This window comes from Esox lucius, chromosome 9 (genome assembly GCF_011004845.1).
Source record: "Esox lucius isolate fEsoLuc1 chromosome 9, fEsoLuc1.pri, whole genome shotgun sequence".
NCBI lineage: Eukaryota > Metazoa > Chordata > Actinopteri > Esociformes > Esocidae > Esox > Esox lucius.
This window is the reverse complement of record NC_047577.1, coordinates 12,963,512-13,024,459: the sequence shown is the minus strand read 5'-3', so window position 1 is coordinate 13,024,459 and position 60,948 is coordinate 12,963,512. Positions and strand designations below refer to the sequence as shown.

Here is a 60,948-nt window from a genome sequence, read left to right as displayed (position 1 = left end):
GGAAGAAAATTCCCAAATCCAGGTGTGCAAAGATGGTGGAGGCATACCCAAGAAGACTCCAAGCTGTGAGCGCTGCCATAGGCACTTTTGAAAAGTACTGATTATAAGGGTCTTAAGATTTATGTAATACTATGTTTCCTCAATAAATGGGAACAAATTTTTTCACTTCGTTATTATTATGTAATTCATGTGGATTCATGGCACATGAATGTTATCAATTATAAATGTCTATAAATAAGTCTATAACATAACAGAATTGAGGAGAAAGTGAAGGAGTCTGAATTATTTCTAAAGGCAATGTGTGTGTATATGTACCGGGTGGCTCAAATCCAGAATGCTGAACTGGTAGCTGTAGTATGTAAGACTGCATAACATGGGTATGACATCACACCTTTTTAACGTTATTATTAAATTCGTAACCGGTTTATAAAACCAATAAGGCATCTCATGATGCTTGTGGTATATTGCCAATACACCACTGCTAAATGGCGTATCCAGGCATTTAGCGATGCTTTTTGTTTAAGAAAAGCTTTTTGCCCTAGCTCTTAACCTATTCAATATATGAGACGAGAACAGGAGACAGGCTGGGGGTCTATACATATTTTTGATTATACTGAGTAACATGTGTTTGGTTGACACATGACACACTGTATTATCAAGCTATTTTACTGACACTCAAACATGGCAATCATCTAAACTGTTTTACTCAGATTCATCTAGATTCACCTAAAAAGGAATCTGCAGCTATATCGTCCGAGAAATCAGTAACAAGAATTTGAAAATAGCTATAAAACTCACAAATGGGTCCGTCCAGCACCACTGTGAAAAATCAAGGCTGTAAATTTTGGAGTTCATGGACAATATAAATCTATATAAGTCATAAAAGCTTTCGGATGCAGAGCATATTGTTTCTTGGCCTAGATCTACAATGGTTGCCCACCACCTGACCTGAGAACCGGTGCCATTCTCTCAGCATGGTCACAATCAGACTCTGTGCTAATATCTATGCTAGCATACTACATGGAATGTTTGTAACCCTAACCCTGATTTTCGAAATGTTTGCATATTATTGTCACTGAAACAAACAGAGCCTAATTTTCAATAAAGGGAATTTGAGTGAAAAAGATCACTGGTAAAGAATGTTGGCACAATTGTTTTTGAGCATGATCTGCTCGTTTCAGATCCTGCCACAACATCTCAATTATGTTCTAGCCATTGACTAGCCCATTCCAAAACTTTACATGTATTGCCTTTCGGCCATTTTGATGTAGACTTGCTTGTGTTTTGGATTATTGTCTTACTGCGTGACCCAGATGTGCTTCAGATTCACCTCACAAGTGGATCGCCTTACATTCTCTTAGAAAATTATCCAATATAGAGTAGAATTTATGGTTCTTTCAATGATGGCAGGACTTCCGGGTCCTTATGCTGCAAAGTTTCCTCATTCGACATGGGGTCAATGCTGCGGAATGCAACGGACGAAAGACTCTAGTTTTGAGTGTAAAAAAAAAGCTCTCTAGTTTTGAGTGTAATGTCATCCATGTCAGATGAACCATTTATCAAGACCACACAGTGACACCTCTATTGGGCACAAATCATGCAAACAAACACAGCTGCCTAATTAGACACCGCTGGGAAGCCCTCTTGTCCAAATTCATTTCATATCCTCAGACTGTGTAGAAAAACATGCTGGAATTTCTAAATGTTTCATCCGATGTGGATTAAATTACGTGTACGTTAAAGTTGATAAACCTGCACTTTCCTGCAGTCATTGTGCAAATAACTTTGCAGTGCACTATATGCAAAAACTGAGAACATCTGAAAGGGGAGAAATACTTTTTCACAGCACTGTTTGAAGATTCTTTGAAACAATAACTACACAGCTCGTTTGATACTTTCTGATTTGGCCTTGATCATTTAGATATTTCACATGGTTTCTAGTTAAATACATCTGTCTTTGGGATGTCCCAGAGTTGGTTAGTACGATTCCTTAAAACAGCTACATCATAAAGTAGGGATGTGCATTGGACCATATTTTACTATTCGAATAGTATGTGTTGTTATTCGAATAGTATTCGGTTAACCGAAATTCATGTTTTTAAAAACGACAGATACCTCATGACAGGGTTCAAGGACAGGGTTTTGTTCTCATGTAACATCGGCTCAATGACCGTTCGTGCGTGCAGGACGCAGTGTGGTTGACACACAGAACTACAGAACTAGAAGACAAAATTAATCAACACACAACATTGAGATTATTGGATGGAAGAGTCTAGAGAAGCTAGTTAGCTAAGCTATGTGCCATTTGCTTAACTCACCGCTTTCTGCACTCTCAACCGCCTTTCTGTTCCACAGCTGAACTTGTTGAAGTTAACTCAAATTTCAGCTAGAAGAAGATTCAATGGTCTTATGAGACCAAAACAGAGCTTTTTGGTTTCAATGCTAAGTGCTGGGTTTGGCCCAATACTGCACAACATCCCTACCGTGAAGCGTGGTGGTGGCAGCATCATGCTATAGGGATGCTTCTCTGCTTCAGGGCCTGGAAAGACCCAAATGGATGCAACAAAATATAGAGAAATTCTGGAAGAAAACCTGTTAAAGTTTGCAAGAGACCTGAGACTTGGGAGAAGATTCATCTTCCAGCTGCACAATGACTCCAAACATACAGCTAAAGCCACACTGGAGTGGTTTAAAAACAAAAAGGTCAATGCCCTGAGTGGCCCAGTCAAAGCCAGGACCTCAATCCAATTGAGAAAATGTAGAAATTAGCAAAAAGTGCTGTTTGCCAAAGTTCCCCATCCAACCTAAAGTAGCTTGAGCAGTTTTGCATAATTGTTGCATACATTTGTGTCTCTGCTCAAATGCTCTTTGAAAGATACTGTATATTCACATACAAAATTACAATAGACTGCCTCTTACCAGCTCCTTCAGAGACATCTAACCAAGGTCAATCACATGGGTTACATTGTATGAAGACTTGAGCAGGGCCACATAGTCCACAGTGGTCCGGATTAATGGGTTAAAGTTCAAATCCATTTACACCCTGGCCCTGGCTAGAGCTCCGACCTGGTATGACATTGTTGCTTATTTGTCCTTACTTGCACATTTCATTTTCGAGAATGAATGGCTAGTTGGTGCGTTACAAGTCTTTCACCTTCCACTGTGAGGACAGACAGAAGCGTTCAGCTGTCATTACCTGTCTATCATCCATTCAAAAACCAAAAAAATTAGTTGTTGAGACATCCCTGGAATGTCAGAAAGTTGTGCGATGGTCCCCTGGACACCCATGTTTTCTGGATGTCATACCAGTGATCAGGATATGGTCAGTTGATTCACCATAAAAATTAAAACAATCTACATTTATTGATGCCAGACTAACACCAAATCATAGACTGATATATCTAATTCATTGGTAGTGATCACGTGTGCTTGTCCTGATCAGCTGGTGTTGTGCGTCTACACTGGCCCTGTGTTCTGGATCAGCTGGAGAGGTTTACGTACCAGAAGAGCCAGGGCCATGCCTGCCTGCCTGTCTGCTGCCTGTCTGTCTGCCTGTCTGCCTGTCTGTTACCTGTCTGTCTGCCTGCTGCCTGTCTGTCTGTCTCTCTGGCTCTCTGTTTGCCAGTCTGTCTGTCTGTCTGTTTGTCTGCCTGTCTCCTGCCCCTCTCTCTGTCTGCTGCCAGTCTGTCTGCCTGTCTGTCTGTCTGCCTGTCTGCCAGTCTGTCTGGCTGTCTATCTGCTGCCAGTCTGTCTGCCTGTCTGTCTGCCTGCTGCCTGTCTGCCTGCTGCCAGTCTGTCTGTCTGCCTGTCTGCCTGTCTCTAAGCTGGCAGTGTGGCGTGGCTCTGCAGGCCTATCCATCAGGTCTGTGACAGGCTGAGTGCTCCAGTAAAGACTCCAAGGCCACGTTGCTGCCTGTCTGTGTCATGAGCTCCGATGACTCTTGGAGGTATTCGCTGAAGCATGTACCCAGGTCCCTCAGACCCCCCGAAAAGAAAACAGTGACATGGGCAACAGGAGGACATTTTATTATTTATTTATCTGTATTCACCTTTTGTTGTATTAGAAGGGCAGCAGGGCTATGTTCTTGATCACAATTAATATATTAATAGTTTGGACCACTTTAAATGTTTATTGATAGAAGATAGAGGAGACACTGTGCTTAAATAAATAGCAGCGATCAAATGCATGCTACACTAGTACATATGCACTAAAGCTGTGACTTAGAGCACTAGACTGAAAAAGAAACCATTTCAGGAGATGGGAGTTTTCAGGTTCCAGTACGCTTCATCAGACCAAATAGTTTAGTTTATCGTTTTCATTGAGTACTAACGGTTGTGTATTGTGTTTTTCTTTCACACTTTCAGATTGCGGTGCATGTCCCATGAGTCCAGAGAGGCCTCTTCTTCTGAACTCACATTGTTTTACCCCCTCCGTCTGCCTGTGGTGTCTCATTCTTTACCCATACTACAGTCACCTGGTGCATTTCAGCGCAAAGCAGCTTATAATCCACTGAAGATATCTGTTCAGGCAAAGGTCCGCCCCGGCACGCCAGCCAAGGGGCGCGGGCATCAGATGCGCCTCTCTGTAGCCTGTCGCTGACACACCATGCCTACGGGCGTGTGTCATGCCACCCTTTCTATGGCCGTTACGTCACCCCCGGGGCTCAGCGCCGACGCTCCCCTCCATCCATCACGCTGACGGGTCGGCGGTTTCAGAAGGTTACCACGCGGGGCCCCTAAACACCTGGCTCTAGCCGAGAGTGTTACACACTCCACCTGCTAGTCCTCTTTAACGGTCGTCTCGCACTTTTGCGCCGGGGTCCCGGTGAAGTCAAGCTCTGTCCGCCGAGCTGATTGGAGGGTGAGTCCTGGCTGAGGGTGAGTCCTGGGTGAGTCCTGGGTGAGTCCCCCCCCCCCCCCCCCCCCCCCAGCGTTCTCTGCTCAACCCGGCTTCCACGCAGCTCGTAAACATGCCACTCTCCCGGCTCATCAGTCACGGGCCCTGTCCCCCTCAGCGGTGCCCTACAACGCTGGTGACAACCCTGATATCAGGGTGATGCGGTAGCAGATTGTCAAATTACACGCAACTTAAGCCAGCGTGTGGGTTGGCATGTCCATCCCAGCCAGGGCTCGCTCCTACAAGGCTTCTCCATTACGTCCTATCACAAGTTGGCTTCAGCAGAATTCAGATATTTGTTGACACAGTATTTACTGGCCCACGTGCCCGGCTAGAGCGTAGCGCAGAGGTTGCCCGCTCGTGGGTGCGTGATTTCGATGCGGTTAGCGGTGGGTCGTGACCTTTCCAGTGTTGTTGTGGGTCGGGTTCCTTTTTGCGTATGCCAGTTCTCCGTGGCACGTTGTTCTTTGATGCTCTGTGCCGACAGATATCCTAGCCCACCCTCGGTCCACTGATAGCAGTGGTGACACACTCTGGGTAGACTAAGTGTTCTGCACCACCTGGGCTTTGGGTGTCTATGGCCCGACCTTGGGGGTGCATGGAGGAGAAAGTATTCATCGTATGTGCTCAGGGTTAAACCTTCTAACCCTGATAGTGTTCAGTTCAGCACGTCTTCACAGCTTCTGCACATTCTGAGGGAGGTTACGCAAAATGTTTTTCTTTCCAAGCGCAGGAGGTAATGGGGTCTGGGAGTGTGTACGCGCGCGTGTTTTTTTTTGTGTATGTTCTCGCTGTGATTTGGAGAGGCTTGGCCCCCTGACCTCTGTGGTTCAGAGAGTTAAAGTCAACACGGGAAGGTGAGAATGTTCGGTGTGCTCTTTGCTATTGATCTGAGGCCTGTCTGTAAAAATTATCATCTGTCAAATCCCATATCAAAGAAAACAAAATAGCAGCAATGCCATCTCAAGCGCTCTGCTCGAGACTTTCTGGCGAAAAGGTGATAGATTTACAGCAACTTTTTTCTTTAGTTTCTCAGCTATTTGAGGTATCTGTTAAACAGATTGTTGCATTGATTTCTGGGAAGACAGATGGTTGTGTGCATGCCTTCAAGACGACTGAAGGAATGAAGAAATTGTTCAGCTCCGTAGATCAAATTCAGTATAGCAGTGTCATTAGATTTCGTTTTATTGTGTTTCGAGACATACGTTCTCGTATGTCGGCATTCTTTCACATACTGTAGTGTTCTTTCTGGCATAACTTTAAAGTAACCAAAATATTTTGAGACTATTGAGAAGGAAGATGGTGGGAATAAGAGAATGAGACAGAACTATCTTTCTAAAACATGCCCAAACAAGACTTTACAAAAGACATGATTTGAAATACACAATTACAGCCACGAGCAAGTCAAATGTGTAGACACACAGTTCTATCTGTGTTGGTTGTACGATGTGCAAACCCATCGTGAACCTCAGATTTTCAGATGAGCATATCTAACATTCAGCAAAGGGATATTTTGTAGGTAGTCCAAGCGCTAACAGTCTAAGGCTGCATGGTGGATCCTGTGGACAGTAACCCTTCAGCCTTGCCCCTGTCATGTAGCTGTCCCATTTCTCTGACCCAGTCCCATTCCACAGTCCCAGTCCCAAAATCCCCAGCTCCAGTCACTCAAGTCCAGCCTCCCTGCCATCCATCACAGTCTTGTGGGCCTCATTAAGGGACTTGATTGACACGTCGGGATGGTGTGCATTTCATTGATGAGAATTCTAGAGGCCGGACTGGTGAACTCCTTTAGCGCTGATCTGTACGTCACACCACAGCTACCCAGGGGGACGTCAAATACCCTGCCTGTTCTCCCCGAAGAAGCAAACCGGCCGTCCTGTCCAGGAGCCACCTGCCCAACCCAGCCCTCACAGGAGCACAGCAAGAGGTAAAGCGGCATGGGGCTTCTAGCCCTCTCATTCATCGTATTTGCATATGTACTGTTTGTATGCTCGGACGAGTAATGTATGACATGGGATTCTATGGCAAGGGGAGTTTTGGGTTATTATACGGCCTGGTTGGTTCCTTCACTGTTGGTAGCTGTCCACGGTTTTGATGTAGTTGACACAAAGTTTACTTGTTTTAATGATTTGAAAGTTACAACTGAGTGGTATTAGTTGCTCTTATTAGTTAGTAATGAGGTAATTATAATTTAACTATGTAAAAATGAACAGACAATGTGACCTGTAAAATAAATCCTGTTGTTGTTTTATCTAAATTTTATTTTATTCCAATAGTAAGTGATGTTCATCATAATATGTCTTTGTTTATTGTGTTATAGGTTGATTTGGGGTCATAGTTATCTTGGTTATTTATTGTGGTCACTTGTTCTATTCGAGTCACTTAAATTTAGGCTACATTGAGTTATATTTCAAGCATTTAGAGGCGTTCAAGTCAGTCAATGTTTTGAGATGAAAACCCCTTAAAAATGTGGATGGCAGTGTTTTGCATGGAATTAATAATGTATGGCTGCAGCTAGATGTTTGCCATTAAATCCTCTGACTGAAAATAATGAAGAATTTCACTAAAATATATGCCTAATTGTCTTGCACAGATGTACACGTTCTGATAAACACACAGATCTTATTTTAGATTATTAACATTATGAATTGTTTTGTCTAGTGCAGTGGATTTGCGGTATAATGAAAGCGGCTAAGAGAGACAGATCTAGCCGCAGACCTGTTTTCGACTGACATTGCAAAAAGAAAACTCACCAACACATTTCCTTCCAAGTCAAGCTAACAAGTTGTTCAATTAGAGGTAGGAAAGGCGAAGTCAAACCCTGATACTGTACATCCATATCAATAGGTTGGAACCAATTACTCCACAAGACCCAACGTGCCCCTCTCGGCCATAGTATAATCCACTCCATCTCAGCAGACATACACAGTGTTCTGGTTCTGTTGGACTGTTTGAGGCGTTGTGCTCTACTGACCTGCCGGGTACATACCACACCAAAGGGTATGCCAGCCATGGACCCACTGTTTGAATCAAAGCACAGGCCTGGGGGAGTTTTTGTCTTGTTGTGGTCTCGGTCAAGTGGGGTTGGGGGTGGGGGGTTGGGTGGGTAGTGAGTTTGGGGCGGGGGGGGGGTTGCTTGAAATATGTTCAGGAGAGCGTGTGTTATCTTTTCTCCTCGCCACTGGCCATCCAACACTCTCGGCGTGTCGTCACATAGCAACGTCAGAAACTGGCCGCAGCTCAAAGGGAATGCTGGGAAATAGGATCCATATGGTGGCACTATAAAGTGCACCGCAACCCAGGGCATTTACCAAAAAACTGTCCACGCCACCTTTCGCCAGCAGCGTCCATTCACCAGCCGCCTCTCCTGTCTCCCGCAGTTACACCGCTGCTCCGTCGCGCCCAAGGATCCATCATCACACGTGACCTTCTTCAGGACGGGATACTGCGAGGGGTAGGTTGATTTTCAATGGGAATTTAGGCATTCTGATTGCTTTAATAACTGAACATTGCTTTATCGCTTTTTTGTTTAAAAATCAATTTGAATCAAAATTAGAATTTCATATTTTTTTAAAGCTGTTTCTTCTCTTTGGTGTTACCACTGAGTGGTACACTCTGAACCTCAATGCATATACATTAGAATATTCAATGTGGCACACTTTGTCCTGTACACAGGCCGGATTGGCTATGAAGCTCTTGGGCCATGTGGCTTATCTGCTGCTGTTAGGAGGGATCTGTTGCCAGAACAACCGCAACGTCAAACCCAGCAGCAAAACTACCAAGAAGGTCCTGGGGAACCAGAACCAGGGAACCGATGCCGTCCAGTCAGCCCCGGAAGAAGAGCCCCACCCTGGGCCAGTGGTGCTGGGCAAGGATGGTAACTCCGGAGGACGGTCTGCAGCTACAGATGACATGAAGCTGTTCTTCCTCAAGAACGCCCAGGTCACGTGCAACGACGGAACAGCGGCGGGGTCAGTCAGTCACTGTGCACTCTCAGCGCTGTTTCAGCGAGAGTGGTGTCGCAGATTCTTATGTCGTGAATGAAGTGTATATTTCTCAAGAAAGAATTTGTGACAATGATAATGTAAAAATTAAATGAGTGTTCTGGAGACAAGAGATTTCCTGTGTAAATGTGCTATTACCACACTTTTATGAATGCATATTAGATACAGCGATTAGTGGATGGACAGATATACAGGGTGGTGAAGGCAAGTGACAACTGGCGGTAATTGAAAGGAATTAACTGTCAGAAATGATATGCTACTTAGCGTAATTTTTGTTAATACAATTAGAGATCTTGGAGTGTTGGTCAACAGATGACCATATTTGGTAATGTTCTCTAGGTTCCACACATTCACAGCCTCTCATCCGTGTTTATTTGTGGTCCACAGGTTTTACCTAAAGGAGTTCAAAGGAAGCAAGCGATGGCTGATATTTCTGGAAGGTGTGTATTTTAAATTCTACTGGTTTAATTTTACCTTCAGGGGGGTCGGCGTGTTGCATGTTTGCATCATCGGCACAATCTCCTTTCCCTTTCCTGTCTTTTTCGGGCGGCCGTCTGTCACCGATTGGACGACCCCGTCTGGCATCCGTCCCGCCCCCACAAGGGATAAATCACGCACGTATTCGGAGACCTACAATCGGATGTGTCACATCCTCTAAGAACAAATGCCAGGCCATGTATAGCACACAGTGCCACGGATACTGTGCTGTTGAACACAGGACCAACAGAGCAAGACGCACACTTCCCTGCAGTATTTGCTCAACAGTCCAGTTCAATACATTACGTGTGTACCCCACACACCCTCCCCCCTTAGGGAACCTGGCCAGATGCTAGCAGGTGCTGCAGGTGGATGCACCCCCCCCCCCCCCACACACATACCCCATTCCTCTCAGGCCTCCCAAATGGGCTAACAAGAGCTTCTCTCTTCCTGGACCTCTAAAACCGGATGTGAGAAGCTAATATTAGTGTCGTTATTTTTAGGTGGTTGGTGCTGCTTCAATAAAGAATCCTGCGATACCAGATATAAAAATATCCCCCGACTCATGAGCTCATCCGACTGGCCCCAAACGCGCAAAGGTAGGGGTCCTCCTGTTTTAGAACGCATCCTTGTCATTCATCATACATGTTTTACGTGGCCGGGCATTTTGGTCCCATTCCCAGTAAACATTGTGGGTTGCTGACTGCCTTATGACACATTGCTTTACAGGAAGTGGGATATTGTCGGCCCAGACTGAAGAAAACCCTCACTGGTATAACGCTAATATTGTGTGAGTATGCTTGCTTACGTTGTCCATTGTTGTATGTTTAATGCATATTGGCCTACATATGACATTTTATTAGTTTAGCGGAAGGTCTTGTCTACAGTGATTTTCAGTTAAGGTGTTTGTCTTAAGATAGCTGGGAAAACCACACAACCAGTAGCAGTAGTAAGTACATTTCACTCAGTGAAGTAGCAAACAGCTTAGTCAGTACATGAAGGAAGACATAAAGCAAAGGATAACCGTGCAAACTGTACATATGAAGAGAAATCTGCAAGTTCGAAAACTAGCCAAAGATGGTGCGGAACTAAAGATCACAGAAGACGTGTGATTGAAGAAGCCAACTGCGAGCTTAGGTGACGAATATCAAACATGACACATTGCTTCACTCTGAGGGACGGGCCTCCCCTGTAGACGCCATTAATCATATTACATAATGGACATCAATACGCGTGTGGGCCCAGCTCTGGCTCTCAACCGGCTCTCCTTTTCCGCAGATTCATCCCATACTGCTCCAGCGACGTGTGGAGTGGCACTGGGCCTGCCGCCACCAAGGAGAAGAGAGTCCAAGGGAAGGAGAAGGAGAAAGACAAGGGTAGGTCCTGTCACTGCCACCACCAAACCCCTTGTTGCTGCTATCTCCTCCTCAAGACGGTATGTTTCACCCGTGTGATTTGATGTCTGTGTTGTCCTCCAGACGACTACACCTTTATGGGTTCACTGATCATCCGTGAGGTTATCAAGGACCTCGTCCCCAAAGGCATCAAACTAGCCAAGGTTGTAATGCTGGCAGGCACGAGGTGAGCCCCCCCTCCAACACACACACACACACACACTGCCCCCCAGCTCCTTGTCTGTCCCTGCCTTTCTCACGACCCACGTTCTCCATGTCTCTGATAGAGTCAGTCTATTTCCAGACATCCTGTTACTTACCATAAAGATGTACACGCAGGGCAATGATTTAATGTCTATTAGGGGCCTCTCCCACAAAAAACTAAATAGTTACGGGGATTCTTTCCAGGTTAGACACATGTTTACTGGAACCCCATGAGGGCTAAAATGAGGCGGCACGGAAAATTCATTATTGTGTTTAACTGGCACGTCGGCCATTTTGGCTCTGTGAGAGTGTATCACTGAGGGGATACTTTTAAAGACGCCCTTTTGCCCCTTGTCTTGCTCCCCTGCAGTGCTGGAGGGACAGGAGTGCTACTGAACATTGAGAGGGTGTCCAGTCAGTTGGAGCAGCTGGGGGCGGAGGCCCAGGTTCGAGGCCTGGTGGACTCAGGCTGGTTTCTGGAGAGTAAACAGCAAAAGGTTCCCAACTGCCCGGACAACGTTTCCTTCTCTCCTGTAGACTCCATCAAGAGGGGACTCAAGTAAAGCAAATCATATTATCAATCCACATCGCCTTTTAATATACACATGCCCTGGAGGCGACAGGCAAAACAATACAGGTCCTTTAGAAGCCATCTCGCCCGTCATTTCACTTGCATCTTAGTTTTGGGGTGGATGAGGACGTCGCTCCCATCAATGCCCATGTGGTGTGTCTTCCTTAGGCTTTGGAACGGCGTCGTCCCAGACAAGTGTCAGCAGCAGTATAAGAAAGGAGAGGAGTGGCAGTGCTTTTTTGGCCACAAACTCTATACCTCCTTGACCGGTAAGTGACTCTACTTCCCACTGTTGTATTTCTTATCTATCACCCCGTCGAAGGGATGTCCACCCCAATCCCTGCGAACGTAATGTCCGTCGGGGTCCCAATAAACGCCACTTTGCACAGTTCGCTCTATGAAAACGCCTACGAGGCCAAGCAACGACCCGCGGGCGTGATCTCATACCGTCTTTCCCCACTGCGTGTCTCCCCTAGCCCCTCTGTTTGTGGTGCAGTGGTTATTTGACGAGGAACAGCTGAGAGTGGAGAACATCTACCTGGGAGGTCAGACCCTGTCGGAGCAGCAGTGGACCTACATACAGAACCTGGGGAAGGAGCTGAAGAACTCCCTCAAAGACGTCACGTGAGTGTTCGCCAGCAGCAGCAGGCTGACCGTTGACCGTGCTGAGATTTAGAGCCATCAGTGACATATAAGCCAGGGAATTCGCCAAAGGGTTATGGTCACATTACTGGACATACATTATTGATCAACTGAAATGGAGGATCAGAACAAAACAACAAAAAAATCAGACGCATGATCCCACATAATGTATACTGTGTCCTGACGCTGTTCTGTGGTTTGTATTGCAGCGCGGTTTTTGCCCCCTCATGCTTGTCCCACACACTGATCACCAAAAGGTAAGGACATCTGACACCCAGGGGCCCCTGTAGAAGCTCCCTAACCGCCCGTATTGCCGCCCACTGCTTCCCCCCATCTACCCCATCCCTGTCCAGTGAGCTCATGCTGCTGTTTCTGTGGAGCTCGTACGTCAAACTGCGTTCTGTTTGTCACTGGAAGCCTTTTCACACTTTCACTAATCCCTCATGGTCTCTAATACACACACACAGGCACACACAAGTGCACAAACATACTCGCCAATGTCAGAAAGCAAATACATACACTCTTAAAAGGGTACACACGAACACACGTAGCTCTTAAAAGCACACACCTCTCCAGCTGGACACAGGATCACCCAGAGGGCAGGAGGAGGAGCCTAAGTGACGGTAAAGGGAAGGTTGATTGGCTACAGGTTGCAGGGGGCGGAGCCGGTTGTCTAACGATTTTAGCGGGAGGCAGGGGATCATATATTCACAGCTTTGTAATCTAATGCGGGGGCTGTGATGATGAGGACTATGGGAATGGTGTTGGAGGCCGAACACATTGGGGGACCAATTGTGACACAGCCTGCCAAGACAAACGGCTAAGCTCCGGGGATGATATAGGACTCATGAAGTGTCGCAAGACGCTCTCCCTCGTTTCACAATCACTTCTTTTCATTTCACCTTTCTCTCACACCCATTGCTTGCGGCTTCCCTATTCTCATTTCCCCGTCGCTTTACTTATCTCTTTTCTCATCTTCTCTGTATCCCCCTCTCTCTCATTCCGTCTTTTTTCCCCCTTTCACCCATATGTTCTCTCTCTCCCTTCATCCCTCCGTCTCTCTCTGTCCCTCTTCTACTCAGTAACTGGATGACGTTCCAAGTTAAGGGAACCTCCCTCCCTCGTGCTCTGCAGTGCTGGGATAAGAGTTTCCAAGAGGCCAACCGCAACAGCAAAACCCAGCTGAAGGGCTGTCCCTTCAACCTGATCGACACCTGCCAGTGGCCCCAATGCAACCCCACCTGCCCGGCCCTGGTGGACCAGGCAACCCAACAGGAGCTCACCTTGCTCCAGATGTTAGTCGGCATGGGTCTGGACCTCCAGAAACTCGGCCTCGAGCCCCAGAGGGACGGTAGCTCTTTGACTAGCATGGCCAGTAACGGTGGCTAAGACGTGGAAGTGTAGAAGCCCGTTCTCTGGCTTTAGCAAAGGGGATCTTTTTTTTTTGAATGAGTTACGACGTAACCGTAAAAGGTAGAGAATCTGGTTACTTGTCTTGTGCTGCTCAGCCATTCCATTGTGCTCCACTGTTACCTTGGTGTCTTGACCGGTGGGGATGTCTGTCTGTGCCGATGTAGCTTGACCTCCAGGGTCCCTCGTCTGGACAGTTGAACGGGAGGAAGAGGGATTCCAGTTTCCAGCTGGAGTGTCTCCTACTCCGGGGAGAAGGGTGGGATAACTGTGGGACATTTTCATCCGACTTACGTGTGCTTTACATGACTTCATCCACAGAAACACTTCATGAAGTGACACTGGCTGCTTTTGAGGGGTTTTTTGAATAAGCTATTGGCTACACATGAATTGTGGGGTATTGGTGCAGAGCTGTCGTCAGCTTTGTATCTGAGCTCGAACAGAGTGAAAGAATGATGGACTGTTTTGCCAGGTCACTTGAATTAATTACCACCATTGAAATGTGTAACCCCCCAACCCCCTATATATACACACACCACACACACACCACACACACACCACACACACACACACACCACACACAGTCTATGGTTTATATTGCCAATATTTTTACTGCTGCTGCTATAACTTTGACTTTTTAGAGAAATATATATGCATGTAAAGTGAGGGATGTTTGATCTTTCCAAATGGAGGGTGACAGACATATTTTATAAAGTGGTATATTATCAAGCGAGGATTTTGATTGCCTGTTTCTTTCTTTGATTGTGCCTTTGAAGTGTGTTTCAAACTAATACATCTTTCCATGGACACTTTGAACAAGTGATGTTTCCTCTTTAAAAAAGCTGTCTGCCTTTATTGCTCAGCTAAATTTGTATTCAGTATAATATCTACATCATTTACAACATTAAAGATTCATTTATAATGATTTCCATCGTATAATCCTGTATGTATATTACACCATATTTTTGTTTGAATATGAGCTACTGTTTGAAACTGTACGCAATAACAGTATTGAATAATACAGAAAATAATGATAAACTATATTTTGCTCTAAGTATTTACAGTGTAAACAGAACTAAATCTTCACATAGGCACTTTGTATTGGATGTATGCTGTATTAAGTAGAGAACTCTGAATTAGAGTAAGGGCTTTCCTTAAAAAAAACTTTACCTTTGAGTGAAGCAGGGCCTTACACTGTGCCTGTCTAATGAATCTAGTACACACATACTGCCGTCTTTAAATTTATATGTTTTTTTGTTTTTTAAAGGATTACAATTCGTTTTAGCTTTTTGACAGAGCTACTCAACATACTTTACGCAACATATAATCCTTGCTAGTAATTGAACATGAAATTATACCTGATGGGGCTGCCAGAGAGGTAGGTGGTCCTCTAGTGGTCAAAAGGCAGAGAGGCATGAGCAGTGGCATATATGCAGCCAATATTTTCTTGTAGTCTGTGCTTGTGAGATTTCTGACTTCCCTGCCTGATCCCTACTCTTGTCCAGCTGGGTCACCGGGAGGAATTGGTCAACTGTGAAGACTAAACTTGACCAATACATTTATTCTGAGGTAGTTGCAATGGCCCGGCAACCTACCAACTGTTGGGAGTTAAGGTCATGAAACCAAGGCTTATTTAGCAATTGGATATCACAACATTGGGGGAAGGCCGATACCTGTCATTGTCTTCTGAAGACCTAAACCTGCGAAGTTGCTAATTGTTGACTTTAAGAAGCAGAGGTAACACACCCCAAATCCACATCAACAGCGCTGCAGTAGAGAGTCACAGTTTTAACTTCCTTAGCATACGAATAGCTTAACAGTTTACTTGGACCGTCAATGCAACCGACGATGTGTCCAGAAGATATAACAGCCACTTGGGGGTCAGCATACTAGCAGCTGGTATCGTCGGGTATCGTCATGATCTGCAACACAGCCAGGAGGACTTTGGACAGGGGCAGCAACAGGTCTTTGGAGCCTGGTACTGGGGAGGCATGGGCCACGACCTCATGTCCTCCTAAATTTAAATGGAGCAGGAGACAAGGAAAATGTAGAGAGTGCATTCCTTAGGTTTACAAGGATTTGCAGTGGAGAAAGAGATCTGACACTACTCCCCCAGCGCAAATAATATAGCAATGTAAAACCCAAAGTCATGTGATGTGCCTCCCTGGGTCCTCTCCATCTCTGCTTACCATCACTGCACCATGGAAATCATTATGACCTGCTGCATCACAGACTGGTGTGGGAACTGTTCCACAGTGACCTTTAACTTTTTTATTTTATACAAACACAGGAGAAGTAGAAATCAGGGAATATATATAATGGGTAAACATCCCCTTTATAGGCTGCCAAAGGTACTCCCACTAAGTATTATTATTTTCATGTATATGGCTACATAAACTAGGAACATTTTCTATGTTTTTTCTGTGACTTTTGATAAAAACAATAGGTTAGATTGTTGAAAATCTATTTCAATCAATATTTTCTTGTTATTTTAAGGCAAAACATTTTTTAGGTTACAGCAAAGGATATGTAATAGCATGTAAATGTAAACCTGACTAACAGCATATGAATTCCTCACAGAATTTTTTTTCACTCTAATTTGAATTGAATACATGCACCAAAAAGTAACTTTTTGTGCCCACAGTACACAATAAAATCAAAGCATGGTTAAACAAGATGATTTACCAACTCAAGGTAAATTACCGTATTAACACCCAGACCACTAGACGGCGCTGATTTTATTTAGACACCTAAGAACAACACCAAAGATACTGCAGTAAAAACCACTTATTCTCCAACTACTGTGTAGAAGAGATATTCGACATTTTTGATGTAGAGTTACCATAACGTATGAAATATATTTATAGAGTGTCTGTTTAGACATATCAATCAATTAAATGCATTTTATAGTCCTCTTTTTACATTTGCTGTTGTCACCGAGTGCTTTTCCAGAAACCCAGCCTGACAATAGTCCCCTTGCACAAAACTAAGGACTGACACAGGGCATACTCTGCGGTCCCATCCGAAGATTTCTCCGGAAAAAATATAACTGTTTCTTGCAATTTTAATTGATTTATTATTGTTTAACATATTGAAAGTTTGCTTGCATTAGATGGTGATTACAGTCATTACGTTGTACCGCAAGGATGCATTTGTATCCGAAGTCTATAATTATTAAGTCTATAATAATTCCCATACATTTCACATATTCATCAACCAAGGGCTTGTCAACGGGTGAATGCGTGAGCTTGTCTTGAAAAAGCTTACATTTTGGCCATAATGCATTGCGAATTCCTTCTACTTCCTCTTTCCGCCATATTGCAGAACCGGTAAGGCCCACTTCTAAAATGTCATTGTCAATCTTTTCTATATCTAACCCATCGAGGCTTCTTAAATATAGATTTTGTAATTACATAAAAGTTCAATGATGTACTAATGTCATGATAAAGTTATTTTGTCGATATGGTGAGGGATTTGGGTGTTTTACCTTGTGATTTGTGGAGTCCTCATCACTGGCCATTTCACTGATGTGTGATATGGTTGGGTTAAGCTCGAACGTATTAAATATGAAAGTTTCATTATTTCTGTAACAATACCACTGTCCGGTGCGTACTCGATTAGTAAAACATATATTTTTAGTGTCAAGATTAGTAGAAGTGTTGAGTAGTACTTGTTTCTCAACCCAACTCTGTCAGCTTGCCTTGGCCCGTATTGTGCATGAAGCCCTTGCGTGGTAGACAGTCACGATGGAACGTATTTCTGCAAACCTCAGTGCCGTATTCAATCACTTTATCCCGGTCTTAAATGGTTTACGCGAACATTTGAAGTGTTTCGTCCTGGTTTGTGAACTGTAGCACGTTTACTCCTTAGGTAGACTGTTCACATGACAGTAGCTATGTAGTACCCAACAAGTCATTTTATCAAAGCTCGCAGGGGAGATAATGATGTTAGTAACTGTAGCCTTTTAGCTAGTTATTTTCTTAAGCTAATATACTGGCTAACGACGATCGACAATACCCCCAATTATATTGCCAGCTCAAACAATGTTCCACAATCTTGACCCCAGACTACGTTTTCGACTGGTTTACAGTAGTTAGCTTTCTTCGGTTTTTAAGCTAGCTACCTGGGTAGTTTACAACTAGCTACATTTAAAATTGTATTGCTAACCTCACGGTTCTAAAACATGCGATCTGATAAACTACGGATGAGGATGACCGTTTAACCAGTATTTAAGTTGAAGACCCGTCGCTAATTTACTTGGTGTTTTTGTTCACAGGCATCATGGTGCGCATGAACGTTCTTGCAGATGCGCTCAAAAGCATCAACAATGCTGAGAAACGTGGGAAACGACAGGTTCTGATCCGGCCGTGTTCAAAGGTCATTGTGCGTTTCCTGACCGTCATGATGAAGCACGGTAAGTTCATATTGAAACTTGATGTATTGGACAAAGTTAATGGGTTTTTCACGACAATGCCACTCTCCTTTTTATTGTGGTGTGCCATACTAATCCATCCATCGGTAAGAGGAATTCTGGACCTCAGGTTGTTGGACAAATACTTTATACCACCAGATGTTGCTATTAATGCTTTTATAAAAAGGTCCAATTTTTATTTTTTTACTTTCTTGAAGAGATTCTTTGAAGTAAATCCACCTGAAATAGACATCATTCCTTGTCCTGTAGTTTTGGGGCACTCAAAAGGATTACAATCCAACTCCCAAAAGGGTCCTTTTAGAAACGTGAACGGTCTCATGGTGGTTATTCAGGTCTGAAAGTTCTACATGTCAAATTGCTTTTCAGTAACTATACACACACCGTATTCCATTTTGTACGACTTGAGCATTACATTTGTGCTAGCATGCACATTATTTACTGTTGTGGAAATGTATAAGTCTGCTGTTTTTTCACTTTCTCTACACACTGTAAGCAGGAACCAGAAAGTAATTGTTGTGATATGCAGAGTTCATCCAATGCTCCTGGACATTAAGAACTGCACGCAAATGTATTGTTTTTTTCCCACAGTGGCATATGGGTTCCGAATTTGATCTTTAACAAGAATTGTCAGTGGCTCTGTCTCATGGTGCTCTCTCCTGTTTTCCCAGGTTACATTGGTGAGTTTGAGATCATCGACGACCACAGAGCTGGGAAAATTGTCGTCAATCTCACTGGAAGGCTGAACAAGGTAAAGCTATTGTTGCGCTGCATTGGTGCCCACTAATCATGGACTTAAATTGGCCTTCAGGTTGTGCTTCTCTTTTTTTGTAGTGGTTGATATTTATCATAATGACTGCGGTCGATATGAAATGCTGTTTGTAATTGGTCCCTCTTGTCTTGCAAGTCTTGACAATACCCCTACCTGCTTAGCTTTGAGCAAGAATCTTGGCTCCAGTTGTATAGGTGCTACAGCGTGTGCCTCTGAAATGCATCCCTCTAACCTTCATTGCTACCTGTCTTTCAGTGTGGTGTGATCAGCCCGCGTTTTGACCTCCAGTTGAAGGACCTGGAGAAGTGGCAGAACAACCTCCTGCCCTCAAGACAGTTCGGGTGAGAACGCTACAGCCTTTGGAGTGGCGATTAGTGCAGTGTATATATATATATATATATATCTGATGCAGCGCTCGTATGAGTCTTTAGGAGAGAGTGATGAGTGTTTCCAGGGTCGTACTGAATTTACTCAGGGTGTCGGCTCAAATTAATGCCACCTCAGTTTAGCTGCCTCTCTTCAAGAGAAAGTGAACTCTGCATCAAACCGGTCCATGGTCAAAATGGATCTTGCTAGGTTGGAAATTAAAATGCTATTTCTTTGTCTCCCAGGTGGTGCCGCAATCTAATGGTCTGGTTCGATCCATAATTGGGCCGCTGTATGATTTGGCTAGAACATCCATGGGCGATGTATGTTGGCCATGCGTTGGCAGGAATTGGGCAGGGGTCGGTGGAGATCTCTCTTCTAGGCATCGGCCTGGAGCCGATGCCTAGAAGGACGATGTGCTAATATCTGCCGACTCTCTTGACCCCGTGGGGAGTTACTGGTGCAGGCAGGGCCATGGTTATAACCGGATATCAGATCGCCAGAAAAGTTGGTCAAAGGACTAGTTTTTGTTTGGGAGATGGGGATAGCCTGCAGATGAGAACTGAAACTTAAGTGTTACTTGGCATGCTCAGTTCTGCTGAGAGGGGACCATTAACTGGTTCCATGGTAACTGGTTGACAGCAGTGTTAACACATTATTTAGCTGCATTATTTTTTTTAGCACGTGAAAATGGGGTTTAAACGCTTAGCCGTTAAGACCTCCTCAGTTTGCACAGTGTATTGCTCCGCTTCTCTCTTCTAGCGGTGGCTGTTCTGATGGCGTTTGCCCAGAACTGTGTGTGTGTGTCTGAATGGTCACAGGCAGGTTTTTGCTACTGAAGATGGTGACTGTGGATTGTGGCCATGTGACTAAATGGGCTTGCATAGTTCATTTAACTGGTGCTTTGCCTTAGCCAAGGCTCAAAATATGGTCGCAGCCCTCTGAATATGGTACCCTTCCCAATAGAAGTGTCCTAGAGCAATGCTACAGTCTTAAATTCTCCTCTGCCAACATTGACTACGCGGTGAAAAGGTACATTTAGGTTTTTGTTTGGCAGGTGCTTTGACAGTGGCTGTGGTGTTATTTAATGCTTGCTTCACCCATAAGCTGTTGCTGGGCCTACTTCTTTGTGCATTTCCTTGTAAATGGAAATCAATTTGTCACCCAAACTGCACTTATTGTATTCTCCTGGGTGTGTTGACCTTCCCTTATGGTCCACACCCTTTTCCCCAGTGTGGATATTCAGACCCTAATACGTGTTCCCCACAATGGTATATCTGTATGCTGGTCCTGAAACTAAATGTGGCACTATAAAGGCCATGGTTTTATCTCCTTAACCATTTGACACCAAGTGGGGGGGATATATATGATGTATCCCCAGGTATGTGTAGCTAAACTGTAAAATTCTGTTTTATTTGGCTTTGAGTTTGTGTTGTATAGGATAACTTTGGACATCCACCTCTTTAAAATGATGGCCGCCACAAGCCAATGAGCTTCCACAAACGTTATGTGGTTTGGACCGCGGCATCCAGAGGAGTAGTGTCAATGTACGGAACGTAGTCAGGTTGTGGAAAATGTATTGAAAACCTATTGTGTTTAGCTGACATTAATTTGTGATGTTTTGGTGAGTGGGCCACTCGGCGTATGAGCTGGGGGTTATGGGAAGATGTCTAATGACGGAGGCACTAAACAAGCGTTTGGCTGCAAAGGCCTCATACAACATGTAGGTTACAGGTGTTCCATGTAGAGTCTGGTCATGGTTTATCAGTGGTCAGGCATTTGTTAGTTGCTGTGGAGTGGTTACTCCCAGGTGTCTGGGGGCTGTGTCTGTTGTGGACACATCATCTGGACATATTCATTGCAGTTGGAAGTGCAAGCTGTCTGTTAGCTGACCTGCTTCTGATGACTGCAAACGTGTGTTTGAATGAATGTACTTCTGCTTGTAGTGAATGGCAGAACTCGTACCTCATGTTCCCCCTCTCTCCTTTCAGATACATTGTGCTGACCACCTCAGCTGGCATCATGGACCACGAAGAAGCCAGACGAAAACACACAGGAGGAAAAATTCTCGGATTCTTTTTCTAAAATGTAAAGAACTGCAAAATAAAACGCCATCAAATTGGCCGGTTTGTCTGTGCTTATTGGATAATCGTGTGAACTGTTTCCAGGGTGTTCTTGATACAAAGAGTATAAGTTGTATTATTCAGCGAACATTTGTATTTTATCGCAGTATTGCTCTCTGGAGGAATGTCTTAATTTCAGCACTCGTTCCTTGGATTTAGCTGTGGCTTCTACATCGTACTTCACACTGAGCTGGATGAGTTTATAGCCATTTTCCCTTTGCACATGGTTGTTAAATTGTGTGAATGAGCCTGAAACCTGACCTTCTGTTTTAGCTCCCACCGACATGGCTAGTGAGTTACAGTTACTGGATTCACACTAATTGAAGTCCAAAACCTTCCCCCTCTTTGCCCCTGAGAACTGTGGTAATTACTTGCAGGGCGCGAGCAGGTAGCTTTCGAAACGCCTGTAAGATGCAATTAAAGCTGATGTCAAAAGAAGGGGTCAATTTAAAATGGACCAGTGGTAGAGCGCAAGAATGATCCCTTGTGGGGGCTAAATGGGAAAATTACTGAGCCAGCAACCAGATGTGTAGGCTTAGTTACTGTGAAACTATTATGGTCTTGTTGCAAGGGAGATTTTGGTCTTTTTGTTGTAAATCTGTCTACATCAAGACCTTAATGGTTCTATTCAGCTACTGGGATATGATTTAGAGGCATGTTGTAACGGTGCTTTATTTTCAATGGAGGTGTTCAGACGCTTTCAGGGCTAGCATGGTTGCTTCTGGTATTACGGAATCCCTGTATCATTCAACGTTTAAACCCAACCCTAAACGGGCCCCCGGACCCCTACCTTGTCACAGATGTTCTGTGACCGGACAGGGTTGAGGGTGTGACTTGGTGGAGTTGGAGTGTGATTACGCAGCCATTGAATCCCCATTTTGAATCTGATTTTAATGGCACAGATACTCTGGCGAGATGACTGATTAGCGGACTGGACCTTGAGTCCTGTGGTGGGGTGAAACTGGTTCTTCAACATGACCTGACAATCCCGAGTCTGCTTGTCAGACCTACAGTGTTGCTCAGAGAGCCCTCTCCCTTTTCTTGCCGACAGCTTTGGCGGCGAACAACAGAGTGATTAGGGGTTGAGTGAATGTCCGCTTCTAGGCACTAACGACTGATGATGCCGTTAATTGTATGTACCAATTCCTGTTATAGAAGTTATAAACCTAATTTACAATTACACTGAACAAAATTATAAACGCAACACTGGTTTTTGCCTCCATTGATCATGAGCTGAACTCAAAAAGATCTAAGACTTTCTCAATGTACACAAAAGGCCTATTTCTCTCATTGTTTTCAAATCAGTCTAAATCTGTTAGTGAGCGCTTCTCCTTTGTTGAGAGAATCCATCCACCTCAGGTGTGTCATATCAAGACAGCATGATTATTGCACAGTTGTACCTTAGGCTGGCCACAATAAAAGGCCACTCTAAAATGTGCAGTTTCACTGTATTGTGGGGGTCCGGGGTGGTCCGAAAACCAGTCAGTATCTGGTGTGACCAACATTTGCCTCAAGCAGTGCAACACATCTGTATATTGGCAGGACCTGGAACACGCTCCAGAGCATCCCAAACGTGCTCAATGGGTGACATGTCCGGTGAGTATGCTGGCCATGCAAGAACTGGGATGTTTTCAGCTTCTAGGAATTGTGTACAGATCTGATATGCTGCAACATGAGGTGATGGTCATGGATGGTCATGGAAAGGCACAATAATAGGCCTCGGGATCTCATCATGGTATCTGCATTCAAAATGCCATCAATAAAACGCACCTGTGTTCGTTGTCCATAACACATGCCTGCCCATACCATAACCCCACCGCCACTCGATCCACAACGTTGACATCAGCAAACCGCTCACCCACACAACACCATACACGTCTGCCATCTGCCCTGTACAGTGAAAACCGGGTTTCATCCGTGAAGAGAACACCTCTTCAAAGTGCCAGACGCCATTGAATGTGAGTATTTGCCCACTCAAGTCAGTTACGAACTGCAGTCAGGTCAAGACCCTGATGAGGATGACGAGCATGAAGATGAGCTTCCCTGAGACGGTTTCTGACAGTTTGTGCAGAAATTCTTTGGTTATGAAACCCGATTGTTGCAGTAGCTGTATGGGTGGCTGGTCTCAGACGATCTTGGAGGTGAATGTGCTGGATGTGGAGGTCCTGGGCTGGTGTGTTTACACGTGGTCTGTGGTTGTGAGGCCGGTTGGATGTACTGCCAAATTTTCTGAAACGCCTTTGGAGACGGCTTATGGTAGAGAAATGAACATTCAATTCACGGGCAACAGCTCTGGTGTACATTCCTGCAGTCAGCATGCCAATTGCACGCTCCCTTCAAAACCTGCGACATCTGTGACATTGTGCTGTGTGATGGAACTGCACATTTTAGCGTGGCCTTCTATTGTGGCCAGCCTAAAGCGTATTACACACAATAATCATGCTGTCTAATCAGCATCTTGATATTTCACACCTGTGAGGTGGATGGATTATCTCAGCAAAGGAGAAGTGCTCACTAACACAGATTTAGACAGATTTGTGAACAATATTTGAGAGAAATAGGCCTTTTGTGTACATAGAGAAAGTCACAGATCTTTGAGTTCCGCTCAGGATAAATGGGGGCAAAAACAGAAGTGTTGCATTTATAATTTTGTTCAGTGTACATGTATTTAAGAAAGTGTTTGGATGTGTCAAGTCTCAAAATTAGACGAATCTCCATAATTGTCCAATATTTAGGCTTTCCATGGTTGTGAGTGGTATTACACAAGCTTGAAAATGAACTGCTTGTGGAAATGGGTGGGGGTCATTTGAGGGACTAATTAGCCCCTACACCCTTGATCATATTTTCACACCCTCAGCTTTGAGACACAAGCAAATAGGTGGTAATAAGTGCCAAGATGGCTTCTTTGTCAGCATTGGCAGAAAATCGACTAGCCTCTGTTTTATGGTTGTAAACTTTTTTTTTTAGCTGACCGTTTCGAATGACCCGGTTTGCATATAACTGAAAAAGGAGTCAGAAGGGATGCTTCTGTCCAAACCAGTTGACCATCTGGCCCTGTACAACCATTTCACTAGCTCACACTTTCTTTTGCTGCAAAAATGTAAGTTGAGAAACTCCGAATGGCTCTATGAGCCTAGGAGCTCACACCAATAAGGCCTTTGCCCGCTTTTTAGTCCTTAGCAGAGACGCAACTTTGATAAAACTTATTTTTGGGTCATCTGTTGGCCTGATCAATGGCCCTTGGTGGCAGATTTGACAATTAAAAGCTGCACTTTTCCTCTACAAGATGTGGACTTGTAAAAAGCTTAATCTGTCGCTGTCTGCTGCATCTCACCAATGGGACCTCCGTTCAGTGGTCTGTATACAGTTCCCAGAGACCCAGACATCACATCCTTTCCTGCACTGCAGAGGGAGATTGTTTTAGGCCTAGTATAGCAAACAGGAGAAAAAGCTACAAACGCTTCCTTGAACAGCTAATGCGCCAGGCCAAATGCAGCACTATGTTATATGGGCTAAGTGCACAGAGACTGTCTCGCTCTCTCATGGGTTCGCAGCACTAAGAACTGTCCGTGTAAAGTGCAAAACCAAAACATCTTGGCTCTTGTTGCTGTTTGGCTTTGAACCCCAGGGTGGACTGGGACAAGAGCTCAGAGAGATGATAAGGTCACACTGACCTCAGGGGAAGAACTAGTACCGGCACGGTCCATTTTCCATTATTGCTCGCTCTAAATATGAACCTACTAAAGAGAGTCATCATCCCACTGGCATTTTATTGAAAGTATTTGGTGTAGCATCACAATCAAATCAAAGTTGCCCGTTATCTCAAAATGTTCTCCAGACCTAGGTAAACAATTTTTTTCAGGAACAGTAGAATTCTGTGACCTCAGAACAGCGGACCGCCCAGTGGCCAGTGCCAGGTGATCAGCAGTGGCACAGTTTTAAAACAATACCAAGCGTCCAAACGCGGTCGGGACACCAGGGGTTGTCAGTCCCCCCCCCAACCCCCCCCCCCCCACACACACACACGATCGTACGCAAAACGCCATATGTCACAGGGAGCCCTCTTCCCCAGCACCAGTACAACTGCCAGCGGAGGGATTTGCGTCGGTGGAAACAAATGGAATGCATTAATACTGAAACAAAAAAGGCTTCTGCTTATCTGGCCTCATTCATCTACGTATGAAAGAGACTCGACAGTCAGCATGGATATGTTTCCGTGCCTCGGTTTGTGATGTCTGTTCCGAAATAGAATGTGTGTAGTTATGAATATGGATCTGAAAGTTTGACAGTTCTAAACTACGGGTCCTCTGGGAGTTCTCTGGCATTCGCAAACATGCAGTAGGTTTTGTATAATTTCAGCCGGTAGTTTTTAAAGTAGCTCGACGATGCAATGCTAATCCCCCCGGCTCTGACCTCACTGCCGGTGGAGGGCTTAGGGAGAGTGGGAGATACCTAAAAACATTTCCGATTCACACCTGCATATAATATAGCTTGTGTGAAATAGGTCAAATATAAGCCAGCGAATTATGATTTGTATAAGACAAATTCTTCTCTGACGCCCAAGATGGTTCTATTTAAATTCCCATTAGCCTGCTCTGCAATTTTAATGTGAATTTTGTTGTTGTTATAATATCAAAATACGTGTAAAAGTAATTGAGAAAATCCTAGAAATGGTTGCCCAGCAACTATGGTCATAACTGCCATTATGATACGTAGGCCCTACCTCAGTTAACAAAATGAATACAAAATCAATGATTCTGCAGGATGCTTTACGAATCAGCCTACCTGTGGACGTTGTAGTCATCAGCCTATCTGTGGATGTTGTAGTCATCAGCCGACCTGTGGATGTTGTAGTCATCAGCCGACCTGTGGATGTTGTAGTCATCAGCCGACCTGTGGACGTTGTAGTCATCAGCCTACCTGTGGACGTTGTAGTCATCAGCCGACGTGTGGATGTTGTAGTCAACAGCCGACCTTCGCGTGGCAGTAATTAATGATTTTGTAGGCGATGCATTTGGTTGATTCAAACTATTCACAATTTAGCTTTTCCCATTTTTGGAAGTACACACCGTGGGTAACGGAGCTAATGATAGTCAAGACGGATGATAGTGGCTCTGCTAAACTCATATTTAGAGTAGTGAAAACGTCTTCTGATGTATAATGTCATCAAAGCTGCCTAATGAGATTTTGAACTGAATTATCCTGGGCATTGGAGCAGAACCCCTCATACCACCAAAGAGTTTTAAAACTCTGAGGTGCCAACAGGCGAGACAGCCGGCCCTGCAAAGCAGACTCAACTCATCAGACCGGGGATTTGTGGTTTCACAAGTCAGTGTGAGAACTGTTGCGTGTCCGTTGTTTCTCATGATCTTTACCAGCTCTATCTTTAACCTAGATTTGAGCCGGTGTGTTACGTAGCTGAAATGTCATTGCATGAGGTGAAAGTAGTCATTTTCGGTATGGGAAGAACTGTGTTTTCCCACATTATGTGACTGGTCATTTTGCCACTTAGGCATGGTTCATATTTGTCAATGTATTTCTACCACATCCTATTACCTCTTAGTGTGACATTAACACAGTGAGTAATGATGTATTTAAAAAAATTTTTTATTTAGTTTTATTTAGTGGACACTATCCTGTCCCAGACATTTTTATTCTGGGCCCTGAAACAGGAATCGAACCCATAACCCAGACACCATTGCCTTTCCAAAAGAGCTACACAGGAGAAAAATCTGTCGGCTACTCACATTTTATCCAAAAGGATAAAAATAATGTATCCTTCCGAACTGATAAACCGTTCCAAAATGATCTTTGTTTGGCTCTTTGACCTGAAATAACAGTGGGCTATTTCCATATGCATGGAAAAGTTTACCATAGCAGCCTCTAAGCCATTTTGGCAACCTGTAGAGAGCTGGTTAGTGTACACTGGTTCCCAACCTTTCTCAGACACTGTACCACTGACTGAATTTGAAGATCACCCCTGAAGACCCCCTCATGTGCATCAATCAATCAATCAATCAAAATGTATTTATAAAGTCCTTTTTACATCAGCAGTTGTCACAAAGTGCTTTTACAGAACACCTGGCCTACATGTCAGGAGTACGTCCACGCTGTCATTTAATTTCTTAAGTAACCCCTATAAATAACCCACGTCCCCTCAAGGGTCCCAGTACCCTTGGTTGGGAACCTCTGGTGTGGCCCATGGCAGTGGAGGAGGATAACATCAAAACGATGCCTTCATTATTCCAGTAACAGCACAGCAGAACAGGCTGTATGTCAGCGCAACAGTTCAGCCTATAGGCTCGCATAGGACCAACTCCTCAATCTATCTTGACTGCATTTGCATGGTAATACAGTTGGAATGACACATTATGGAAGGTGGCGTTCGATCCAGGGGATTCATTTTCCCCTGCTGGAGATAGCAAGGAAAACACACATGATGGGAGGGAAGCTTTAATATTTGTCTCCCTGTCGTTAGCCGTCATACGTGTTTACCCTGGAAACCTCAAACAGGGGCAAAGTCAACCGAAGTTGTGTACAGGTCACGTAAGAGGTATGGAGGTCGTAACTATATTTAATGTATTAACGTATTCCGCAGGAACAAGCATTAATGGTAATATATTCATTTCCAATACCTTGCATGATGTTCTTGCATCCAAAGAGTATGAAATTTGCATTTGTGTTGTCTCCAGTTTCAACTCTGCATCTCATGACTATGGAAAGTAGCATGGACTTCTTATCACGTATGATAAATGGATAGCGAATCACTGGTCTAATGTCAGTTTTCTGGTTCTGCAATGCACAGTATGGCCACTTGGGGGCAGTAGTGAGACATCTCAGATTATCTTGTTCTGTCTCATTTTCACTAAACACTAGACTGCACCGTTCCGTCCCTATATTTCGAGCCATTGCAAAGACTAATTAAGATGGATTTCAGAGATAACATATTTAATATTGAAATGGTGTCATAGGTTGATATGACGCAAAACGTTCTGTTAAAATTAAATACATGTAACTTTATTCAGACCGTTTTCCCATTGTCTTTTGTCCATAAATCCATTTGCAGTCAGAGAGAGAGGGAGAGTAAGGAACAAGAGCATGAGGGAGAAAAAGCAAGAGAGATATAATTTATCCAATGACACCAGTGTCTGTATCTCTCTCGTGAAGATGGAAAGACGTCTCATCAATGTATTTAAGCCATTACAATGCGTTCCAGGCCGAGCAGCGACACTGAGGCCATCTCCAAGTTGAAGTAGTTTCATGTCGCCATAATTCATTAGCGGACCCTTCCCGATGACCCCATCGGCCCTCTGATTAACGTGACCACACAGTCATCCGGAGGGATCAGCCAGTGATGCTGGAAGCCCCGCCCATGTCGGCGACAACGGCAGGTGTCCTTCATGTCGATGTCCATGGTGGAGCCTGCCCAGGTTACTCCTCTTACCGTCCCTTCAATCTCCCTCCTGTGGGTTTATATTTTATTTGCTACATCCAGGGGTTGAGAGGGCGCATCCCCGATGACTCCCCGTTCCCTACCTAGCGTACTACTTTAGACCAGGACCTGTAACGACCGTGGAGGAAACCAGCGCCCTACGTAGCGAACCGGGTGCCATTTTGGATCCAGACATAATATATTCCGCATTGCCTTTGGACTCCCCCATAATCCTTAGACAGAAAGGAAGTGAATTATTTCACCACCCAATATGGCACCGTCTGCTCCTCCGGCCTATCTCTAAAGACCGGAATACATTTCCAAGCATATGGTGACCAGAAAACCCGTTAGGAGGAGTGTGGAGACACTGTACCGCTCCCCAAATGGCCCACTGCCCCCTATACCGAGCCTTCACTTCCAACCGAGGGCCGTAAGGCCACGTGGGGAAGGAGTGTGCAGTTTGGGACGCGGACATAAACATTTATCTCCGACCGTAGTGACAATATTGTTCCCCCAGCCGAACGGTTCTTGCATTCCAAGGTGAAATGGAGGTCTGCTGTTGTCACACGGTCATTCTACTGATACAGGACGCAAAAGCGGTTTGTGGTTTTTACACGGGTTGCTATCTCGGTGCATGCGCTGCATCTGCTAGGTAGCCAGCCAGGAGGTACCGACGAGGAGTTGGGGGGGGGGGGGGGGGTTGGGTGGCTGCCGGGAGAGAACGCACTGGGTGTGGCGGCGTATGATGAATGAGATAGTTGGGAAAGCTGTGAATTTATGGATGTGAACGGAGGCCATTTATCCTGTACCGTCCTCAAGGGCGTCGTCCTTTCAGGGCCGGATCTGGAAGGGGCGGGCTTAAGGGGATTGGATCCCGCCATGTCGGGGGTCATCGGGGATGGCTTCCTGCTTCCTACGCTAGCTCGGACTCGAAAGAAGGGGGCCCAGCCAGCGGCCACCGTGCCGCCCTTAGAGCCGACCTCACCAACGACTCATGAATGAACAGGCTTTCAGGGAAGCGAACGTTTATGTACTGTATTAATGGGGAGGCCGAGAGGTGGAGGGGAAAGCACAGCTTTAATAAATGATGTCACAATGCAAATTCTACAGTGTAACCTTGAGCGCAGTCGAGCAGCTGTTCATAATGAAAGCTAATGGAGGTAACGCAGTAAACTGATCATTTAATACAGTGTGCAAATAACAAGGAACGCGCAATACGTCACACAATTAACAGTGCGTTTCACAACTGGTGTTAAAATCATTACCTCCACTCTACTGTACACTTGATTAACGGTAATAACTAACTAGCCGCTACGTCCTGCTGAACAGCGTTACTGGGAAAGAGTCGACAGGCTTATCATAACCACACGTTTTCTGACCTTTAAAGCTGTTTCCAAGCTTTCTCGCCTTAGGCTTTCTGTTTCAGGAGATTCAGCCCTGGGCTTATTTTCACAATCGACTGGTAAAAAAACCCCAAAATTGTCAATGCCGAACTCCCCAAGGTGCATCGGAGGGAGTCGGAATGTAATATCGAAACTCCGTACAGATTCAGAATATCTTCCACGTTCATATCACTCCCTATAGTCTCTATGCAGCGGTGAGAGGAGAGAGCTTTGTTGATGGAAAGAGTGAGATGTTGGTCATTAACTGAGACTGAGGGATGGAGGGAGGAGAGGAGTTTTGTTCTGCGCTGGAGGCCTGTAATCTGCCACTCCAGTCAGGGAACGGCAGGAGACGAAAAGGGGACAGAGGAAGGGAGCCTTGGGGACAGCAGCTGCAGGAGACGAGGAAGGGGCCTCGGGCTCCGGGAGGGACAGAGACGTAGTCGAGCCCAGCTGGAGCACCTCAGGGGAGGGGGTAGAGCAGTATGTTGTCGACAGCCTCCCTCCCCCCTCGGCACATCAGAGGTGATGCCCTCTCCAGCCTCCCTCCCCCCTCGGCACATCAGAGGTGATGCCCTCTCCAGCTTCCCTCCCCCCCTCGGCACATCACCACTGATGCCCTCTCCAGCCTCTCTCCCCCCTTGGCACATCAGCGCCGATGCCCTCTCCAGCCTCTCTCCCCCCTCGGCACATCAGAGGTGATGCCCTCTCCAGCTTCCCTCCCCCCCTCGGCACATCACCACTGATGCCCTCTCCAGCCTCTCTCCCCCCTTGGCACATCAGCGCCGATGCCCTCTCCAGCCTCTCTCCCCCCTTGGCACATCAGCGCCGATGCCCTCTCCAGCCTCTCTCCCTCCCGCGGAAGTCTCAATGTCCTGTCTCCTGCCAGGCAACCACTTAACCTAGCTGGGTCATGTAGCAGACAAATGTTGCTCAGTCCATCTGTCTGTGTGCTACTGAGAAAGATGCTGCTCTCACCATGTCCTATTCTAACTCCAAATGGCCCTTTTGTCTGATGATATGTGTTTCCCTCAAAACAACTTAATCGCATCCCATGTCCTCATGTTACAAGATCTCAAGTCTGAAAGAGCACTCACTCACGCATACATTTTTTTCTCTGTCCTTGTGGTGACCTGATACATAAGCCTATCCTTTACATAACCTTAACTTAAATGCAACGTCAGTAACCCAACCTTTATGTATAAACTTAATCTAGCCTTAATGTCTAACCCTAAACCTGACCCCGTAATGTGGTAACCTAAAAGTAATCCCAACCCGGAAATATGTCAGAAAACCTTGTGGGGACCCAATTGTCAGGTTTTATCTTTGTGGGAACATCTGGGCCCCATGAGTACACATAAACCTCGAGTTCACATACAAACACACACACACAAACACACATACTCAAACACACACACACACAAACACACACCCACAGAGACACACTATCACTACATCCAATGGGCAACTACCTTTAACTTTAAACTTGAACCTGTTTTTTATAGGTCAAAGGTCACAGGATTCTGATTTAGATAGACGCCTGAAATACACCTGAGATCTTCCCGGTCCATTGCCTTACGCAACAGACCAATGAAAATACAGCTCAGAGGGGTCAAAGGTCACAAGTTGCCATGATTCCTACAAAGACCCTTATGATTCAATCAAGATACCTCTTTTGTGTCTCTGGGTGGCTGTCTGGCAGCAATGCTACATTCTGAGGTTAGAACTGCTATGATTCAGATAGAACACACACAATCCAATCCAGAAGCCTCCCCCACCGAGCAAAGGACATTGAACAGATGTCATTCTGGCTGAAAAGACGTTGAAAAGATATCTTTAAAATGATTTCGCTCAGTGGGTTCCGGTTGGCCGTCAGACAGATCGTCAAGCAGAAAGGCATCATATTGATTTGATTAGTGGCTAATTAAACCTCGGCAGGCTGGGGATGGTCACAAAGGAGATGGCTCAATTAGCCAAGATGTCAGAGAATCTAATTCCCCTCTCATCCTGCTCTGCAACACATCTTCCCTCTTTTCGTTCTGTCTAACGACTCCAGGGTAAAGTGGAGGGGGGGGGGGGGGGGGGTAAGGGGAGAGTTGTTAGTGAGGGAGAATACCCCCAGGAAGATTTTGTACTAAAACTCAGGCCCGTAACAGACAACCAGCAAATCTTTACTTAAGTGTGAACCCCCATCTCTCCCAGTTATACGAACCCCCATCTCCCCCCGTCATACAAACCCCATCACCCCAGTTATACGAACCCCCATCACCCCCTCCTTATACGGAGCCCCATCACCCCCGTCATACAAACTCCATCACCCCCGTCATACAAACCCCATCACCCCCGTCATACAAACCCCATCACTCCCGTCATACAAACCCCATCACCCTCGTCATACAAACCCCATCACCCCCGTCATACAAACCCCATCACCCCCGTCATACAAACCCCATCACCCCCGTCATACAAACCCCATCACCCCCGCCATACAAACCCCATCACCCCCGTCATACAAACCCCATCACCCCCTGTTATATGAGTCCCATCGTTACACAAACCCCCATCCCATTTTCCCCGTTAAACAAACCCCGCCAACCTCTCTGTCTGGCCGTCTGTCATCATCTGCCTGCCTTCGATTCTCGTATAATGGCTTTCAGAGGTAGTCAATAAGTTGAATAAGAATTGACACTGGTGACAGGGTGTTTCAATGTGTGTGCATTTGTGTTCAACTACACACGTGTGTAATTGCATAATATAAATTAATATCCCTGGGTTTCCTCATGTGTACATTGTCTGTGCATAAATTCACCTACGCATGTGATATACTGTACATAAATATTTATGCTTCAGTTAGTGGACCAGTGTCTAAACTGTTGCCCTCCTGGAATGAGGCTGGGTGTTTGGGGAGGAGGTATTAGAGTGAGGAACAACGTTTGGGAAGTGATATGAGAGGAAGCATGTTGTTTTTGTTGGACTGGATCTATTTGCCATTTCAGTGCAGGAGTCTGTCGCTCCTGATCCTGGTAGACTTCCATGACTTCATCCCTAATACCACCCTATTATATTATATTATATACCTGCCATGACTTTATCCCTAATACCACCCTATTATTTTATATTATATACCTGCCATGACTTCATCCCTAATACCACCCTATTATATTATATTATATACCTTCCATGACTTCAACCCTAATACCACCCTATTATATTATATACCTGCCATGACTTCATCCCTAATACCACCCTATTATATTATATACCTGCCATGACTTCATCCCTAATACCACCCTATTATATTATATACCTGCCATGACTTCATCCCTAATACCACCCTATTATATTATATACCTTCCATGACTTCATCCCTAATACCACCCTATTATACTTTATACTTGCCATGACTTCATCCCTAATACCACCCTATTATATTATATTATATACCTTCCATGACTTCATCCCTAATACCACCCTATTATATTATATTATATACCTGCCATGACTTCATCCCTAATACCACCCTATTATATTATATACCTTCCATTACTTCATCCCTAATACCACCCTATTATATTATATTATATACCTGCCATGACTTAATCCCTAATACCACCCTATTATATTATATACCTGCCATGACTTCATCCCTAATACCACCCTATTATATTATATACCTGCCATGACTTCATCCCTAATACCACCCTATTATATTATATACCTTCCATTACTTCATCCCTAATACCACCCTATTATATTATATTATATACTTTCCATTACTTCATCTCTAATACCACCCTATTATATTATACAATATACCTTCCATGACTCCCTAATACCACCATATTCCCCTTAGAGCACTACATTTCATCCCAAACAGACCCTGGTCAAAATATGTGCCCTACGTAGGGAATAGGGAGCCCTTTTGACCACAGGTCTTCGGGGACTAGTTCCCATGAGGTTCAGGGATATTATCTACAGACACAGCATTTTAATGTACAGGTGCTGTGTGGGTTTTAACAACAGGACTCTACCTTGGTGACAGTGGGTTTAGGTGTGTATTGCTTACACACTCACATTTACAGTTGAACACAGAGACTGCATATACACACACACATACACACACACAACCATGGACACATTCTTTCTCACACACACTCCTACAGACACACACGTCCGCACACACACATGTACACAGACACACACACACACACACACACACACACATCCACGCACACAAACCCACTCCCTTGGGCGGTGTCCTCTATAGGACTCACACAGCTGTGCTAAGCAGCTCAGGGCTATGTCATGGGAGGAGAGGGAGAGAGAGAGCAGCGTGGAGACATGGAGGTCTCTCATACACAGGACGTCACCCTACTCTGATCACTCGAAACAACCCCGTTGTCTCAAACGAAGAGCAGTAGATGCCAGTAGATAAGTCTGTCTGTCCGATGAGTTAGTATTTATTGTGTGTTGCTCGTATTCGTAGTCCCCACATCCTAAAAGCACAATCCCCTCCCCTCTCAAACCTCTCAAATGATCTCTGGAACCATACCTCCGACGCCGTGAAGTGTGGTGTTGCTCTGCTGAAGACCCAATTGCACGCGCCGTTTCACGCAGACTTCGCAACAGCCAAGGCATCTCGTCGTCTGCACTAGTGCCTCACCCTCTACTTTGACTGGCTCTCACGGCTCCCCGGTAGACAAAGCTCACGGCGTGTCCAGAGGCAGCGGTCACGTCTTTAACCTCAGCGTGTACTCATTAAACGTCCTCTCTCCGCCACGTCATGCTGTCACCATCCAACAGCATCTGGGCCGGTCGGACAGAGGGTTGCATTCATCCGCCAGTAATATACTCTTATATAAGGTTTACAAGACGCGTTTTATTACACGGCTAGCTGCCATGTCGGAGACACGTTTGTGCGTTTGCCTTTTGTGTGTGTGTGTCTGTGTGTGTCTGTGTGTGTGCGTGCCATGGGCTTGGAAAGAAGCAGTCTGGCTTTGTTCCTGTCTGCAGGAGAGCTGGCAGAACTGGCTAGCCGTATGCCAGATTGATCATGGCCTTTCGTAGGAAGACTCCGTTGCGTTGCGGAGTCACACGGAGTAACCCCAGCCGGGGTTGCCAGATGCTGGTGCCAACAACATCGCTCATTTGACTGGTAGTGATTAGGCCGTGCTACATTGATACAGCGGGGTGAATGGCAACCCTCGTGAGTTCCGTATGACACCTTGGCAGCCAACTGTCTTTGTGTCCATAACAATGGTTCCGTGCACAGTAATTAACATGTTTGGGAATAGGTTCATGAAATAGTTTGATTTACACTATTTGCTCTCTGTAATCAGTGAAAACACATCGGGGACATGAACTCTTTTGCAAATGTGCCCTTTTTTAAAAAATATTTTTTTATTTTTAAAGCAGGCTTCCCAACAACCATGCATTAGTAACAGCCACATTCTTGTCTTAAGGACATAAAGCATTTAAACTTGACATCATTTTGCAGCTTTTGTAGGGAACACAAATTAAAGGCCTGGTTCTGAATCTAGTACTATCCAATCCTGGGTTTGCCGTGTTTAGTTTGTTTAACAGTGAAGTCAGATTTGCTTAAAAACTTTGCAAGAGTGATTTGTACCAACGCAGAAGGCCATTTGTACATACAGAGAGGCCTGTATCACCTATTCATATAACATAGGCTGTACACAGCAATAGTTTAATTTCGTTGAAAGAATCTTGGAGCAAGATTTGCAGCGGATATAAAAATGTTTATAGTGTAAATGAGTGAAAATGTAAGTTGTCGTAAATCACCGAAGCGTGGGACACTTTCCTGACAGATATTCCCTGCAGTTACTGCTCTGGCAGACTGTACTGCACTCATCTTCACTTATTGTTTGTGTTGTGGTGTTTTTGCCTGAAGCCACATCATCAGTAAATTAAAGACATTCTCAATCGCAATTAAACTTGGAGATTGACTCGGTCAGTGAAGAACTTCTGGAAGTTTTCTGTCTTGAAAAACTCGATATTTGTTATGGCAGTATTGGTTTTGGTCATTGGGGGCATTTGCTTGTACTTACGCAGAAAAGTTATTTTTGTGCCCTTCAGAATTCAGTCTGCTGCAGTCAGCATTTCAATGAAAACAAGTGGTCCAGATGCAGTGGAAGTACGTGCACAAGCCGTAACACCCAGATAATAATCCGTGGGTCAGAGATGCGATAGTTGGCTGTACGAGTGTCTATGTGGTTTGGACTATGATAACACCATAACACTTCCTCATTTTTTTTTTTCACAGGTAAGGTGGTATTCTGTGGATCTTGGGGCGTTACATTTTTTCTCCGCCCCTTTTATTCACTCGTCATCACTCTTGTAACCATTCATCTTTGTCTCATCTGTCCACAGTTCCTTTTTCCAGAACTCGGCAAGCTCTTTTATAATTTAATGTGCTTTTTCACTATAAACCTTAAACTGACCCTTGTGTTTCTAAGGCCAGCTAAAGGTTTGCACATTGCAGTGTAACCCCTGGAGGTCTGCTGGTTGATCTGTTGGATGGTTGATTTTTTATTGTTTTCTTAATAGTATTTTTAGTCATCCTCTGTAGAGGTTTTCTTGGCATAACTGGCTGTTTGGGATTTCTGAGCTCACCTGTCATTCTTTTTAATGATGTTCGTAACTGCTGTTTTTCTGTATGGACATGGGTTTTCCTGACAAAAAGAACACTTCAATCAATCTGTAATCTGCCAAAATATTTTTGCAAGTTCCAAATAGGCGTACTGAGCAAAAAGTAGCCTATTCTTACAAGGGAGGATTTGGGAACAAGCTTAAACGCAGTGATATGCATGCACCGCGGAATGATGTATGTGGTTGTGTACTTCGGTGCACCCCAAGACTCCCCCGTACTTACGGTTCCGGCCATGCCTGGTTTAATGACTTAGGACTGCTCAGGTAGATACGACGTGAACACAATTTACGGACGTTTTTAAAGTACCCTTTGTGACGCAGCGAGGCTCAGCACTAATTGTCCTCACGTCGATGACAGCCAATCCAGAGGAAGCATTACTAGCAGCGTATTTCTCCGGTGTGTTTGTCAGGGTCCACTTTGATGGCTCGTTCAGAGCGGCCCGGTGGGCTTTGTTGTCCGATGGGTCAGACCGAGGTCCTTACAAATATCCCTTATCCTGTCAGAGGCCTTGGTTATCCAGTCAAGATGAATATAACCCGTTATTAACATCTCTGAGGTTATAAACATGGGATTATAGGGATGGCCACAAATTGTTGCCCAGGTGAAGGATTAATGTAATTGTTTGGGAACGGAGATTGATTTCAACATGGAAACAGAGAGATCATTTTAGACAAAGACAGCTACTCCACTACCACTACCTCTTTCAGTCAGCTCTGAACACATTATAACCATCAAGACCGACATAAGAATCGGGGGAGTTTCTGTTCATCTAAATATCTGTTGTGATAAAACTTTTCAGGGTTCGCTCGATTGGCCCCAGTCTTGATATGATCCATTTTAGAAAGTAGGCTCCCAACATTTATATGAATGAATCCAAGCACTTTGCAAGTTTTAAAGTCATATGGATTATTAAGGCTTGAAAAGTCCTTATTCATTATTAAAGATCTGGCAGCAAGAGGAATTACACTGCCGAGATTTACAGAGTTATTCCCTGGGTCTGCACTGTGTGGCATCGTGAGATGCTGGTAGTAACAAATGAAGGAATCCTGTGGATTACTGTAAATGGGCTCAGACAACAAAAAGCCTTATTTACATTCTTTGCTTGAAGAATGACTTCCCCTATAATCCTGTTTATATGGGTGCATCTGAATGGGAGTTTGATGAAAGTCGAAAATTGCCAATCAAAATATCTGTTGTTGTTATTATGCTAAGTCCACTTGGTTTGATGAGCTTGGACATATAATGTTTGGATCTGTAAACTATTTCTGAGATGCATGCTTGCAGTTTTCCCAGGCTCCCTTGCATTTTCCTAATCATTCGGAAGACCGCTCATTAAAGCAGGTGTTCTAAGCGCGTACGTGTGTGCGTTCCATTTCAAGAACGGGAGGCAGTTTAAGGACTGTTTTCCGAGGAACGTGTTGGTTCTCTGTACTCGTGACGTGTTATTGATTCCTTTCCAGGGACTCGTCTGCACGCAGGAGACCTTTGGTGGGAACCTGTTAACTTAAAGAAAACAGGTGTGTGTTCAAGGCAACCAGCCCCGCGACTGACTGATCTCTTAACCAAACAGACGGTAACCAAGCGCCTGCCAGCGTCTATCCCTGTCTCTGTGTGGTCTGGCCTTTACTGTTACCGCGTGATAAATGTTCGGCCATGATGAATGTGGGACGGGATACAGCCAAGTCTCCTGCCATTAACCCCCTGACAATTTATTACCTTTTATCTGCCATGGAGCAATTAACCCTGGCCGTGGGAATAGAGACTTATCAGTCCTTCGTTACCTGCCGGGCTCGCTGAATGTGCCCATCCCTCTCTGTCAGTCGCGTCCCTGTCTCCGGGGCTGTCTAGTCAGTTGGGGAGGGGGGGGGGTAGGGGGGGGGGGACTGCAGAGAACCTGTCAGAGGTACGGCTACAGAGAGAATGTTATGATTGGGGCTACAGAGAGAATGTTATGATTGGGGCTACAGAGAGAATGTTATGATTGGGGCTACAGAGAGAATGTTAAGATTGGGGCTACAGAGAGGATGTTATGATTGGGGCTACAGAGAGAATGTTAAGATTGGGGCTACAGAGAGGATGTTATGATTGGGGCTACAGAGAGAATGTTATGATTGGGGCTACAGAGAGGATATGGCGATTGTGGGAATGGAAAACGTATCAGCCCTTCTTTACCCACCAGGCCCTGCTGAATGTTCCCATCCCATCTCTGCTTGTCAGTTGGGGCGCCCACCCCCTCATCCTGGGATGGGCTGGTTCCACTGGGAGACACAAGGGGATTTGACTGACTGATGTCCCCATCCGGATTAAATGTGAACCTGTTCATTTCACCGATCACTAAGAAAATAACTGGCATAAGAAAGCCATGTCACCAACAACCAACGTCAATGACTTGCCACTTCATCAGTGGTTGAAGTAATTCAGTTCACTTTTTGTGTGTGGTTTTACGGTTGTTTATGGTTAAGCTCTGTAACTCATTTTGGTGAAAGAAAAACTTAATTACAGTTTTGATGTAATAGTTTTTCTCAGTTTCTTTTAAATTGGTTTTGTTTATTTGGATTGCCATTAGCTCGTTGTGAAGAAGTAGGGACTCTTCGTGGGGTCTTTGGGAAAAAAAACAATATACAAGAAATAACAACAAAAGGAGACATTGATCAACCAGAACAGTGGCAAAAAAATTGAACGCAATAAAATAAAACAATAAAAGATGTGGGTTAGATTGTTTGTCTCTTCACAGTCCTTGTTTTGCTTTGAGGGGTTGTTTTATCAATCACTTTTCAGTCAGTTATTTTACCACATTCAAATTGACCTATACGATGTAGAATGTGCTACAGGATGTGACAGGACAGAGTGTGTACATTAATTAATGTAGTACAGGATGTGAGAAGACACAATGTGTGCATTAGTGAATGTGCTACAGGATGTGACAGGACAGAGTGTGTACATTAGTGGATGTGGTACAGGATGTGAGAAGACACAATGTGTGCATTAGTGAATGTGCTACAGCATGTGAGAAGAGACAGTGTGTAAATTAGTGAATTCTCTACAGGATGTGAGAAGACAGTGTGTACATTAGTGAATGTGCTACAGGATGTGTGATGAAACAACATGTTAGAACATGGAGGCCCTCCCTGAATGATGGCTGGTATTGGGCCCAGATGTCACGCAGCCCGAAGTGACATTTGGTGTGTGTGCCCAGAGACAATGGGAAAGAGGTTGTTCTGTCCAGTTGTCTGCTGAGGATGGCCCACGTCCTTCTTCATGCCTTTTAAAAACGGAAAATAAAGCCCTTGAGACGTCACATCTTGTCAGGGGGGAAGTCCCTGCGTAGAGAGATGTGGTATACTTTATGTGACAACATTGACACCAAGAGTGGTGTACGAAGAAAATGCATGCAGTCACATATGCACACACACACACCTTCAATTAATTCAGTGTAGGTTTCCCCACATGCTTCTCTCATTTGGGTACATCCATAACATCTATCACACAATGGCACTTCATTTGGTATATTCTGGTTATGGTATCACTACAACAAGTTTGAAATGAGAAGAGAAGACGAAATAAGAAAACTGAGGATAGAAGAGAGGGAGAGGAGATAGATGAAAGGAAACTGATAGCGAAGAGAGAATAGAATACCAAACAGAGCATGTAACTGACCGCAGCAAAAACCCAATGAAGGGAAAAGAAATGGAATAGAAAAGGAAAATAACTGATTTCAGAGAAGGGAGGACTGATAATGAAGGTCTTTAAATGTTCAATTTCTTTAACTAGATGAAGGACTTTAAGTCTTCAGTCTCTCCTTCTCGATGATGAAGGCCTTTAAGTCTTCAGTCTCTCCTTCTGGATGATGAAGGCCTTTAAGTCTTCAGTCTCTCCTTCTGGATGATGAAGGCCTTAAAGTCTTCAGTCTCTCCTGGATAATGAAGAACTTTAAGTCTTTAGTCCTGCTTCCTGGATGATGAAGGTCTTTAACTCTTCAGTCTCTTTACCTTGACGATGAAGGTCTGGTGATCAATGTATTTAGGTCTTCATTCTCTCTATCTGGGTGATCAACGTCTTTTGGTCTTCAGTTTCTCTATCTGGGCAATCAATGTCTTTAGGTCTTCAGTTTCTCTATCTGGGTGATCAATGTCTTTAGGTCTTCATTCTCTCTATCTGGGTGATTAATGTCTTTAGGTCTTCATTCTCTCTATCTGGGTGATCAATGTCTTTAGGTCTTCATTCTCTCTATCTGGGTGATCAATGTCTTTAGGTCTTCAGTTTCTCTATCTGGGTGATCAATGTCTTTAGGTCTTCCGTCCCTCCACCTGGATGATGAAGGCCTTTAAGGTTTCAGTCTCTCTACCTGGATGCCCACACCTCCTCCTCCTCCAAGCTCTCTCCTCCACTCCAAGCACCACTAGTTCCAATGTAATAATTCCTCCAGTGACATTTTAGCTACCGGGTGCATTCCAAATGCCACCATTTTCCCCCAAAACATGTACTTCCTTGACACAACCAACTTTAACAGTGGTGCACTACACCGGGGACAAGAGTGTCATTTGGAACGCAACTACAAAGTCCCACATAAACACACTGAAATGTCAGCGCTAAGCCTAGACGAGGCTGAATTAAGAACGGGCAGAGAAAAGGCAGTAATGTCACCACACTTTACACCACACGCCATCAATCTTCATGACATTTCAGAGATCCACCACCCAGCCGCCGTCTAGCCAACAGCCACTCCCATCACGGTGATTAGGGCTCACAGCCCAGAACGGACAAGGGGACTGGAACAGACACCGGAGGAAAAAAGTTCTGAAGAATATGGGTGAGTCAGTTCTTCGCGGCTCAGGGTTCAGAGTTCGGGGGTCCGCGGACAGACCAGGAGTGGGGGAAAGTGTTCTAAGCCGACTTAGTTGGTTACTCTGGAGTTTGGGTTTAGGGCACTGTCTCGAAGACGTCACTTAAGGAAAACGTTACAAAATGGGTACTGCTGACAAACAGCTACACCAAGGGGACATAACTGGCCGTATAGGTGACATGTGGCTTTTAGGAGGTTTTACTATGAGACGGAAGGTCAACAATAGAGAAAAGACGCGTCATTTTGCATAATTGACATGTACCCTTTGTACTTCCCATTTCCTTTCTACACAATAACCCTCAATAATTAGCTCCCAAAAAGGATTTCACAGAAAGTACATTTCCAAGTAGATTTCACATTGGAGATTAGTTTTTTCCTAGTATATATTAGTGGATTTTCAAGTAATCTGTCTTCACATGCAGAGGTTGTATCACATGCCGAGAAACTTAATCATCAGATTGTCACGTCCTCCCTCCCTTGAGGTGCCGTGTTTTGGTTTCTCTAGGTTGTCGGGGCAACGCATTAGGGGGCGTGGCATCACTCCTTGGAGTAGAGCTGGTGCCAGCTCTTCTCTATTACCTATCACACACCTGTTCCCGCTTGGCTCATCACCGGCTGTATATCTGACGTCCCTGCCGGATTGTTGATCCACATTCGTTTCTTCCTGACGACCATCATCAGTTCGTATACCGACCTCCTGCCCGCCCACTACTACACTGCCTACTCCCTGCCTGTGCCTCCGCCGCCAGCCCGTGTACCGAACCCTCTGCTTGCCCACGACTACCCTGCACCTGCTCCTGCCCTCGTACCTACCCCTCTCCTTCCACCAATCTTCCCCTCTCATATTAAACTCATTTTTGCACTTCACTCATCCGGTCTGCATCTGGGTTCCTTTCAGTGCTGACACAGATATGCACACCTATATGTGCCACCACTTCCAATACTCTTGTCTTATTCTGGTCTGGCAATAAACTTACTTTATATTTTCACACTAGCCAGGACTGTTTCACACTCAATAGCTTTTTTTTTTTTACCAACCGCAGGAATAGTGAAATTGAATTGCAACCGACGTTTCAGTGATTCGCACTGGACCGGTATGACTGGAGAGCGTTAGTAAGTCATTATTACCCCCACTATTTCAGCTGGATGATTTGGATGGAATCGTTTTTTATTTCTACTCCCGATACATCAACCATTATGACAGAAGACTGGAGCTTTTCATTCAAGGCGTGAATAAATTGAATCATGTCCTGGCAATAAACGGGTACACTGATTCCTCAAAATTAGCTCCCAAATGTATGGTGTCTGTTGTCATATTTTAATTAAGAAGGTTATCATAATTTTTTCAGCAATCCTCACTAGGCATCCTAAATACCACCGCCCGTGGGGATGTAAGCAGCACTATTGAGATGTGTTTTTATGCTATAGACTGGAAACTGAACTTGTCATTCGCGCATTCACTCAGCTGGAGTCCTGTTTTGCAATCTATTATCCAAAAGTTCCACTAAGCACAGTATTTTTGACTGACACATTTGGTGATGTTTAATTCATTGGCACAAAATGTAGGCTCGCTTCACTTTCACTTTGTTTTAAGCATCCTTTTTTTCAAATCAGTTTTTGTTTTCTTGCTCTAAACCGAGAGCGGCACCTGTCAAACTCAAACTTTTTCTCTTCACACTGGAATCCCTCTGGATGTGTCCTTCGAAAAAATGGCATACCTACCTTGGAAAGAAGTGGCTCGAGAGCAATTCCCACCAGTTTACATTACAGAATTAAAATATACTGTAGTGCAAAAAAACCTCAAGACAATAGGATGGATTTGGATTCTGTCTCAAATGGATGAATTGTTCTACGGACTGAACATGCTCAAAGCGTATCACCTTGTTTGACCTGATTTAAAGATTTCCTTGTGTCTCACTACCCTTTCATTGATGCAATTAAATCAAAATGTAAAATTCCCTCAGCAATGAACTGTTTTGGAATTATGTAATGTAGTTATTTCAGTGCACCACAGTTATTATTTCATCAAAGATTCTTCAACTAATGTTGCATAGCTGGAACCAGGGCCAGCCCCAGACCTTTTTGGGTTCTGAGTTAGATTTTGATTCTTTACATTTGGTTTCTTTACAGAGGCGTCTTTACATTGTGAAAAAAATCCTGCAATTATATACATTTTGCCCTATAGCAATTCTACTAATCTTGACGTGACATACAATTGACAGAATTAAAGGGGGCCCCCTGGATATCGGGGTCCCTGTGCACATGCCCTATATTCTTGGTTGGTATTTGGCCAAATAGCGGGCTGGACTAACTATGAATCTGAAATATGCCAGCTGACTTAGGTAACTGCTGGGAATGTTAGCACCGAAACAAGAACCAGAGAAAATCTGCGGATGCACAACCGCATTTAGAAATCAGTACATTTAAATGTTTAATCCCATAGAAACCCACACCAGACAGGTCTTCTGAAACAAATGTTTTACATTGACAACATAGGTATTGTCTTGGTCAGGAGCCCCCTAACGGTTAGGGGCCCTAAGCGTTGGGCTGGCCCTGGCTACAATGTTGCCATGACGAGGGGCTTGTGGGTGTATTCTGCAGTCCCTGTCATCAAAGTCAGAATACAACATAAGATAATGCAGTTACTACATCACCTTTCCTCCCAGTACATAGTCTCTCGTTCCTCTCCCTCTCTTCCTTCACTTCTACTTTGTTGCCATGTTGTTGTTCTATTGATTCCTATATAAATAATTGAGAAAGTCTGCTAACTGCCCTTTACTCCTCAGCCACTCCCCGTCATAAACTCCTCTCCCCCCTCCAGCCCTCCCCATCCATCCTCATAGCCGTTCTCTGCCTCATCTCTCTCCTACTCCCCTCTTCTCTCTTCTCCTCTGCCCTCCTTCACCCTCCCTTCATCTCTAGCCCTGTTTATATCTTCCTGAAACATGTGTCCTTCCGATGTTTTCCACAATGCGAGTGAGCCCACACCTCTTAACCTTGTTTAAACCTCCCTCTAACACGCATTGTCAGAAGAGTGAGCAGATCTGCAGAACATTCATTGTTAGACAGATATCAATCATTGACAGGTAGCCCCTTTTTTTCTTTTAACTATCTACACTCATCTCAAAATGGCACCATCCAGATGTGCACAAGATCGCATGTTGGCGCCAGGTGTGAACAAGGCCATTGTGTGCTGATATGTATCCCACAGTGCTGTGGAGGCTTCTCCCTCTCTCTCCCCCTGCTCTCCTTCCCCTCCACCTCCTCTTCTCCCTCCGTCCTCTCCGTCAGTGCTGTGAAGGGTTGTTCAGGGGAGAATGGGCTGCTCGCATGGCTGGCCAGCCTCGCCGTCCCATCCGTCAGGGTGACACGCTGTTGTTTTTAGCGTTCTGGTGTCTCCTGCTCTCACTCTCTCACTCTCTCACTCTCTCATTCCCATCTCATTCGCACTCTCTCCTTTTGGACTTCCTCCACTGTACAACTTTACCTGAGCACGTAGGTGATAGGAACTGGAGGTCTCGTCTGTGCAGCCGATTCCTTTGAAACGGGGGCCACACAATGATTTCCTCGACGAGTGGTTAGGGCTATTAATCAACTGAGTTAAAATATACACTCACCTAAAGGATTATTAGGAACACCATACTAATACTGTGTTTGACCCCCTTTCGCCTTCAGAACTGCCTTAATTCTACGTGGCATTGATTCAACAAGGTGCTGAAAGCATTCTTTAGAAATGTTGGCCCATATTGATAGGATAGCATCTTGCAGTTGATGGAGATTTGTGGGATGCACATCCAGGGCACGAAGCTCCCGTTCCACCACATCCCAAAGATGCTATTGGGTTGAGATCTGGTGACTGTGGGGGCCATTTCAGTACAGTGAACTCACTGTCATGTTCAAGAAACCAATTTGAAATGATTTGAGCTTTGAGACATGGTGCATTATCCTGCTGGAAGTAGGCATCAGAGGATGGGTACATGGTGATCCTAAAGGGATGGACATGGTCAGAAACAATGCTCAGATAGGCCGTGGCATTTAAACGATGCCCAATTGGCACTAAGGGGCCTAAAGTGTGCCAAGAAAACATCCCCCACACCATTACACCACAACCACCAGCCTGCACAGTGGTAACAAGGCATGATGGATCCATGTTCTCATTCTGTTTACGCCAAATTCTGACTCTACCATCTGAATGTCTCAACAGAAATCGAGACTCATCAGACCAGGCAACATTCTTCCAGTCTTCAACTGTCCAATTATGGTGAGCTCGTGCAAATTGTAGCCTCTTTTTCCTATTTGTGGTGGAGATGAGTGGTACCCGGTGGGGTCTTCTGCTGTTGTAGCCCATCCGCCTCAAGGTTGTGCGTGTTGTGGCTTCACAAATGCTTTGCTGCATACCTCGGTTGTAACAAGTGGTTATTTCAGTCAAAGTTGCTCTTCTATCAGCTTGAATCAGTTGGCCCATTCTCCTCTGACCTCTAGCATCAACAAGGCATTTTCACCCACAGGACTGCCGCATACTGGATGTTTTTCCCTTTTCACACCATTCTTTGTAAACCCTAGAAATGGTTGTGCGTGAAAATCCCAGTAACTGAGCAGATTGTGAAATACTAAGACCGGCCCGTCTGGCACCAACAACCATGCCACGCTCAAAATTGCTTAAATCACCTTTCTATCCCAATCTGACATTCAGTTTGGAGTTCAGGAGATTGTCTTGACCAGGACCACACCCCTAAATGCATTGAAGCAACTGCCATGTGATTGGTTGATTAGATAATTGCATTAATGAGAAATTGAACAGGTGTTCCTAATAATCCTTTAGGTGAGTGTATATTTCGTCAGTAGTGGCTGGTATGGTAATGTAAGATGGTGTTAGGTATGTGGTGTCACAAAGACCCCCTGCTCATACGTCATTAGACCCATACTCCTACCATATTAAACCATACTCAAACCAGATTAGACCATCGTCAAACCATATTAAACCATACTCAAACCATATTAAACCATTCTCAAACCATTTTAGACCATACTCCTGTTTCCAAATGCATCTTTACCATCACTATTTAAGAGAATGTATTACACCAAGAACAGAGCACTAGAATATGGTCTAAAACATCCATGTCCTGCCTTGGCTGAACCCAAGGCACTCCATAACTAGTGCACTAACGTTGAGACGATGCCCTGCATAGAGAACGACGCACTGCATGAAGAACAACACACTGCATAGGGAACACTGTGCTGCATAGGGAACGATGCCCTGCATAGGGAACATTGCACTGCATAGGGAACGACACACTACATTGGGAACGACACACTGCATAGGGAACACTGCACTGCATAGGGAACATCGCACTGCATAGGGAACGACACTACATTGGGAACGACACACTACATAGGGAACAATGCACTGCATAGGGAACACCGCACTGCATAGGGAACGAGGTGCTGCATAGGGAATGACGTACTGCATAGGGAACACCGCACCATTTACAACCTTCACCATTGATATTCAGTCCAGGTAAATACCCTCCCCGCTCAGACCAGAGCGGAGATAATGCATGACTCCATTTTTATTATGGAATATAATCTGTTCAGTCAGAATGATAAATCTGTCGGTGCCCATGGGTGAGAGTGTCATGCAGGTGTATGTGTGTGTGTATGTATGTTTTTGTGTGTGTGTGTGTGTGTGTGTGTGGGGGCGGGTGTGTGGGTGGTGGGATGTGACAAGGTGCTGGCCTATAACGTTCAATGGTGCTGTACTGTGCAAACCCTCTTCTGCCCCAGTTAATGATCCTAACGCAGACAACACGTAAGTCACACTCTCCCACCCTCTCTGTCCTTCTGTCTCCTTATAACTCTCCTTCCCTCGCTGTCTCTCCCTCTGTCACTCTCTCTCTCTCTCTCTGCTGTTGGACTGCTCCCTGACAGAAGATCGTTCCAGACGGTGACTTATTTCCCAGAGTATTGACATCGAAGTGTTTGTCGGCATCGGGTTCCCTCTCCCCCTCACCACGCCACCCCCCCCCCCCCCTCCCCCTCCGTTGATGCAGGCGTGTGAGTGTGATTTGATGTTCGTCACAAAGCAATTGTAATTGTGTTGAGTGCCCTCCCTAGCCCTGCTGGTTCAGTCGCAGCGTTTTGTTTCCCCCGACAGGAAGTGCCCCATGAGCAAGAAAAAACAAAACGTACGGCATAACTAAAGTTGAAGTTTAGAAGGGGAGGCAAGCAATTGTGTAGACTTTAGGTTTCTGTTTATATTATTCACATTTCAATCATTTAGTAGATGCTCTTATCCACAGCGACTTAATGCATTTTAAGATGGCTGAGGTAATCATACAACCCAGTAATAGTGGTAGGAAGTAGGCCTTCCTCATTGAAGTAGCTTTCAGCAGGAACAGTGGTAAAGTGCAGACATTTGTGGACATCATAGTGCAGATCTTCTAATGTATACTTTATGTGAGACACCAGCAGAAACCTCAGGGGACAACTTCTTCACTCTAGTGAGTTCCCCCAGCCTTGACAGGCTACATCCCTGGCCATTTCTCTTACATGTGCTTTGTGAAAGTAAAAAGGGCTTCCGTGCTGCCCCTAGCTCCCAGCCACCAATCACGCACCTTGTTCCAGCAGGTGTAACGAGACAATCCCCTGATGCTGTCCTCTCATATCATGCAATGGCCTTCCACCACATTCGTTCCCTGGCTGCGCCACAGAGGCTAGCCCTAATGGCGTTTCCCTGTTACCGAGACACCAGCCTTCCCACTGACATCTTCTTTCGTCTCCTCTTCACGTAACACCACACAAACCTTGCTGTCCATTGCTAACTACCTCACCCCCCCCCCCCAAAAAAAACAGCTACCAGCTAGCCTAGCGCTTCAGTCCCTGAGTTATATTGCAACACACTGAGATATCACTGAAATATTTAGTGGCCTGCCAGGCTCAGCGCTAGGTTAACATCACCATGTTCTTTTCTGCCTGGTTGGAGTTATTGGCTTGGCAGTGAAGCCCACAGCAGGGCAAAGAAACACTCACACAGGCCCTGGTGTGTTTATAATCTGATTATTCATCTCAAAGATGTTTTCCGCTGCTTGATCAACGGAATGAGATGGATTTAGCCCAGAAACAGTTGCCTATTTCCCTATTTTTTAGATTTTTGTGGTGTGGGTGCTGATACAGTTCTGGTCAAAAAAAGAGCTCTGTGCACTACAGAATTGGGTGGTATTTCAAATCACCTTGGAATACGTTTTTCTACCATTGATCAAGTGAGGTGATTGCGGGGCTAACTATTCCGTCATACAACAGGAGGCAGCAGGAGGTAATTGAAGAGATTCCCTTTTGGGGAGTGGAAGCTCAGTGGGAATCACAGTAACACCCAACGCTACACACACAGTGTACTCTGGGTAAATATGAGACTAGGAGCTACAGTGGATATAAAAAGTCTACACACCCCTGTTAAAATGCCAGATTCTTGTGATGTAAAAGAATGACAAAAAGATAAATCATGTCAGAACTTTTTCCACCTTTAATGTGACCTATAACGTGAACAATTCAATTGAAAAACAAACTGAAATCTTTGAAGGGGAAAAATAAAAAATAACAAACTCACAATAACCTGGTGGCATAAGTGTGCACACCCTTAAACTAATACTTTGCTGAACCACCTTTTGCACTCAGTCTTTTTGGATAGGAGTCTATTAGCATGACACATCTTAGCGTGGCAATATTTGCCCACTCTTCTTTGCAAAAGCACTCCAAATCTGTCAGATTGCGAGGACATCTCCTGTGCACAGCCCTCTTCAGATCACCCCACAAATGTTCAATTGGATTCAGGTCTGGGATCTGGCTGGGCCATTCCAAAACATTAATCTTTTTCTGGTGAAGCCATGCTTTTGTGGATTTGAATGTGTGCTTTGGGTCATTGTCATGCTGAAAGGAGAACTTCATCTTCAGCTTTCTAACGAATGCCAGATTTTTTGCCAAAATTGCCTGGTATTTCGAACTATTCATAATTCCCTCCACCCTGACTAAGGCCCCGGTCCCAGCTGAAGAAAAACAGCCCAAAATCATGATGCTGCCACCACCATGCTTCACTGTGGGTATGGTGTTCTTTTGGGGGACTTTTGTTTTTGCAGCCGGACTTGGATGTTTTTCTTTGTGAGAAAAGGCTTCCGTCTTGCCACCCTACCCCATAGCCCATTCATATGAAGAATACGGGAGATTGTTGTCACATGTAGCGCACAGCCAGCACTTGCCAGAAATTCCTGTAGTTCCTTTAATGTTGCTGTAGGCCTCTTGGAAGCCTCCCTGACCAGTTATCTTCTCGTCTTTTCATAAATTTTGGAGTGACGTCCAGTTCTTGGTAATGCCTCTGTTGTGCCATATTTTCTCCACTTGATGTTGACTGTCTTCACTGTGTTCCATGGTATATCTAAATCTTTGGAAATTATTTTGTACCCTTCTCCTGACTGATATCTTTCAACAATGAGATTTCTCTGATGCTTTGGAAGCTCTCTGCGGGCCATGGCTTTTGCTCTGAGATGCAACTAAGACAATCAGGAAAATCCTACTTGAACAGCTGAACTTTATGTGTGATTAATCAGAGTCACTTTAAATGATGGCAGGTGTATAATGACTTCTATTTAACGTGAGTTTGAATGTGTCTGGTTAATTCTGAACAGAGCCACATCCCCAGTTATAAGAGGGTGTGCACACTTATGCAACCAGGTTATTGTAAGGTTTTTATTTTTCATTTTTCCCCCTTGAAGATTTCAGTTAGTTTTTCAATTGAATTGTTCACATTATAGGTCACATTAAGAGTGACATGATTTATCTTTGTCTCATTCTTTTACATCACAAAAACCTGGCATTTTAGGGGTGTGTAGACTTCTTATATGCACTGTATAGGAGAAGGGTATAAATAGGTGAATGATGAGCAAGCTAACATTAGCTTGAATAACATAAAAAAGAACAACATCAGAAGTATTGAACTTTCTCATTTATTTTTGTAATCCTGATGTTATGTACATTCAAAGAAAATTTGCCTTACACTCTCACTTTCTGCAAGGGATTTTTTTCTGATTAAAAAGACGCATTATGACAATGTGAGACAATCGGCTGGAAGGAGCGGTTGACATTCATCTATTCACTGATCAACCCAAAGCAGAGCACTTTAAATGGGTTTTTTTGTTACTTCAAATAATAGGTATAAAGATTACTGAGTTGTGTTACACTGACTCTTAGATTTCCAAAGGTATATGTGGTCTTTAAGATTTTGTATTGGAATCAGAATATATTCACCAATTTGCTGTATTTGTGTCAAAATTGTCATATGGTGTGACATTAAAGTTATTGTATATAAAATGAAAATGGGGTATACTTTTTTTCTTAAAAAATTATTCTCATAATTCTTTATCATTACAATCTTGAGATTAATTCCTTGGGGAAATTTTGTTAATCAGACATCTGTTCAACATATTTTAGATTAATTCCCACAAACCCTGTTTTCATGTGATGGACAAAATACTTTTTAAAAATGACAAAACATAAATTAAGCTTAGCTATTATATAATCATTTTTTTAAATCTTAAATTAATAATTATTCTTTGTGTGGGAAAATACAGTTCAAATCATAATATGTGATGAAAAGATCATATGAAGTGACAAGCAAAACTTGTCACACAATATGTTATAGTGTAACACCACATGAGATTCTAGCATCCTAGCATCATACCCCCTGCAACAATAATGACCAAAAAAGCAATTTATCTTTGGCATTTTTATGTAAAAAGTGTCACATTAAAAGACACTGCTAAAGGGTACTGCAGTGGGAGTGCCAAAAAGATTTGCTTTATTGAAAAAATGACAAGAGACAACTCACCTTGTAACACTTCTATGTCCTACTGAGGTGTTTTCAGTACTTCCTGGTTGAACAATAACCTCTCATCCCCAAGAGTCTACAAAGGGCCTGTATAAATATCACAATACAGCGTCACACCATATGATATCCAATTCTGGGACAAAATCTTTTGGATCAGAGCTGACTCAAAATATTATGCCTGGACTTTGATTTGAAAATATCAGACTCACAAACAGATATGTCATCATCAAAACTTTAAAGTTGTATGAATTCTGTGCAACTTCTGGCATGCACAGTGAACATTGAAGCTCTATCCAACATAGATATAAATCATAGATGAGACATATAGTTCTATCTGATGTCCCAATAGGTCTGCCATCTTATCTGGGACCAGTTTGTAAAAGTCAAGTCACTTAATACTAGTCATGGTGGTATTTTGTGCAGCAGCAACTTGCTCCACAAAATGGACAAACGATATGAGGGAGGTTGGAAAAGCAATATGATATGATTTTGTAGAAAAGCAATATGATAACATACTAGCTGGGTAAACAAACAAGTTTTTTTTATTAACGTTCTAAGCTAGTTTGTTACAGTAATTTCTGGATCAATGTAACACAAAATAATTTAAACTAATGTTTTCATCAAATAACATTTTTACTGTATATAATCAACAAATTACATTGTTTGGTAGTTTGTGTCCACAAAAAAAAGTAGCCTAGCTACCCTTATTTCTGCCCTCCACTATAACATACCAAATACAGTTAGCTAGCTAGCTCAGTTCAGAATACTGTTACTAAAATAGTAATTTCTATCATAGGAAATAAAAAATAATACTTTTGCACTGTATTTAAAGAACTATTTTGTGTCTACCTATATTAGATAGGCTGACCATATTGCCATTTTGTACACTTAAATTTGTAAATTATTCAAAACAATTTTTTAGTGTTAGTGATTCTGACATCTTTTTTGGTGTTACAGATTCATCCTATCACATTGACTCTTTTCTTTCACATTTTATAAAAATTCTGCGTACTGTACTCCAGGTGTGCACTAATGTTCAGACAACCTGAATAGAAAGATCAGGACTGGTATGTTCCCAAATGTAGGAAATGTTTCCTACATTTGGCTAATTGGCTTTATACTGCAAAAGTTTGGATTTGAAATCCAACAATTCCCATGCGGTTAAGGTATAGGTTCTAACTGTTTATTTGAATATTGTTTTTGTTGGTTTCACTGTTTTCAAATGAATAAACTATTGCATAATCCACTATTTTCAGGGTAACAATGTATTTTTAAATTTGTCTTGAAAGTTATTTCTACCAGGCTGTTTGCTGTCATGACCTCATCAATGGTGTTGATGTGGAACATATCAATAGTAAGATTGATCTGGTTGATATAACAGCCTTGTGAAGTCTTACACTGTAAATGTTAACCTATTCCTTTTTATTATTTAGTTTTTACTGACTGCTGGACAAAATATAACCTCACATAAGGTAAAAACAAAGAAAAAGAAATCGAGAAAAATAAGTATTTCTTTAAGATTTTTTTTCTTTTAACAATTGTACTTGAATAGGTGACAACTTTGACTTAGCCATTTTTATCAAGGGTGCCAATCATTCTGCACTGTTGCTAAACAAGTCCAAAGGTAAACATGATCCATTTAAAATCCACTTAACACATATAATAATATGTTTGAGCAATTGGTTAAGTTAGCATTTATTACAGTGAAGCTGTCCTGCATTCTTAGTCATTTGACTTTCATTCACAATAGAAAGAAAAGTTTAGCACAGCAGCAGCATGTTTATCTGCTACCACCTGGAGGGCTACACAGTGTCATCAGCTCTCTGTTTTTTTCCACTCTAAACTTTATTGGAAAACACATTTAAAATGGTTGATGTCAAATAAATGTGTTGTGCCTCAGGAAATCCAACAATGTTGTTGTGGCCATAAATGTTCCGTTTTGCATTACATAGGTAACACAAATGGGTTGGTTTTTATGTCAGAGACAATTAATTAAACTGTGGATAATTTACATTGATTGAACCCCCCCCCTCAAAAAAAAGAAAAACATACACTCCTTTAATGTGACTCGCACATGCACGCCTGCACATCCGCTCTTAATACAAACACACCTAAACACGCACACAAACATTCACGCAATACAAAAACACACACATATACACACATATGTACCATTCCTCTAAGTTTTTCAAACAAACATTCCCATTTAATGAGCTCGAAGAACACATGAAAAACATAAAAACCGAATCCCTCGTGACTTGTCCCAAATAGCATAATGCAATTTTTATATTGCAGGTGCATTTAGTATGTAAGAGGAAAAAATGTGGATTTCAATAATCTTATAACAAATACAATACGGTAGTTGTGGCACACACACGCTTACACACTCCTCAAAGTCCCCCCGGACTAATTATCCTGCACAGTTGAAACGTCGAGGGAGCGCTGTGAGATCAATCGTCCCGTAGCGTCTCTGTGATCCGAGAGGGCGGAGTTTGCATTTAATGAATCACACAGCACCGCCTAAAAGGACTTTGTAAACTACGTGTGAAGTCACCCGGTTTCCGTTCTTTCTTCGTTACACAGGCCCCTTGAAGGCAGGGACGTACACACGTACCTGAGCAAAACCTTTGGCCGTATTGTGCGAGTGTCATACAGGTTGTTTTCTAAATCCACCCTGCAAACCAACACTGCGCCTGTGAAAGTTCCCAAGACACCCGTCAGGCTGCAGCGACTGTACAAATTACACGCAGTCCAGTCGTGGTGACGATTGCACAATGTTTGTTTCACGTTCGACTTGTGCTGCGAGAACGTTCCCAGAACACGGTACATTAAGTCCCTGTGATAACATTACCTGATGTGATGAGGATGTTTTGTGATGGTAGCAGCAGTGCACGTGCCGTGCTCATCATTTCAGTAAAAGTTCCCGAGGATACGTTACGCTATACATTTATGTAGCTGAAATATTAATAATAAAAATATATTTAACCACTTGAAAACATTTTTCATAGAATCTGAAAGAGGTTCAAGAGCAAAAAACAAACACGCACTATATCATGGACAACCAGCTGTGGCCAAGCCATTGAATGCTTTTAAGGGTCGTGGCTTGTGGTGGCAAGAGGTGATTAGAGCATGGCAGATGATGGTCATTGAGTCTGCTGATGATATCAGAGAGGACAAGTCTGTGAAAAAAAAAGAAAATTGACTACTATTCTGTTGTTTGCTCTGTACACCAGGAAGTGCACCCCGCAGAGTCCACAATAATAGCCAGCTGTCCTAGGTAACTCCTGTACCTCCTATTTCCTCTCACACTTCCGGCGACTCCTGAAATTATGTTCTCAAAAGATCAGAAACTGGCGGTCAAGTAATAATATTTTCTTCACTTGTACCTGGTTCAAACATGCATCATCCTTGACCATAAGATCAGGAGAATATCAAAGTTGGTCATGTGAAATATATTTTTGATCTCTTTTTACTCATGAGTTCCCGCCTCAAAACTACTGACTGAAATCATATAAGTACTTTGGAGGTGCACCTTTCAGACATGGAAAACATGTAAACAACTTGAAAAACCAACACCTATAGATCTGTTTAATTCAGCATAGAGGACAAAGTTAAGACAATAGATATGTTTAATTAAACACAGAAGATGAAGTTAAGACAATAGATACGTTTAACTAAGCATAAAGGATGAATTTATGAAAACACGTTTAATTGAACATGAAGGATGAAGTTAAGACAATGGATCAGTTTAACTAAACATGGAGGATGATGTTTGGAAAATAGGACTGTTCAATTAAAAATGCAATCAATACTAATATGATTATCAGAGAACAGTGGTCATGACGGTGGTACCACTAGCTTATGGTGAAATTAATGCTTTGTTTCCATAGGAAAATGAAATGATTGTAAATGATGTACATAAATAACTAAAGACGTTAAAAAGCATTAAATTGACAAGTAAATAAATGTAAAAAAAATAAGACAAGATTTACAGCGATGTCTTTTTATTTCAAAAAGCAGTCAGAGAAAAATGTAGCAACAAAAAAATTTAAAAGTGAAAGACAAGAACTCATGGCAACAGCGGACATCTTTTTTTTTGGTGTTACAGATTCATCCAATCACAATGACTCTTTTCTTTCACATTTTGTAAAAATTCAAAACAACAATTTTATGTTCACAGATGGACAGAAAGTTTTAAGTGTTCCCTAGACAGGAGTATAGATAGATAGCTAAGGCACAGAATTTCCCCCTGAAACGTTAGGAAACAATAAAGTTTGTCTTGAAACTTCCAAGGAACATTAAAGTTTTCCTTGAAATTTTAGGAAACTTTAAAGTTTCCCCTGTAACTTCGGGAAACGTTGAGTTCAGAGAAGTTTGTGCAACAGTTGCTCGACAATACATTCCAGCAGAGAGAACAACAATCTGGCATGATATTCTCTGAAAGGCTAAGAATAATATTTAAAGCTTTCCCAAAATGGAGTTCTTACATACTCATTACATATTTTCCAAAACACTGAAACAGGCTGCTTACCTAAAATCACTCTGTGCGCCGACTAGCGAGCTCTTCTTATAATGTAATTCCACTTCATAATCTTTCCACACCACATCAGTATTTACATACAATACGTTTTAAACATATTTTAATTACAAAATATTTATGTACATTTTCTTTATGTTAATTGTTTTTGTAATAAAATAGTAATTTTAATAATAGTAATCGAGTGACATAATTTAATTCAATTCTTGAGAATGATAATTGTACTTTTGAACGGCCATATTCATAAATTAAGTATTAGTTTCAATGTGACAATGGCACTGCCAGATAAAGATAGCCAGGGTATACAGTATATGCATCAAGCTAGCTAATATGGTGTTAACAAGCTATAGTAGCTTTAGCTAATACAGGCCAAATTGCCAACTACAATTGGCAACAACACACAACAGTTCAGGTTTGAGTGACAGTAGCAACACCTATTAGGATAGGTACATCCAATTAGGGCTGAGGTGAAACGGGCCAATGATTAAATCAGCAATCATCGGGCTGATTGTTGTTGAGCCCTGGTGAAAACATTCTCTTAGCATGTTTGACTGCCAAATCACGTTGACACGACTGGACTGTTATTTGGGACAAAATTAGTTTTTTAGAATAATTTATTCCATGCTTAACTAAACAAATGACAGGGTCACTTTAGACCAGGGCTATTAGGATTGAACTCTAGGCATGGGATGATTGGAAGTTTGTTTTAACTAGGGTAGGCTGACAGATTGTCTTTCTGGCAGACAAAGTATTTAGTGTGCATTAGAAGAACCAGTGAAAACCAAAGTTGCCTGGGCCCAATCCCACAGTTCCTTGATAACAATACAAGATTTATTCACTTTTTATGCCACAGCATGAACATCACGAACATCCCGGTACCAACACTGAACCAAACAGCAAATGTAACATCACCGACTCGTACATGTTCCGGACTCCAACACACATTTTGGATAGTTTTTAGGTGTGTTTATGTCTTTTTGTTGACTTCTCTGTATGATGAGGTTGCCAGGAGGAACCTGACATTTCTGCTTCTTTGTGTGCTGAAGACTTTGCAGGCAGCCAAAGAAGGAACTAAGACAAGAAGAGCGATTGAGACCTGACAACACGGACATAACGGCGGGCATTAAGTTTGTTTGCCCAAAATAGTTACGCAGGTTCATTGGGGCGATGGCCTTTGTAAATAAAGGCAGTTTGTCATTACAAAAAATATTTATCGAGCTGCCCAAGCAGCGTTGTAGTCATTTAGTCATTGACTAAAAATATCTGTATTTATATAAACGTATAAATAAATAGCAACTTGTGGACTCACTTTGCATTCACACAACAATTACTTTTGAGTCATTCTTTTCATACTTGCAACGTAAAGTGTCAATAAAAACAAATGAACAAAATCATTAAAAAAGAAGACGAAAAATACGCTTCAGATTTTTTTTGCTAAGCCTAAGCTGATATACTTCCATTTTAAGTTTCAGGCAGTCCTGATATTAGTGCCAAAAGAAGCTGGATCATATAGAATTTCAATTAATCAATTAATTTCAATTTCTTATGGCATTATTATCTCTCCATAGTCCAGCCACACCCACATACCTTTCTCCTGTTCAGGCACTGAAAGTCAATAAATAGTGCTGTCCTTTAGTAACTGTCAGACATGCACAAAGGTTGAGGCTTTTTTCCCAGCAGCCTCTGAGTCTGCGGTTTAGTCTGTCACTGGTCACTGTACCTACAGGCCAGACTGGTCTTCAGGGGAAGGGCCCTCAGAGCACTGATCTGGAACCAGGTCTTCGCGGTCAGTCATAATGTTATCTAAAAGACAATGCTGATTATAGGTCAGCACTCTTAGTGTGAAACACTTGTGAAAAAGTGCCCGGAACTTGGTCCACAACCAGTATCCTGTTTCACTCTAACACTATGACTTCTGACTGACCGTATCGCTTTCTCGTTCAGCAACAGACTAGACAACCTGGCTAGGTGCTCGGCAAAGCAACATTTGTCTCCACAGCAGACATCAATCACAGCAAACTCAGCAATGAGATGAAAATAAATACAATGGGAAACGAGAAAAGTGCAAAGCCGGCAAAACCCCAAAGAGGAACAAACTTTGAAGTCTGAAACTGTCACCACCCACCAAAAACCTCTCTACAGCATCTCATCCTTCCTTCAAAAAATAAAATATTTTTTGTCTCTCATCATCCATTATGTCGACAAACCATTCCATTCTTTTTCTTTTTTTTTTTTTTGGAAAGAAAACACAAAACGAGGTCAAAAAAATAAATTACTACAACTTATGACTTGCACCGTCCGTCTGGCCAGATGCGCCGTTGCTACCTTATGCGCCCGTCAGCGCGCGGCGGGACCAGATGGGACTTGGGATCCGGGCTAAGTGAGCTCCAGGGAGTCTTGGCGCACGCCTGCATGACGGGGCACGCTGTCCCGGGTCCCCCGGTCATGGACGTGGAACAGACGTCGCCGGCCTCCCACGCCGTACCCACCAGGCTGTCTATCCAGCGTTCCAGGGCGGGGCCGGTCAGGGAGGCGTTGCGCTTGGCCTGCTCCACCTGGCTCGGGTGCACGGGGATGTTCAGGACAGGGTTCAGGCCGTGGAAGCTCTGCTCCATGTAGCTGCTCTTGGCCGGCCCATCGTGGAGCTTTAGGGTGTCTTCTAAAAGGGAGGAGGGAGGAGAGGATGGAGAAAGGGAGAATGAAAAGAAAGAGAGGGAAAGAAACCAAGAAGAAAGAAGTGTAAAAATATGGTTGGTTTGACTATTTAAAGGACTTGGCTGGTGTTTGTAAATAATGAGATACACAGACAGGGTAATCAGCAGGGAAATCAGTGGAACCACTCAGACTTGATTGTATTGCCCTAAAGAGTGGAATTGAACTGCAATTTAATTTGATGAGACCAAACTTAGTATTACTGGTTAATTACATTTTACAGATTTATCTGGGGTAGCATTAGCCACAAACTGGGAGAATATATCCATTTACGCCGTCTTGTCTCTTGATAGAGCCATTGGAAGCTAGGGGGGCAGATAGGATCGACACTCACTTTGTCCCTAAAACCCCTCCGGAGCTGGACTTCGGATTGGCTCTTAGTGAGTCGCCTACTGGTTCTCGCATCATGTACTGATGATGTTTCTCCCAGTGTGGGCGCCAATCACACCGACTGCCCCCTAATGAAGTCTCTCAATAAAGCCCATGGCTCCCCGGAGGGGTGGTGGGGGGTCAGACACCAGACCAGGCCACTCTCTTTGCCCTGAAACCTTGCCCAGTCCATCAAAGAGCTGTAGATTCCTTAGCGCTCATGACACCGGGTCGCTAGCTGTTTCTTCTCAGCCTGGCTGCTGTACGCTAACCCGGCGCTCCTCTGCTCTCCATGCCAGTGTCGGTTCACGCCCGGCCGTTAGCCCCGTAGCGTCAGCGGTTTCCAAGGGATAGCAACCGAGACGCCGTCAGACACCCTTCATCCTGCCAAGCCTGGCACTGCCCGGTGCCAAAGACCGACTTACTGTGGCAGTGGAGTGTGTGTATATGTGTGTGTGTGTGTGTGTGGGTGTGTGTGTATGTATGTGTGTGTGCGTGTGAACTGTGCCAGTGCCTACAATGCCAGCACTAAACCGCTGAAAGAAAAAAAAAAAACGCATTAACTTTTTACTGGGGCTGCGTTCAGCAAGAAGATCTGGACCCTGTCACTGTTGTAAATCATGGATGGCAAGGCTGGACTAGACTGGACCAGGCCAAGGCTGGAATAATTACTGTTGCCACCACAACTTTCAGAACTATGGGCCGTAACAGCATCCTACAGGAGGAGGACATGAATGGCTGGTTTACGGGTCACAGGATTATCGAAGGATTCTCCACAGAAAGTGCATCCTAGTCCAAAACTAGCGCTTAATCTGGTCGTGGGAAACTAGCCCAAAAGGGTTGTGTCTAAGCACTATTTCAATGGATGGCTGCTGGAGTGCATTTAAGGGCAAAGCTTTAATAGGTTCCCATAGTTACCACACTGCAGTGGATCTAGCTGACTTTTGCACTATATTCACTATAAGCCTACTAAATTTCACAACAATGTTAGTACAAATCCAACATCTAAATCAAGCTCATAATCGCCTCACTGGGGAAATAAAACATTTTGGTAACAGTATAGCCTCAGATAGCATTAGTATACATTTCGTCATTAGAGATTTAACCCCCACGCCCACTACTAAAAGCATTTGAGAGTGAATTTAATATTCTGTCTATACCAAAGTATGGAGCACTGAGTATTGGGAGGAAGTGCAGTTAATTATTTGCAGTGCAACTTTCTTTTCGCGGCAACAGTGATTTACCACTGAGAGCAAAGCAAACAAGTGAACAAACAAAAAAACACTCACAAACAATCTATTAATATTTTAGCTTCTTCTCGCCATTCTCACAAATTGCCCCAAACCCCACAGCAAGAGGAAAGCCGGCTAAAACGTATTTGTTGATTCTTGTTCATAATTAAAAACGGTCTCTGTGCGATTATAAAACAGGTCATGCTGTGAATATGCCACCATGAGGGGCGTTAGCTTCTCAACTCTCAGGTGGCTTTCAATGTAACTGATTGCTCGAGCTGAAACAATAGGGGTCTTGGTCCCTTCTACTTAATGCAACCGGATTGATTGAATTGTGCCATTGTGTTCCTCGGCGTGATATAGAGGTGTTTACCGTTCTGTTTAGTATGTATGAGGAACACGGAGACTGATTAGGGGTGACTTGGTGACAAACAACGGGGGGCTTCCAGCAGCTCAGAGGGTTGATTAGGAAGAGCATCGCGAAAACACAGCAGGGTCTCACAGAACGTGTGATTTTGCAGTTGTTTGTGTACATATTAGGGCTGACCCCATTTAGCCGACTGGTCCATTGTTAGGCTGTTGGTAGGCCAGTAGTTTAAATTGCACCATCT

General features: G+C 43.8%; 3 protein-coding genes across 3 annotated transcripts in view; 2 read left to right on the top strand and 1 right to left on the bottom strand.

The window, feature by feature from the left end:
- Positions 1-6,749: 6,749 nt before the first annotated feature.
- notum2 (notum pectinacetylesterase 2) lies at positions 6,750-14,467 on the top strand. The gene is made up of 13 exons (XM_020049677.2): positions 6,750-6,824; positions 8,278-8,351; positions 8,573-8,868; positions 9,289-9,341; positions 9,882-9,977; positions 10,108-10,168; positions 10,657-10,754; positions 10,857-10,959; positions 11,347-11,535; positions 11,716-11,816; positions 12,024-12,171; positions 12,399-12,446; positions 13,272-14,467. The coding sequence occupies exons 3-13, from the start codon at positions 8,585-8,587 to the stop codon at positions 13,576-13,578; spliced, it is 1,488 nt and encodes a 495-aa protein (XP_019905236.1). The 5' UTR covers positions 6,750-6,824; positions 8,278-8,351; positions 8,573-8,584; the 3' UTR covers positions 13,579-14,467.
- Positions 14,468-16,903: 2,436 nt separating this feature from the next.
- rps15a (ribosomal protein S15a) lies at positions 16,904-21,286 on the top strand. The gene is given in 5 exon segments (NM_001304235.1): positions 16,904-16,928; positions 17,876-18,013; positions 18,700-18,779; positions 19,056-19,141; positions 21,158-21,286. Coding segments are annotated over 4 exon segments (393 nt in total). The 5' UTR covers positions 16,904-16,928; positions 17,876-17,880; the 3' UTR covers positions 21,252-21,286.
- A 34,188-nt stretch (positions 21,287-55,474) lies between these two features.
- xylt1 (xylosyltransferase I) overlaps positions 55,475-60,948 on the bottom strand; it is an 82,885-nt gene continuing 77,411 nt past the window's right edge. Inside the window, exon 11 of the mRNA XM_010872897.4 lies at positions 55,475-58,683. Coding sequence (XP_010871199.2) covers positions 58,346-58,683 — 338 coding nt within the window. The 3' untranslated portion in view covers positions 55,475-58,345. The remainder of the gene's footprint in view (positions 58,684-60,948) is intronic.

Bases quoted from the DNA above. Each gene is read 5' to 3' on its own strand.
- notum2 (XM_020049677.2), top strand. From the start codon at position 8,585: ATGAAGCTCTTGGGCCATGTGGCTTATCTGCTGCTGTTAGGAGGGATC. The intron at 9,978-10,107 runs GTAGGGGTCCTC...ATTGCTTTACAG, and splicing joins CTGGCCCCAAACGCGCAAAG to GAAGTGGGATATTGTCGGCC. The intron at 12,172-12,398 runs GTGAGTGTTCGC...TTTGTATTGCAG, and splicing joins AACTCCCTCAAAGACGTCAC to CGCGGTTTTTGCCCCCTCAT.